General features: G+C 44.0%; 1 protein-coding gene, 1 long non-coding RNA gene and 1 pseudogene across 4 annotated transcripts; 1 reads left to right on the forward strand and 2 right to left on the reverse strand.

The window, feature by feature from the left end:
* Window positions 1-4,907: 4,907 nt before the first annotated feature.
* On the reverse strand, window positions 4,908-30,205 carry ZNF438 (zinc finger protein 438). 3 transcript variants are annotated; one of them, XM_073629851.1, is made up of 4 exons: window positions 29,622-29,845; window positions 24,126-24,186; window positions 9,804-11,523; window positions 4,908-5,643 (listed from the first exon to the last, which is right to left on the reverse strand). In XM_073629851.1, exons 3-4 carry the CDS (start codon window positions 11,486-11,488, stop codon window positions 5,070-5,072), a joined length of 2,259 nt encoding a protein of 752 aa, XP_073485952.1. In that variant the 5' UTR covers window positions 11,489-11,523; window positions 24,126-24,186; window positions 29,622-29,845; the 3' UTR covers window positions 4,908-5,069. The 3 variants fall into 3 exon arrangements, with proteins under 3 accessions (XP_073485952.1, XP_073485951.1, XP_073485953.1); XM_073629850.1 differs by lacking the exons at window positions 24,126-24,186; window positions 29,622-29,845 and adding an exon at window positions 30,084-30,205; XM_073629852.1 differs by lacking the exon at window positions 24,126-24,186.
* Window positions 30,206-44,244: 14,039 nt separating this feature from the next.
* Window positions 44,245-44,363, forward strand: LOC141146325 (5S ribosomal RNA; annotated as a pseudogene).
* A 2,938-nt stretch (window positions 44,364-47,301) lies between these two features.
* LOC141144308 (uncharacterized) lies at window positions 47,302-53,407 on the reverse strand. The gene is made up of 3 exons (XR_012244391.1): window positions 53,044-53,407; window positions 47,653-47,724; window positions 47,302-47,619 (listed from the first exon to the last, which is right to left on the reverse strand). It is a non-coding gene; the product is annotated as an uncharacterized lncRNA (long non-coding RNA).
* Window positions 53,408-72,089: the final 18,682 nt, after the last annotated feature.

The following is a 72,089-nucleotide window of genomic DNA, read 5'->3' on the forward strand; positions in this document are numbered from 1 at the left end:
TGACAAATTGAACCAGAGGGGGTTGGTTACTGTTGAGGTTTAGGGCTGCAACTAACGATTATTTTCATAATCGATTAGTTGGCCGATTATTGTTTTGATTAATCGATTATTCGGTGTATAATTTAGTTTAATATGTAAAGTTTAAAATAAAAGGAAATTTATTCCTAAATATCTCAATGCAGTGGTAAATATAAATTACCAACTTTATGGTTAGGGAGCAAAAGCTCTAATCCACTCTGAGAATAAGACAGAGGAGATATACTGTATATACAATTAGAAGAGATATACTGTATATACTATTAGAGGAGATATACTGTATATACTATTAGAAGAGATATACTATATAGACTATTAGAGGATATATACTATTAAAGGGTGAATCTGGTAAATATCAGACTCAGAGATCATTTTTTTTAATTTAAAAAACAAACAATGTCTTCCGGCAAAAAAAAAAAAATGTCATTTTAAGAACGTTTGTTCGATTTTCTAATCGTTAGTGGGGTCAAATCGACGTTCATTTTCAACCACGGTGACGGGAAAATTTAGAAATAATAGAAAACTTCTTGGTGAAAGGAATTTTCAGACAGTGTATGTGGTTTTCGTTCAGAAATTACATTAGTTTTAAAGACAGAATGTTAAAAAAAAGTTAAAATTTTAAACATTCTTTCATTCAGCGAATGTATAAAGATTTTTCGTCTGAATATTCTCGTCTGAAAATTGACCGTGTGGCCAGAATAAGGCTCGCTAAACACCTATGTAGTTTGCTTTTGATCCATTTCTGCAGTGCTTTTTGCTGTGTGTTTTGATTTATGTACACTTGATTTTGCTGCGATTTGCGTTTATGCATTTTTTTTGGACAATTTGTTGTTGGGCAAATTAAAAAACACAAATGTTTTTAACAGCTTCTCCACTGAAGTATATTGAACCAAAAAAGCACTGTTTTGCATTAAAAAAAAAAGTCCCTGACCCTTTCCAAATACGCAGTGGCTGAAAAAAGCATAGATGTGAACGTGTCCCATAGGAAACCATGTAAAAAGGAACTGTAGTGCGTTTCTGCAAAAAGCACCAAAAAACACATAGGTGTGAACAAGGTCTAAGACGTTTAGTAACATATTGGGGTTAAAAAAAATAAAATTAGCCCTTTAGATAATCACTACTGTAATGGGTTCATTTTTTTACTGTAGAACTGTGAAAGTAATATTTACAGTAACGATTATTTGTTCTTTTTGTGCTATAAAGGGCTCATTTTAGTTTTTTTTAACCCCATTATGTTACTGGCCGATTAACCGATTATGAAAATAGTAATCGATTAATTACATAATCGATTGGTTGTCGATTAATCAATTAGTTGTTTCAGCCCTATTGAGGTTATATAACAACAAGCAAATGTAGACCTGCTTAATAACTGCTTCCAGTCCACCATACGTGTGTGTGTGTGTGTGTGTGTGTGTACAGTATATACATACACATTATATATATATATACACACACACACACACACACACACGTATTTGGACGGGAGCAGTGATATCAATCAATTGCTGCAGCAACAATTGAGATATTTTTAAGGGCCAGCACTTTCCTACAGAGCTCAATCACTTTTACAGGTGGTGGAAGAAGGTCCCCCCTTTCCCCAAGATATTTCCCCGAAGAGGTCCTGTCATGACCCATGCTATCATAAGAGATGTTGTTCATCCCTTGCGATAGCAATAAAGTTCAATAAAAAAATAAAGGTACAACGCAATTTTTTTCTTTTTTTAATACATAATAAAATGTCTTTTTTTTTTTTTTTTTACAGCACATCCGTCCACCTGTACTCATGCACAGATGCAAACGTGCCCGTAGGTCCCGCACCCATATGTAAACGGTGTTCGCTCCACACTTGAGGTAACGCCGTGAACCTCAGAGCGAGAGCAATAATTCCAGCTCCAGACCTCCCCTGTAACTCTAAATTGGTAGCCTATAAAGGCTTTTAAAGTGGCCCCAATGGAGATTTTTAGGCAACATCCATTGGCGTTATTCCATGAGCAAACGTAATTTTAAAGCGTGACATGTTAGGTATCTGTTTACTTGGTGTTTGTGTGCACTAGAATTCATTAAAGTGTATTTTTTGCCAAAAAGTTGCATTTAAAAAACCATTGCACAAATACTGTGTGACATAAAAAAATGGCATTTTGAGAATAGGTGCAAGAACTCAACCATGCCTCCCCACCAAAGCGTATTGAATGGTAGGTGTGGACAAATTTCACTAACAGTGGGAGGATCTTAAAGAGGCAGTAAATACCAGGAGTTCGGTATGTATGTTCATGTGGAACAGAGTGCAGGGTTGAAGAGGTAGCTACATACAGAGTACAGATTTTAGGAGTGTGCAGGGTTCAGCTCTCTTTCACAGGCTGTCCACCTGTCACATCCACCCCTCCACAACTCTGATTCCTGTACCACTCTTTCACATCCCCCACCTCTGCACACATCTCCATAGCCCTGTGGGGAACACAGTGCAGTTTACCACATGATGCACCATCCCACACTTTACCTGCACCTCCCAGAGATCTGTGAGCGGAAAGCTGTTCGAGTAAACACAGAAAGCTTCTGTGTTTGCATTTGATAGTGGTGAGTGGGGAGGGAAGGGTGAGAGCCGGAGGTGGTGGAACACCCCGCTGAAAAAAAAGCCCTGGGTGCGTTGACTGCATGAAATGGCCTGGCGGGCTAGATTTGGCCCACGGGCCTTTTTTTTGACACACGTGCTGTATGGCTTTTGCTGTTCTAAGGGGGTTCTAGGTAATTTTCTAGCAAAACAATGTAGATTTTTACATCACAAGGCTTTTGCAGTTCTGGTGAGAGCATGGTCAAGCAGGGAGTAAGCGCAATGGAGGAGGTGCATTTTAGTATTGACGCTTGTGGCACGGGTATTAAACTCACTTGACTTTTCACAATGGAGTTCTCTAGCACTACAATTATCACAGAACACTGACTTATTGTGACTTGTGGCACATTGGATATGGGGAACACAGTTTATGGAGCATACAAAATATGAAATCACTTTATGAACATTTTATTTAATGGTTTATGTTTAGAGTACTGGAAATACGTGTATAGTTGTGTTTATGAAGCACTGCTATATATCTTTATTTAGGCCCCATCCACACCTGCACAATACGCATTATTGAGTTTATTTTTCGTGCAACAGTTCATGGTAGCCCATTTACTTGACTGTGGTGCCCTACACATGACAAATGTGCCAAAGTAGCCCATGTATCTTTCATGAGAAGATTTTTTTGTTTGTTTACCATGCATAGTGAAAATTTAGTCATGTGATTCTTAGCTGCGTTTGGGGGGTCATTATGAAATAATGGTACCAGAAGTGAGATCAGTGTTTCCTGGAATGCGCATAGAAACGCACAGTTCTAGGCATGTTCCCAGAATGTAAATGTGTGAATGGGGCCTAAGTTGACATATTACTCATTCACTGTTTTGAGAGCTCTGCACAGTCAAAATAAATGTACAAAACTGAGGGAGTGTTATGGGTTATTTAGGGGGATTACCCTGCAGCCTTCTTTTCTTGCCAGTTTCCAACCTGAAGGTGGCTGCATATATCCCATGGTAAAGACTAATGTTCCAGCGTCTTATACAAAGAAACAGATTCTACTGGCAAGTCAAAAATCCTATTATTCACACTATTTATTTTACTGGATGAATATATGAAAGAGGGAACCTTAGCTTAAAACTTTGTGCTGTAATATATAAGTTCTATACCAAAAAGAATAGTAGAAAATATGGAAACTGACTACTGCTTACTATACCAAAGTCAACTATGGATAGACCCGTCTATAGAGACACGCAGCTTAGGAGTTCCTCATCAAAAAATGTCTCTACTGGGACCAGAAGAAACTGAAAATCATCAAACAGACGCACATATACTAAACTGTTTCTCACAGTTTTTGGAGGCCTGAATAACAAATATGACCAGTACTTTTTACTGCTTACCCACATCCTCTCACTGCCATCATTTAGCAGTGGATACAGAAGTAATTGGTCTGAGGAAATCTGACAGAAAAAAAAGTGTCTGTATCTTCCTATCCATTAAACAACCGTAAACACAATGTGGCCTTCTGGCAGGTCCTTTAGTCCTGAAGAATGATAATCATTTTGTGGACACATTGCAAAGCCTGTGTTCTTGATGGTGGTGTTCCCCAGGTGCAGTATCTAAGGAGCACCTGGTAGTCACCAGAGCACCTCTGCAAGGTATGATGGGCTTTGCTGCAGGACAGCACCCAGGTTACAGCTGACCATTTACAGGAATATTCTGGAGTCATAGAAAATAAAGGATTCTTTTGAGGTACTAAAGACAGAGGAATAAACAAGCGAATAGCAGTCTGCAGAAGCACACAGATGCAGAAGTCTCTTGCAGCACTGGGAACCCAGGACTGAGTCCCTTAACGCATTGCGTACACAGACATGAACAGTCTTCCAAAACTGGGGTACTGGGAATACTTAAACAGGATGATGGCGGTACCAGAAAGCAGGGGAAGGGGCTGGGACCACTGAAAGCACTAGGAGCACCAAGATGCTAGAAACTCTGGCACATGAAACTTTCTCTGAACAAGGTACTAAGAATAAGACCTATTGCACACCTCTGTGAGACTGAGCATCAGAGGCACATAGCCAGGCTGGGGGGGGGGGAACTGACTGTGTAGTGGATTATATCAGCAAGTGAGAGGCAACACCCATAATTATCAGACTTGTACAGCCACCAGATGGAAACAGACCACCAGCCTGTGGAACTGCAGATAACAGGTCAGCCTTGCATGTCTCTGGAACTAAACGGTCACAAATCAGTTTTCAGCTGATCTATTGTGGTGTCAGACTTGCTATGAAACCAATTTCCAGAATGTATATAAAAAGCCATAAAAAGTACATTTTGCCTTTACTAACGCAAACTGTTCAAATGAACAAATTAAAGCTGAAACATTAGATTTTAAAAAAAATCTCACAGTTCAAAACCAAGTTGGAATTCAGCATCTATAGTGCATGTGTGGCTTTCCACAAACAAAAGTAAAATTACTTAAAGACTATTTGGAATCATTTTTGGCACAAGAACTAAAAATTGTCCAAAGTAGAAATGGATCATCACAGTTGTGCTTTGTCTCCCAATGTTCAAAGAGCTTATTTTGCATTTCAAATACTTGTTTACACAACAGGCAGTTAAAAACATTTCCACAGTGAAATTTAATTTCAGTGCAAGATCCAGATAGAAGGTCTTCAGTCTGTCCTTCCACTGATGGAGTGATCTCAGTTTCCTTACATTCACCGAGAGTAGAGTCTGAAACACATACATGTCTCCTCAGTCTGCTGGAACCAAAAATCTCCTCATCACATTTAGAGCACTTGACCACATTCCGCCTCTCACTCAGCAACTTCCAGTGGTGAGTTGCATGTTTGACCACCTCCTCCTGAGCACCTTGTCTATTCTCTAAAATGCCATCCGTTAATATTTCTTTAAATTCATCTCCGTGTGCACAAAACATATGGAGTTTCATGTCTGAAAATGTAGGCGTGATGAAATGACAACGTCCACATTTTATCTGCAGTTGAATCTCATCTGTTTGTCCATGAAGAACATCATCTTCATTCGGATTCCTGTCCCTGCAGATATAAAAGACACAAATGAATGCAGCTCTGTATTGATTAAAACATCATTACATTTATTTTCTTGATACAAGCAGTGCATGAATCTTGGTTTGTCACAAGCTATTTGCAATTACTGTATAGCAGAGCTCTGGTTTAGAGGGGGAAAAAAAATAAGATGTTCATCAGTGCCCATGTGCTTACAAGGAGCGTGCTGATAGCAGGAGATAGAGGGACATAAAAATTAGCTGATCTGCATTCTGCTTCTCCTTCACTGTCTAGTCACAGGCTGTGGGAGGTACAATAGTAGTTGACCTACCTGTACAATTATTTTCTGGGCAGTATATTACAGAACACAGGTCCCTCTGCTCTGTTCATATGATCCACTCTGACTATTGCTTGCTAATAAACCAAGGCATGCTGGTAGAGGGAGGGGTTATACTGGGTTGTCCTAACAGATTTTGCTTTGCCAGTGTCCATTCTCCTGAAAGAGCATAACTTATGTGTCAGAATACTTTTCTGTGTCCTGTAATGTGCTCCAAGAAAACGATTTTCAAAAAGGTAGAAAAAAAAATCATAATTTTCTTTGTTGTAGCTTAGGGGGTACAGAATTGTATTCTGAAACATAGGGCTCTCCAAAAGCAGTACAATTGAGGGGTGAGCAACAGAAAGGCTAATGGACCCACAGAAAGGTAAAACCAAACAATTATCAAGGGTGGCTCAAGGAATCCTACAGCGTCGCATGAAGAACATTACGATCAAAGCCAGCATCATCAGCCAAGGCATGGACATCCACTTGGTGTAAAAAATAAATGAAAGAGGAAAGGTGTGGACAAAAGACCAGATGATGTCTGCCATGAAAATCTGAGAAACAAAATGCCAGCTGCTGAAAAAGCCATGAAGCGCTAACTGATCTAGTGCTACTGGAGTGTGCATTGTCAGCAAAAAAGGGCTATAGTTCTTGCCACCGACACCAAAAATGGGGCACTATTCCTCCCATCAATACCAATGATGGGATATTATTCCTCCCACTGAAACCACTCATCCTCCCAGTGACACAAATGATGGGGTTCTAGATCTCTGGGACATTTTTTTCTCCCACTGGCCACAGTCTGGCCCTCTCCAAAGTTTGAAGGACAGTAAACTGGCCCTTTGCCAGATTTGGAGACCCCTGGTTTAGGGAATGGTGAACAGATTTGAGTAGAAACACTGAAATCACTCCTTTTCCAGGACAATAGTTTTGTCCCCTTGAGAGAAGAGCTGCATTACAGCAGTATGAAGATCTGCCAATTTTTGTGGGGATGTTGGCAACATTTATAACACGAAGCAAGGTAGAGAGAGAGAGATACTGAAAATGCCAGTTTGTAGCCCCTGTAATCACAACTTTGTAATGAATACAAAATATAAACCATTATACTCACAAAAGTAGAAATAACAGACATAACGTAAAACAAACTGGTTATCTCTTAGGAAGAGGGTTTGTCCCATGAAAAGCGTCAGTGGTGGTGATGCTGATGGTGATGCCTCTATTGGTAGTTTTATGTTACACCTGTGATCGCAAGTCTATCTGCATCTGTGCCAGTTTATATATAACCAAGAAAATGGCCGCCTCATTACACTTCGGGAAAATGGCCACTATGGCGTTTTCCCATTAAACTACGAGAAAATGGCCGCCGTATACTAATTAAGCTATGACTATTTAAAGACAGTAATTAGTGCCTCCCAGTATCCCCTGATGAAATCACGAGGTGTGTGACGTCACGCGTAGGGACGGGACAGGCACTTCTCACTGGTAGATGCACACGAGCCCGCCGCTCGCTGGAGTTCTGTCATTTTTGCTCTGTTTAAACGTGAGTATCTCTTGCTATAATAAACCCAGATCTTGGTTACAAAATACTACACTATGTGGCACCCCCGTCTTTTCATTTACGGCCCTCGTACCCACTGAGGGACTTAGATATATGGAGAACAAGACTTGGGTCCAGGATTTATATGAGAAGGAGCCGGTATCAGCAGTGCTGTTTAATGCTGTGGCCTCAGTATTATGAGGTAAGGGGCCATTACTTATCAGTGTAAGATTTGTGCACGAAGAGGAGCCACCTCTCCTTCCTGGGCTACACACTTCTCCTGAGCCTACCCTCTCCTCTGGGTCTCCCTACCACAACCAGTCTGACTTTCTCCTACTGTGTCCACTTTTAGGCGATCTCTGAAAACCCTTCTCTTTAGAGAAGCTTATGTTGCCTCCATCTAACAACTGTACATGTGTATTCTCTATCAACTTATCCTCCACAGTTCTTACCTTTTGTATCAATTAACCCTCCCTTTAAGACTGTAATCTCTAACTAGCAGAGTTCTCCAATTCCTCCTGTATTGAATTGTACTGTAACTGTACTGTCTGCCCTCATGTTTGTAAAGCACTGTGCATACTAATAATAATTACAATCATCATCAATAACACAACACTATAGAAAAAATTAAAGTATGTATAAACAAAACTTTCTTAAATTTTTGTTATATGTGTTAGTTTTAGTTTGAGTGTGGAGGAAAACTCTCAGGTGTTTCTGTTCCTGTGGGGAGATTCACTCCATTTGATTTAGTGACCACTGTCACAGAAACAGAAAGCGATGGGAATTTTAGTTGTCACAGTACAGGAGGTGAGGGGAAATTATGTAATGGGGACATTTGTTCAGAGGCAATTTTTTAAGTGGGGAATTTCTCTTGCTTTGTAGAAATTTCCTCTCATCCTGTTCAGTCTTCACAACAGGAATTAAAATCTCAGTAACGTGACAGAGACATCAATAAACAAACTGACAGGTTTGAACCCTTCCCTAATTTATCCAAAGAAATCAGAACTTACATCTAAAATGAACAGCTGCAAGAAGGCAGGCTCTTGACTGCAGAAGAGACATGCAATATCTCTTCTGCTATAAAATAAACCTACCTGCCTGGTTGTAGTCATTAGAAAGTATACTAAGCGGCTCATGCGCAGCAGTTTATATTCTGGCACAGTGTCTGTGTACCAGGATGACTGAACTCCTGAGCATGCGCGGAAGTGGCTTTATCTTGCATCGACCAATGAAGATGGCTGAAGACCATCACCTGGAAGAAGATGTCGATGCCAGCAAGAGACTTCACAAGCACTGAACCGGTAAAGCAGAGGTATGTTATCCTCATTTTAGTTCCCTTTTAAAGGGATACTAAACACACACTGTTTAATTTACATTGTCTCTTCTCTTTCTGCATATGGATGATGGCACTGTAAACATTTTAATTAAAAAAAAAAAATATCCAAGTACCTTTTTCCTAATCAATATTCAGCTGTCACATGACCCAGATCTCTCCCAGCCTGTCTACAGGGAAAAATAAGCAGTAGGAGATTCTAGTCCTCTGCTGCTGGTCACATGTTAAAAACAAAAAAACAAAAAACATCCTTTGGAATACAGAGTAAAAATAAATAATTTAAATTGTCAAATGAATAATTGAAATCAAATGTATATATTTTTAAACAACATGGTGTGGGTGGATTTCTGACAGTCACAGCCTGTCATGGCCCTCCAGCCTGTCTCTTAGAATAACCGGGAGGAGAAGCCTCCATCAATAAAGATGTAATATCCCACCCCCAGTGTGTTTAGCTGGTTAGTGGGCAAGGAGGAGGAGGGAGTGGGCTGTCATTTAGCATTGTGTATATACCCACGTGTGACTCTATAGTTACATGGGCTGCTCAGATGTGACTGGGAGGAAATGATCAGCATAGAAACTCACTGAAAACTGAGTATGTGCAGAAGCTGCCAATAGTGCTCTGCAAAATCCCCAACTGGATTGGGAACTTGGGCAGAAGGGGGAGACAGAACAGCACGCAGTAGGATCAACCAGGATTTTTGCAGAACACAGAAAACAAATCTCATAGTGACTGAGTATGAACAGCATGTAATACCATTTATTGATACATTTTCTATTATGTAGGTTTAGTGATACTTTAAAAAGTTTTGGGTATACATATATTTTAACCACTAGTAAAAACCTGACTATTTGCAAAGTTATTTGGCGATTTTATGACTCCTTGAAAAACCATTACTGAACACATATCAGACACTGGAAGTTTGCTTGAGCCTTTTATTGAGTTTCCAAGTTAGGGGTTTGAAGATTCCAAATTGAATGCATCTATAAATAACACTTACCCATCTAATAGATTTGCTTCTTTTTTGAGGGTTTGACTTTTCCTCTCCACCTGTTTAGCAGATGACTCTGTGCTTATGATAACGCGGTGAACTTCTTTGAGATGACCAAAATATACACGGATGTGTCCGAACACCTTGGCACAAAACTCACAACACATCAGCTTTTTCAGACGGCTGTCACTGTGGTGGAGCTTCATATGTGTGCTCAGGCTGCCTGAATGCACATAGGCCTTGCGACATAATCGGCAATGGTAGGGTCTCTTGTTGCTGTGACTGTTTAGGTGGTCTTGCAGATGGTGTTTAAATTGAAAGCTATGATCACAGATGTGACATTTATAGAGCGGTTTTGCAGACAAGGAAGGAATTTTACAGTTATTTTCAGCTACTGCCAGTGTGTCACTCTGCCTCCACCTATGTGTTCTAACACCTATCATCCGATTTCTAAGGGCAGATTCACCAGTCTGAGATTGCAGAACAGAGGAAGAGCCGCTAAGTGATGTCAAGCCCTGAATGTCAACAAAAGGCTTTGGCATAATGCTCCTGTATTTCTTCACTATTGCATTCTTTTTATCATTGGCTTCAGTAGCCTGAGATCGGACCCTTTCCTTGCACATAATTAGCCTGTTTCCAACCAGTCTCATTTTAGTCTGATACCACAAAAGCTCACTTGAAGCTTTTCGTTTTTTCCCTCTTTTCTTACTTGGCACACAAATCTGTTGGCTTAAATTGCCATCGGGTTTAGAGACTGGTTTGTATGGACTACCCATTATGGGGACTTGTGATATACTGACTGATGGAGAAGCCCTGACATCACTTGCCGATAACTGCATTCCACTCTGCACTACATTTGGCTGTGATGACTTGGAAGGGCCTGCTGGCTGTTTACAATTAGAAATAATTGATGTCTTGATTTTTGAGTAAGGCAAGATGGGCAGTTTTCCCCTTGGTACAGATGAAAGGAGATGAACTGGACTGCCAAAAACCACAGGAGGGAGAACTGCTGCAGGATTTGTTGAATCAGTCACTTTGGCATTTTTGCATTTCAGTGGAGTCCCGCTGTCTTTCGGGACCACTTTACTTTCAAGGACAGCACTGAGCTTTGCAGGACTAGTTTGCAGGACTAGAGCTGCTTTATCAATGCATGGCAAGTCTGAGTTTGTTACGTTAGAAACTTGTGTTCCACCACCTGGAAAAATGCCGCTTTCAGAGACAGCCCCTTCAGAAGTGGTCACAGAAGCAGGTATTGGTGCTGACGCCTCATCTTTAGTATCTGGTTTTATAATGCTCTCCTTATTGTCTTCAATTTTACCTACAGCAGATTTTTCTAATTTTGTTTTGTTTAGTACCCTTGACTTTTTGTACAATAACCTTCGGTTAGGCTGGTACCTTGGAATGGGCAATTTTAAATTTTCCTGCAAGGGTATGCCAGTAGTTTGAATGACTTGTCCTCCCATTGATGGAGAGACTTGTGGCAAAGCTACTAAGGAAAAAGTGCCATCTTGGCCAGTGACTTTCATTAAAGCATAGTTTTGAGTTTGCATAATCAAAGGTTTTACATTAGAGGCAGTGATGTCTGCTACAGAGGGCAAGAAAGAGGTAGGGCAGGGGGAAACAACCTTTGGTGCAACTTTTGGGGCAATGGTCCTGAAATGGGTTTTGCTTTGTAGAGTTTTCTTGGATTGCATTGTCCCACTAAAGCCCAGGGAAAACGTAGATTCATCTAAAGAAAAACAAAAAGTATAGGTTATAACAAAGATTATTTTTAAAGAAAAGCTGTGAGCTCACCTTCTATTGTAAGGTGGCCCCAGGTACCTGCATGTCAGCTCAGTTTATCTTCAGAGAACAAGAAGATCTCAAAACCCCCAACACGAAGACTACCAACTACAGAGCTTTCTGGTCAACAGGGTATGGAGGGAAAAAGAAAGGAGCAGGACAGTTAGGCTACTTTCACACTGGGGCTGTGGCGCTTTACCGTCTTTTTAGAGACGCTTTTCGAACGCTAGCAGGGTACTTTTAACCCCTCACTGACTGCCGAAGGGTTAAAAAGGCACGTGTTACGGCGCTTCGAAGCACTGCCCATGCATTCCAATGGGCGGGGGCAGTTTAGGAGCACTGTATACAGCGCTCCAAAACCGCCCCAAAGATGCTACTTGCAGGACTTTTTGTAACGTCCTGCAAGCGCACTGCCCCAGTGTGAAAGCACTCAGGCTTTTACACTGGGGTGGTATGGGAGGCGGTTTTTAGGCACTTTACAAGCGCTATTTTTAGCGCTAAGACGTCTGAAAAACGCCTTCAGTGTGAAAGCAGCCTTATCATTTGATTTGTTCAGAATTGCCTAATAAAGTTCTAGAGTTCTGGAGATCAGCAGAAGCTCTGAAGATAAACAGCAAGCAAGCATCTGGGGGTACATTTTTAAGATAAATGCACATGATTTTGCAGGTGAAAAAAAAAATTGACAGTTACTTACCGATAACTGTTTTTCTAGGATATCTTCCAGGACGGCACACCTGAGATGAGAGGCTCCTCCCTACAGGAAACACAATCAATCGACAGCTGTTTTAAGTCCCCACCCTTCCCCTTGATCCTCAGTTTGTAGAGAAGTAACTCCTGAACCTGGTTCACAAGGGAAATCATTCCTCATAGGTACTCACCTTCTAGTGTTCTACCATTTTTCCCTCCTCCAACGGGCGGGAAGTAGGCCTGCCGTCCTGGAAGATATCCTAGAAAAACAGTTATCGGTAAGTAACTGTCAATTTTCTCTAGTCATCTTCCAGGACGGCACACCTGAGAGGATAATCAAGTACCTCAGGCCTACCTTAGGGTGGGACCACTGCAAGACCCTCTTGGCGAACCTTGGTTCTGCAGTGAGTTTTACCTCCACTCCATATGCTTGATGAAGGTATTATAGCTGGATCATGCAGCTGGTCTGCATGTCTACTCCACCGATGTCCCTGCCTTCTCTGCTTCGGATGCAGGACCTAGGTGGAGTGGGCTCTTAAAGATGGAATCAGAAAACATGTTAAACTTGTAGGTTATCAATGTTGCCTGTCTCACACATCTAACAACCCTGGCCTATTGTGCCTGTAGGTGCTACTTAGAACCCTTAAAGGTTAATCAGAGACCTGTGTTGTAAGACAAGGACACTAATTGATCACTAAGAGGGCCTGTCTAACACTACCCTGTTCAGGGAATTAAAACTGCAAAAAAAGGTGGGCCCCTAACAGACAACCTTTTTTGTTCATTTTTATCTTTACATCAGCCAAGACTAAAGGGAAGCCTACTTAAGGGTAATAGATTAACCGAGGCTTGATCCCTGGGTTTAAGGCATGCCCACTCTGTGGCTTTACTTACGCCAAAGTGCCTACTTCAGGAGAATAAAGTTCATAGCAGGAGTATAACACTTATACTGCTACATCTAGTTCTGCTAGAAGGGTGAGATGAAGGCCATGCACCGAGCCGTAACCTATTCGGTCGGGTGGACATCTTTATACTTCATCTTCAGGTCATAATACTCCTCTGAACAGAACTTCCCAAGTTCTTACTAAGCAGGGTGATTCTTTATCGCCTTCCTCCAGTGTCCTATAACCCTACTGGGCTTCAACCCTAGGAAATGGTTCCAGCATTCCTGAATGTATGGGGCTGAGGCTTTCTGACATGTGACGTCTGCCGCCAGAACTCCAGGCCCCTCCACGGAAAAGAGGGCTGAAATACAAAAGGTGATACATGCATTATTAATATCACAAATTAAAAAAGATCATAGATTGTGGACCCAGCACAATAGATTTAGACAAAAAGGACACAAGCATAGACAATAATGTGTATCTGAGTGTGGCTAGCTAAACCAACATATCAAATATGGGAGAGACCCAAATCTGAACTTCAATGTAGACAAACAGTCCTCACAGTCTGGTTTTCTGATGTGCAGCCAATCTGTAAAAACATTAAGACACACGCAAACCCTCAGTCTTGGTTCACACTGGGACGACTTGTCAGGCGACCTAGTCACCTGACAAGTAGCGTCCTGTTCTGTGCAATGGAGCCGTTCTAAATCGGCGCGATGCAAGTCGCTCCGGCTTAGAAAAAAAGGTTCCTGTACGACTTTGGGGGCAACTTGCATTGACTTCCATACAGAAGTAGTTTCGCAAGTCGCCGCTGAGTCGTGTCCTGGGTCGCCTGAGGCAGTCGCGCTGTAAGTCGTGCTGCCTTAGTGTGAACCGACCCTAAATGCTGCGTGTTTCTGAAGTGCAGCTAGCTAGGTCATAACTGATAGAGATATATATATATATATATATATATATATATATATATATATATATATATATATATATATATATATATATATATATATATATATATATATATATATATATATACACATATATACACACACATATACATATATATATACATACATACATCCACATAAAGGACGGGAGTCCTGTTTACGGTGGAGTTTTACTGATGTACAGCAAAACAGGGCAATAAATATAAGACAGAAAGACCCAAACTTCTATGTTGCGTATTTCTGATGAACCACCAAATACAGTTATAAGATCAATATGGTACTGGCTAGCTAAACCAACATAACAAGACAATATCTTTTCTGTTATGCAGTTCTGTAGTGCAGTCACATAGAACCAACATGGAAAGAACCCAAGCAACCTGCAGCATTGTGTTTTTCCGAAGTGCAGTAAGGTAAGGGAATCTGAAACAGAAAGCACCAACAAGCTTCAATGTTGAGTATTTCTGCTGTGCAGCCACATAAAAACAGACAGCCTTCCTAGCTGCGATCTTTCTGGTGTATTGCAAAGTAAGGCAATAAACTCCATGATGTCTATTCTTGTGTGTAGCAAAACCTCAACCAGAAGGGAAACTTAGGGCTCCCACACCTGTGCGACCCAACCTGCAACCGCAAAAACGCAAGAGAAAAGTCATACACTATGGCTTCCAATGGGAACCAATTGTGTCTGTGCAACTCCAGGTCGCGGCGCCACCAAGCAGACCCTGTTTTCTGGATCCACAGACCTCAAGATTACACAGGTCGCAGGTAACTTGCAATTTTCAGGTTGAACAAGCGAGGGGTCCCCAATGCTGTATCTCCCTGGAGGCGTGCAGCCAACAACCCCCTGCTGTGTATCCTTAAGAAGCAGCAAGGTAGAACAATGAGAAACAGAAAAGACACCCCTCACTGCTGTGCCTTTCTGATATGCAGCCGATAAGGCAGTAAATATAGAACATACAGGACACAAACAATCTTCAATCTTTGTGTATGTCTGATGTGTAGTAATATACCAATACTGAGCAGATACGCCACCATCCTCAATGTGTCTCCCTGCTGAGGCAGTAAAAACAAATCAGAAAAGGACAAGCAACCCCACTGCTGTGTCCCTTCTGATATGCAGCCAATAAGGCAGTAAATGTAAGACATAAAGGGACAGACAACCTTCAATCTTGTATATATCTGATGTGCAACAATATAACAATCTGAATAGAGATAGCACATCCATATTGAAGGGATTTGGCATGCGACTCAACATGTAAAATCGCATGCCTAAAATCGGCAACCTTTGCCGTTAATAGCACTGTCAGCCTGATGCCACTTTGCGGGGCTGCACCTATTACCAAAAGGCAGTACCAGTACTACCCCCGGCACAGGTTCAATTTGTATTTCCCCACAATTCAGGACCATCAATCTTCACTACTGCCTTTCTAATAAGCAACCAATAAGGCAGTAATACAGGACACAAAAGACCCCAGACAGAACTCAATTTTGAGTATGTCTGATGTGCAGCAATATAACAAATATGAGCAGAGATGTCATAAAACTCAATGATGTGCATTTCCGCCATGCGTCACAAGACCAGAAAGTACAGACCACCTTCCCTGTTGTATTTTTCTGATCTGTAGCCAAATAAGGCAGTACCTTTAGGATATAACAGACAACAACAAAGCTTCAGTGCAGTGCATTTCTGATGTACCCCTTATGAGCAGAGATGTCACAAATCTCAATGTGTATTTCTGCTGTGCCACAAAATATCCCAGCAAGGACAAACCTTCACTACTGAGGTCTACTGGTGAATCCCTTTATGCAATAACCAAACAGAGCAATTTGATCCCTAGGCATAGCCTGGGCTGTAGATACTAACACTTCATCCCCCAGTGAAGGAACAAATTCTAAAAATGGTTAGACACCTTACAATAGTAGCTGTTGTCCTACCTTACCTCCGTAGACTGAGCAAATGCTGGTCAGCTCACACACAGGTGGGGCTGATCAGAAACTAAAGTCTCAATGAGCCCCGCCCTAGAGACCAATTTAGGACAGCCTCTAGAAAAGGTGATCACCAATTTAGCCTGGAGGAAAATAGCCACCTGCAGGCCTTAAACAAGCAATCATGTATCTATCTAGCTCTTGCATATGTTTGCACAGAAAATCCTTAATTAAAGGATATAGGAAGCGATTTATGGTAAATCGCCTTTAGATCTGTCACTGAGTTGACTGCAGCCCAAACCAACAAAAAGGTTTTTCTTACCTCCTGCACTTCAATATAACCACAATGTAAAGGTGGAGTGGGAGGTTGGGGCTTATGGCTTCAGATTCCTAGCAGCTGGGCTAATAGGGCCATATAACCTAGTGCACCTGCTGACCAGGAGAACTTACTCCTGAATCCTTCAACCATTGCACAATCCATAAATTGTTCAGTGGTATACCTGGCCTGTAAGGAACTCTTTGTATCTACCAGGTCCTCCCCCCCTTCGCTCTATTCATCCCTACTAATGTCCCACAACCGGACATGTAGGGAGAGTGTTGGAAACCTACTGTTGTGATAACCACAGTGTCTCTGCTGTAAGAGGGAGCTGTGGCTGGTGGTATTAGCAGTAGCTTCTGGGCTATTTTGTTATGCAGACCCCAGGTCCTGCACTGCACCACTTAGTAAATACAGGGGGAAGGGGAAGAAATGCCTTACCTACCTCTTTCCCATCTGAGGTGGTTTAGGCACACTCGCTCCTCTGCACCACTTGTCCACCATACAGCATCTCTGATGTAAGAGGGAGCTGTAGCTGGTGTTTTTAGCAGAAGCTTCTGGGCTATTTGAATCTAGACCCCAGGGGAGATTATCTCAAATGCCCAGAAACCATCAGGCTGGGATTGGGGATTTTGCAGCTAAATTCCCAAGGTAAAGGAAAGTACTCACCGTTGTAGTCTTCCCCTTTTTCCACAGCCACCGGGCTTGCTTTTCCATCCTTATGGTCCACACGCAAGGAGGATAGCCGCCAAAGTGCCCCCCCCCCCCCCAACTACTGTCCCCATAGGGAGCTGCAAGGTTAGGCTGTGTCCTGCCAGTCAGTATATACACCTGGGGGGGGGGGGCAATGCCGTACGTTCCTCATTCCATTCTGGAGGTGGTTTAGGCAGACATCCACCGTAGTGAACTGGTGCCTCCTCGAAAGGAGGATGTGGGCGCCTGCTCCTGCTGACTCTCAGCCTTCCCTCCTGGGTAAGAACGCGGGTCGTTCAAGCGGCGCCCTCCCCAGCAGCCCACGCGGGCTACCAGGGGCCCAGGAGTCGGGGGCCCTGGAAAGAACTGACAGCCAGCACCCCTGTCTGAACGGACGCCCGGACAGGTAAGGGGGGGAGACAGGAAAAAGGCCCCTGAAGTTCTGGGGACACCACTGTACCCAGGGGCCTTCAGCTCTCAGGGGGGCTCTTCCAGTTTCTGCTGCCCCCCCTGAGGAAAGGATAGGGGAACCCCCCAGGAAGGATAAATATATCCGGCCAGACCCAGAGGCCCATCAGGTACTAACCAGGCCCGACCCTGCTTTGCCTCCGAGATCCTACGAGATCGGGCAGGCGGCGCCCTCTTTCACTTTCAGGGTGATGTGGCCGTAGGCCTTCCCCAGGCATTTGGTCCGGCTCCCAGGGGGGGACCACCAGCGCCAGGCTTCGGGTCATTTGAAAAAAACAAACGGTTTCGCTGTGTAGGGAGAAACACAATCAAAAACTGAGGATCAAGGGGAAGGGTGGGGACTTAAAACAGCTGTCGATTGATTGTGTTTCCTGTAGGGAGGAGCCTCTCATCTCAGGTGTGCCGTCCTGGAAGATGACTAGAGAAAAATGTGCATTTTTTTTTTTTTTTTGCAGGAGCCTGAACATCATTGCACCCGCAATTAGTAGATGTCTTCCTCTAGCATATTTTTCAAGTTTGAAGCACTTTCTTGTGCAATTCCCAGCAGTTATATAAAATGAAATACAGTGGCATGATCTTTATACATAAAATGAGGTGATAATGGCAATTAAACATTGTATGTTACGTATTCTCTTACGAACATTCAAATTGGGGTCATTTACTATAGCGCCACACGGTAATTACAGCAAATTAGCGCTAAAACGGTATTCACTGTAGCGCTGGTGAAAAAAATACTCCCAAAAATCGAATTTACTATAGCTCCCAGAAAACAAATAGCGCTCAAACCCGTACTCTGCTAGAACCTGGAGTAGTGCACATGGAAATAATGTTTAGAGCATGATATTGCCTAAATGGTACTGAAATATTTGGTATATTGTTTAAAGATAATCTGCTTTTAAAATGTGAAAAAGTGATTTCTACACTGAAATATCTTTAAAAGTCTGGGAAGAGATAAATTCCCCGTCTCTGTACAACTAGATGCCAGCACAACTGAGCATGCTCAGAAGGCAAACTACTCTCATTTTAACTCCCATGGCTTTTTTACAGGGCGCTATAGTAAATACCAAAATTAGCGCTGGGCTAAAATGCGTGCTATATAGTCCAATGCAAGTTTCAGCCATTGATTATAATGGTACAATTGTAACTTCCCCAAATACTTTTAATGTTGAGATGAAATGTATCTTTCTCTCAAATTAATTTTCCTTGCAACAATTTTGCTTCTTCTTTATCTATTTTGTTTTTAAGAATGCTATAATGTGGAATGTTTTCATGTTTTGGTAAAATATATTTTTCTCTGTCACTTTCACTTGTTAGGCCCCTTTCACACTGGTGGACCGTTCAGGTCCGCCTGTCAGCTTTTTAGGCGGACCTGAACGGACGCTCCATACAGGTCTACAGGACATCTGATCCACTAAAGTGTGACGGAGGAAAACCCTACTTTTCCATCCATCTGAGGATCGGATGAAAACGGACTCTAAGGGCCGTCTTTTGCCGATCCCTCATAGAGGAGAGCGGCGCTCTGACAGGTCGGTCCCTGCAGTGTGCAGAGACAGACCTGTCATCTGCCTGCTCAGCGGGGATCGACGGAGTGATCCCCCGGTAAGCAAAGCGGAGCCCGTACACGGACACATCCGTGTGAAAGGGCCCTTACTCTCCATCTCACAAATATCTTTACTGAAACTCACAGAGGTGCCTTTACAAACAATACCATTGCTGATACAAATTTAAAATGAGTCACAATTTTGTGTTGTTTAGTATTACCAAATAATCAGAATTTGAGCCCAAAAAATGTGAAATGTGTACCAACATCAGAAATACAAATGTAATTCCCAAAATTCAGAGGGCAATATCACTATTCTACACTCGCCCACCAAGAACCACCAAATATCACAGAATAAATCAAGAAGCATAACTCCTGACTGATGTGATTCCACCACCTATCGGTATATGTCCAAAGAAATTCAGTATTTAAGTGTAGGAGGGTTCCACCACCATTGCAAATAGTGTCATATGTTTTCCATGGGCAAGGACAATAATCAGCCTTAACATTTCCCCACCACCACTAATTGCAGCCTCTTACCAAGCAAAAACTAACCAATTTCGAGATGGTTCAGCATGCTGATAGTAATCACCCATACCCAGCCTTCAAAACATGGAAACCCAAGAAATGACATTCTAAACCAATTCATTATTAATTTGCACCAAACTAGAGCTGTGTATTTTTGGCCAGATATGGGTGTGGTGTGATGCTGCACACATATCTTAACCACTTCACATCCAGGCCATTTCTGACACTTCGCTCCTACATGTCAAAAATCATCATTTCTTTGCTATAAAATTAGATAGAACCCCCAAACATTATATATGTTTTTTTAGCAGAGACCCTAGAGAATACAATGGCAGTCATTGCAACTTTTTATCTTGCACGGTATTTGCGCAGCAATTTTTCAAACGCGTTTTTTTAAAAAAAAAAAACAGTTTCATGCTTTAAAAAAAAACAAAACAGCAAAGTTAGCCAAATTTTTTTGCATTGTGTGAAAGATGAAGTTACGCCGAGTAAATAGATACCTAACATGTCACGCTTCAAAATTGCACACGCTCGTGGAATGGCGCCAAACTTTGGTACTTAAAAATCCCCATAGGCGACGCTTTAACATTTTTTACTGGTTACATGTTTTGAGTTACAGAGGAGGTCTAGGGCCAAAATTATTGCTCTCGCTCTAACGTTCGCGGCGATACCTCACATGTGTGGTTTGAACACCGTTTTCATATGTGGGCAGGACTTACGTATGCGTTCGCTTCTGCGTGCGAGCTCCCGGGGACAGGGGCGCTTTAAAATTTTTTTTTTTTTTTTTATTGTTAATTTTACTTAAAAATTTTTATTTTTACACTTTAAAATTTTTTTTTTTTTTTGATCACTTTTATTCCTATTACAAGGAATGTAAACATCCCTTGTAATAGGAATATGACACGATCGGTCTTCTTTACAGTGAGCTATGGGGTCAATAAGACCCCACATCTCACCTCTAGGCTGGGAAGCCTAAAATAAAAAAAAAAAAATAAAACGATCGCCGCTTCACAGCTGAAGCGGCGCCGTTTTTTTGAATGCAGAGGCCGGGCGTGACGTCATAACATCGCGCCCGGCCTCCGAACGATCATAGAGACTCCGGCGACCATCTGGTCCGCCGGAAATCTCTATGGTGAACATCCGGCGCCGGCGGATCCGCTATCCGACTCACCGATCGCTGAGGTGAGTCGGTAGTAGCACCGGAGGGCGGCGGGAGGGGGGGGCGTCCCCTCCCGCCGCCCGTAAGAACGATCAAGCGGCGGAACAGCCGCTATGATCGTTCTTATGGTGTACGGAATCGCCGGCTGAAAATGCCGGTATCTGAATGATGTCTGTAGCCTCAGACATCATTCAGATATAAGCCCCGAAAGTCGAGGACGTCATATTAATGTTGTATGCTGATGATGAATGACGTATGCGCTTTGTCAACAATGTGTGTGAAGCATCCCTCACAAAGTAGTCATTTCCTGTTTTGTAACCTCCACATGACCAACAACAAACAAGTTTAATGTTTAGATTTTTGGTATCACTGATCCTGGCCAGAGCCTTGGACATTTGTTATTTTTAGGTTTAGCCTGCACAGATATATATATGCTGAGGCATTCTTTCATTTGTAAAGAGTGTGTGTTCCTGATGAACAGGTGTGAGCACTTGCACTTGAGGCATGCATGAAGAGTTTTTTTTTTTACTGGATGGGTCTGTTAGCAATTCTGTCTAGGTTATATAAAGGCCTGCAGTTGTGGCGGTTGTTTGGCCTGAATCTTTGTTTGCAGTGCGTATATTGGTTTACAAATACATCTATATTTTATTTTTATTTTTTTTGGGGGGGGGGGGGGGGTAAGAGTGCACTAAGGCTGTGGTTTGGTGATTGCTTTATGTGTTAGTCTGTATAGTTTTGCATTAAGGCCCTCAAAAGTGTGTTTTTTGTGGGCATGGTTTCTAAAATTGTGTCTTTGTCCATTCTGACCACGTGTTTGTTTGTGTGCCTCAGCAGACTTTTATCTTGTTCTAGTTAGTACTAATTCACACATGTTAGACCCCTTTCACACTGGGGCGGTTTGCAGGCGTTATTGCGCTAAAAACTGCCCCTAAACAGCCTCCGCTGTTTGTTCAGTGTGAAAGCCCGAGGGCTTTCACACTGAAGCGGTGCGCTGGCAGGAGAAGAAAAAATCTCCTGTCAGCCGCTTCTTTGGAGCGGTGAAGGAGCGGTGTATTCACCGCTCCTGCCCATTGAAATCAATGGGACAGCGCGGCTATACCGCGGCTACAGCCGCGCTATACGAGGGGTTTTAACCATTTTTCGGCCGCCAGCGGGGGGTTAAAACCGCACCGCTAGCGGCCGAATACCGCGGTAAAAGAGCGCTAAATATAGCGCTGTTTTACCGCCGATGCCCCCTACCGCCCCAGTGTGAAAGGGGCCTTAGATTTACAACTGTTAATGTTAATCTGGTTTATGTAATGGCTTAGATGAAAATGAAGCTTCATGCTAATTCCAAACATGAGTGTGTGTTGATTTTGTTTGTGCGCTGCCTTTTTTGAGTTTGTAATAATTTTATCTGTTTTTGCTTATAATCCTGCACTTTCTTTTTTGGGGTTTGGGGTGAGCAGTTCTGATCCTCAAATTGGTATCCCTGCTTTTATAATGTGATTTTTAATGTGTTTACTTTTTAGTGTCCTACCCTTGTAGATTGTAAGCTCTTTTGAGCAGGGCCCTTCTAACTATATTGTCAAATGCTGGAACATCATTTCCATGCCTTTTATTTTTTGGCCAAAGTATATTAATGTACCAAATGTTTATACTAATGTTGAAATAAAAAAAATTGATTCTTTTTTGCTTTGTATTACTTTTGCAGACTATAAATACATATTATCTAAGTGCAAACTATTCATACCCCTTCAAATCTTTAGTAAATCTAGTTGCATAAAAAAAGTATTTGGTTATGCAAGTCCTTGAGTAGAAAGTGTAATGGGGAGAGGGGGGAATAAGCCCCCCCCCCCAAAAAAAGGTCCAAAGCTGAATTTCAGGGCTCTATCAATTCTTTTGTGGACTAGGCAAACCATGAAATCTGGCAAATAAATGTAAATTCTCTCTAACCAAAAAGAAAAACCCTAAACCCCCCCTCCAAAAAAAAAAAAAAAAAAAAAGTTGCATCGCGGAAACGCCAATTCGCGGCCTCCCTCGATGGGAGGGCTCCCGCCAACTGCTGTCTCTTTGCTTTGATGAGTGTTATATTTACAAGGGTGGTGCCACCCAGTGATGTAACCGGATGATCCCGCCTCCTTCTGACATCATGTGACGTCAGAGGGGGTGGGGCCATTGGGTGCCGTATCCGGGTGGCCCCGCCCTTGCCTATAAAAGAGCTGTCAAAGCGCATACGGTGGGAGCCCTCCCATCCAGGCTGATCATTTAGATTTTTTTTCAAATTTTCGGGTTCCGTCGGGTGCCGTGATTGATGGATGTACATTGCAGGACACTTTTTATTATTTTTAGTTTTTGAATAAAGGATTTGTCAAAAAACAGTTTCTTTTGGTTTGTATTTTTGGGTAGGGGTACGATGCACCCGATACCCATTCACATGGGGGGCGAGATCTGGGGGCCACCTTATTAAAGGGGGCTTCCAGATTCTGATAATTCCCCCGCCTGCAGATATTGATGGGGACAAGAGCCTCTTCCCGACAACCCTGGCCATTGGTTGTCGGGAAGAGGCTCTTGTCCCCATCAATATGGGGACAAGGTACTTTGGGGGGCACCCCAAAGCACCCTCCCCATGTTGAGGGCATGTGGCCTGGTATGGTTCCCCAATCCTGACCTCAAGTCTGCATACTCTGAAAAAGGGTCTGGCATGGATTTGGGGGGGGGGGGGAGGGGGGCACACCAACTTTTTTGTTAATTTTGCCATGGGGTTCCCCTTACAATCTATGCCAAACCCAAAGGGCCTGGTATGGATTTCAGGGGGACCCTATGCCAATTTTTAAAATAATTTTGGGGTTGAGTTCCCCTTAAAATCCATACCAGACCCAAAGGGCCTGGTATGGACTGGGGGGGGGACCCCACACCATTTTTAAAAAAATAGCCAATGCCACATCAGCATGGTTGTTTCCATTATATTAATGGCTCATTTGCTAAATATTATTGTATAGAATTAAAACAAAACACTAGTAAAGGTATTTTGTATGTATAATTATGCTCAGCCCAATAGGCTAGTGGTCAGCGGTTATACCTTGAAAAACTCATGGGTTCAAATCCCACAGAGGAATACTAAAAGATTGCATTGGTAAAAAAAAAACGCGAATGACTATTAGCCAATTAGCCAAGGCAGCATATGCTGAAAATAGGTGAATGCCAATAAGCCAATGCACTTTAGTTTAGCTGATTCTATTATATTAACTCTTCAAATGCATGCAATGGTATGTAAATAGTCAATATTATTATGGTGTGGAATTCCAAACATCACACACTAGTTTACCGGCAGTTTACATTTTTTTGTTTGTTTATTTTAATTTGCTTGTGCACTGAAAAAATAAAACACAGCTGGTGGATGGTAGGTTGGCTGGGATTTGAACTCATACCTTGACTGCTGTGGAGACATCTGAGCAGACCACCAAGCCATTGTGCTAAGTACGCTGAGACCTGCATAATAGTGTAGTATGATTAAAGAATGAACATAAATAATTACCGCTTTATAGTCACCTAAATAAAAAAAAAAAAAAAAAAAAAAAAAAAACCACACAACAAATAGGTAACCTAAATGTTCAATACATGTAACTTTACAGAACAGCAGACATTACTCTGTAATAATCATTCATAACTGCATTCATTAGCAAAAGAAGGAAAAAAACTAGGAAAACGAATTGCAATATAAATCAATAGATGCACACGAGGTAGAGCACATCTTACATAAAAATGTTTTTCACATACATGGATCATGGCTGCAGTGCAGTGCTATATCATAACTTAGTAGAAATTGGCACTTGCATATCCACAGAATCGCTAATTAGCGCAGATTCAGAATTTACTAACGCATGTTCGCCACTGATAGCTTTTTCATTCGCACATTTGCCTGTTGAAATCTTAATTGCTAAAAATGGGCGCTATTACATGTAATAGCGCCCAGTACTTCCCAGCTCTATAGTAAATGACCCCCAATGTGTCTAGTGTTATAATTGTATATGCTACATTTTTTTTTTTTACTTGTTACATTATTTTTCCATGAAAGTGGAGTTAACCTTTAACCACTTCCAGTCGGCGCCAACTTTGGTATTCCTCTCCTACATGTAAAAAACATTTTCTTTGCTAGAAATTTACTTAGACCCCCCCCAAACATTTTGTGTTTTTTTGCAGAGGCCCTACAGAATAAAATGGTGGGCATTGCATAATTTTATGTCATACAATATTTACACAGCGTTTTTTTCAAATGCAAATTTAAAAAAAAAAAAAAAAAAAAAATACACTTTAACCACTTGCTTACTGGACACTTAAACCCCCCTCCTGCCCAGACCAATTTTCAGCTTTCAGCTCTGACGCACTTTGAATGACAATTGCGCGGTCATACAACACTGTATCCAAATTAATTTTTTATCATCATTTTTTTCCCACAAATAGAGCTTTCTTTTGGTGGTATTTAATCACAGCTGGGATTTTTATTTTTTGCTAAACAAAAAAGTTGGAAAATTTTGAAAAAAAAAAAAAAAAAATCATGTTTCATAGTTTGTTATTAAATTTTGCAAACAGGTAATTTTTCTCCTTCATTGATATGCGCTGATGAGGCTGCACTGGTGGGCAATGATAGGCACAGATAAGGCGGTACTGATGGGCACAGATAAGGCGGCACTGATGGGCACAGATAAGATGGCTCTGGGTGGCAATGATGTGCAGCACTGTTGTTGAGGCACTGATTGTGGGCACCTATGGGTGGCACTGTGGGCACTTATGGGTGGCGCTGGTGGGTACTGGTAGGCGTCACTGTTGCTTACTGCTAGGTGGCACTGGCAGGGGGCACAGGTGGGCTCTGAGGATCTGGAGGCAGCTCGCCGTGATCGGAATTGATGTCCCTCTCACAGCCGTCGGTGATCGGCTTTCAGCACGAGGAGAAAAAATAGCCGATTACTGGCTTTGTTGACATCACATGAACGGCTGTCATTGGCTGACAGCTGATCATGTGGTAGGGGGTCGGGATGAACCCCTTACTCCGAACTGTGATTCAGCGAGTCTCATAGACTCGCTGATCACAGAGCGGGGGCGTGCAGGCCGCTCAGGCACGGGAGGACGTCAATAGATAGACGTACTCCAGGCAAAGCAGGTCCGCGCTGTAGCCGTCATTCGGCTATAGCGCGGATCTGAAGTAGTTAATAGATTTTAATGCACACACACACAAAAAAAAAAAATGTTTGGTAGAGTATAAAAGATGTTACGTAAATAGATATCAAAACATATCACTCTTTATAATTGCATCCGCCCGTGGAACAGCGTCAAATTATGGTACCTAAAAATATTCACAGGCAACGTTTTAAAAGCTTTTACAAGTTACTAGTTTAAAGTTAACTTGCCAACCAGCTCACGTACATTTACTGCTGCAGGCTGGCTGCGCAGTGCAAATCGCCGTAGCTGTATGTCGGTCCGTGCATGTAAAATTGCGGGCGCGCGCCCACTGTGCGCCGTGGGTCCATCGGACTCGATATCCACCTGCGATCGATGTATACAGGGGATGAACGGGGATCTGTCAATGTAAACTATTAAGGCGGATCCCCGTTCTGACAGGGGACATCTCAGAGATCTGCTGTTCCCCTACAGTTAAAACACGCTGAGAGAACACATTTCACCCCTTGATCGCCCCCTAGTGTTAACCCCTTCCCTGCCAGTGTCATTTATACATTGATCAGTGCATTTTTATAGCACTAATCAATGTAATAATGTCCCCAAAAAGTGTCATTTGGGGTCAGATTTGTCCGCCGCAATTAAGTTTTAATTTTTTTAACTTTAAATTGTTTTTTTAACACTAACTTCGGTTGCTGGTAACAGCCAGGTAAGGCCCTTTTCACACTTGTGAGACTTGTCCTGTGACTTGGGACTGCAAGGTCGCATGACAAGTCATACCCCATGATTTCCAATGAGTACCAATCATATCTGTGCAACTTCAAAGTAGTCCCTACACTACTTTGGTGTGATTTTGATGCGACTTGAGGTACACAGACCTCAAGATTACACAGGCATTGCTTCAAGGTGCGTCAGTCGTGGCAAGAATCGCATGACTAGGCTTGGTCCTTAAAGCAGAAGTTCCATTTTTGGGTGGAACTCTGTTTTAAGTGCAGGTGACCCCCTGACATGCCACATTTGGCATATAATTTTTTTGGGGGGTGGGGGCAGATACCCTTTTTAGCGGCGTCCTGCTCCCACTTCCTCCCGGGGCTCCGCAGCACCGGAAGGAAGATCACCTCTACCCCCTCCCTCCAATCTTCTGGGACATGTCACAGGTCCCGGAAGATTGCCCGGCCAGTCACAACGAGCAGCAAGGCTCGCACATGCGCAGTGCGTGCCCGGCGGTGAAGCCATAGCCGGGTGCCCACAGTAAGAATGCCGGCGCTTTGGAGAGGAGCGGGGCTTCGTACGCCCGCATCGCTGGACAGGTGAGTGTTTATTAAAAGTGAGCAGCTACACTTTTTGTAGCTGCTGAATTTTTTTTTTTTTTTTAGGCAGAACTTCGCTTTAAGTGGTTACGGTGGTAATTAAACTCACTTGGTGCCTTATCTGCATTAAATTAGGCTCAGTACCTGTGTCATTAATATGTGTTCGGGTTTAAAGGGATGAGGTGGCAACCCTAGTGCCACATTAGCCGCTGTGTGAGAGTGTCATTAAGCATTATCAGAACCCTGTGTGTCTGCTGAAGAGCAGTGCATGTTGTCTGCAGGTTGGGAACAGGTGAGCATTCCTGACTCACAGGAGTGACCCTAGGCTTCCTTCTTCCACCGCACACAGGAGTGACCCTAGGCTTCCTTCTTCCACCACACACAGGAGTGACCCTAGGCTTCCTTCTTCCACCACACACAGGAGTGACCCTAGGCTTCCTTCTTCCACCACACACAGGAGTGACCCTAGGCTTCCTTCTTCCACCACACACAGGAGTGACCCTAGGCTTCCTTCTTCCACCACACACAGGAGTGACCCTAGGCTTCCTTCTTCCACCACACACAGGAGTGACCCTAGGCTTCCTTCTTCCACCACACACAGGAGTGACCCTAGGCTTCCTTCTTCCACCACACACAGGAGTGACCCTAGGCTTCCTTCTTCCACCACACACAGGTGTGACCCTAGGCTTCCTTCTTCCACCACACACAGGTGTGACCCTAGGCTTCCTTCTTCCAATACACACAGGAGTGACCCTAGGCTTCCTTCTTCCACTACACACAGGAGTGACCCTAGGCTTCCTTCTTCCACTACACACAGGAGTGACCCTAGGCTTCCTTCTTCCACTACACACAGGAGTGACCCTAGGCTTCCTTCTTCCACCACACACAGGAGTGACCCTAGGCTTCCTTCTTCCACCACACACAGGAGTGACCCTAGGCTTCCTTCTTCCACCACACACAGGAGTGACCCTAGGCTTCCTTCTTCCACCACACACAGGTGTGACCCTAGGCTTCCTTCTTCCACCACACACAGGAGTGACCCTAGGCTTCCTTCTTCCAATACACACAGGAGTGACCCTAGGCTTCCTTCTTCCACTACACACAGGAGTGACCCTAGGCTTCCTTCTTCCACTACACACAGGAGTGACCCTAGGCTTCCTTCTTCCACTACACACAGGAGTGACCCTAGGCTTCCTTCTTCCACTACACACAGGAGTGACCCTAGGCTTCCTTCTTCCACTACACACAGGAGTGACCCTAGGCTTCCTTCTTCCACCACACACAGGAGTGACCCTAGGCTTCCTTCTTCCAATACACACAGGAGTGACCCTAGGCTTCCTTCTTCCAATACACACAGGTGTGACCCTAGGCTTCCTTCTTCCACTACACACAGGTGTGACCCTAGGCTTCCTTCTTCCACTACACACAGGAGTGACCCTAGCCACTTCCCGCCTGCCATCATATGACGTCCTTGACTTTGCGGGGGTATACCTGAATGATGCTTGCAGCTACAGGCATCATTCAGATATCGGCTTTTTCAGCCGGCGATTCCCTACACCATAGGAATGATCATAGTGGTTGTTCCACCATTTGATCGTTCTTAAGGGCGGCACGAGGGGACGTCCCCCCCCTCCCCCCGCTGCTTCTACCGACTCACCGCTTCCATCAGCGAGTCGGAGACAGGATCCGCCGGCCCCAGATGTTTACCATAGAGATTTCCGGCAGAGCAGATGGTCGCCGGAGTCTCTATGATCATTCAGAGGCCGGGCACGATGTTATGACGTCACGCCCGGCCTCTGCATTCAAACAAACAGTGCGCCTCGGCTGGGAAGCCGAGATCGTTTTTTTTTTAACAATAAAGAAATAAAAAATAAAATTTAAAGCGCCCCTGTCCCGTGTGCTCGCACGCAGAAGCGAACGCATACGCAAGTCCCGCCCACACATGAAAAACTGGTAACTAGTAAAAAGATTTAAGTGTCGCCTATGGGGAGTTTTAAGTACCGAAGTTTGGCACCATTCCATGTGTGCAATTTTGAAGCGCGACATGTTAGGTATCTATTTACTTGGCGTAACTTCATCTTTCACATTATGTGAAAAAATTGGGCTAACTTTACTGTTTTGTTTTTTTTTAAAGCACAAACTGTTTATTTTTCCAAAAAATAAAATAAAATATGCGTTCGAAAAATCACTGCGCCAATACCGTGCGAGATAAAAAGTTGCAACGACCGCGATTGTATTCTCTAGGGTCTTTGCAAAAAAAAAAAAAACATATATAATGTTTGGGGGTGGGGGAGGGGGGGTTGTTTCTACATAATTTTCTAGCAAAAAAAAAAAAAAAAATGATTTTTACATGGAGAGAAGGGTCAGTATTGGCCTGGGTGGCAAGTGGCTTCCTTCTTCTAATACACACAGGAGTGACATATACACAGACACAGCAAGTACCTGGAGATAAGGCTTCCCTCACACACAGGACAGGCTGCCTTCTCTGTGCAGGGGCACCGTGCCTGGCACACAGGTCATGGCTCTGCCAGCCTGTCTGTGCCCCACACAGGTGAGGAGGAGCCCGGGCTCAGCTCTGTCACCGTCCTCTCTCTGTCTCTCCTCCTTCCGCCTCGCACCACTTCCCAGGGCAACCTTCCACGCCGGCCCCGCCCACTCCCGGCCGTCTGTGCCTGAGGGAGGGGGCGCCAGAAGATGACGTCACCAGCACCAGGAAAGCTTCCACTCTGCATCAGTCAGTAGGAAGTTCTGTCTGTTTTGTTATTATTGTACTTAAAGCACATTCCACCTTTGCTGGGGTTTGTGTTTTAAAAAGAAAGACATGGCAGCTACGTGCACATGAAGCAGGCAGAGTGTTCATGGAGCAGACATAAGCAGCTGCTGTACAGACACACAGAAACTTACTTTTTATTAGCTGTCCTCCCCATCTCCTCATGGCTCCTTGTGCAATGGCTGCCCCTGTGCTGTTGCAGGCAGTCTGTGTATAGTGCTCAGTATAGAACTACAGTGGGGTGAATGAGGGGAGGGGACTACATTTCCCACAATGCTGTGCTTTCCTCCTGAACACACTTCCCTGTGCTGACTCTCAGCTCCCCTGGGCAGAACTCAGCAAGCTGGAGGTTTCTTTTAAAGTGACACTAAAGGTTCGTTATTTATTTTTTTAAAATAACAAACATGTCACACTTTCCTCCACTGTGCAGCTCGGTTTGCACAGAGTGGCCCCAGACCTGGTCTTCTGGGGTCCCTCCCCATATCTGATAACCCCATAGGAGAAGCGATCTCCCGGGGGATTAACTCAGCGTCCATAGAGGCCGAATGCAGGACTCGGCCCCGCCCCCGATGCCCGCGTCATTGCATTTGATTGACAGCAGTGGGAGCCAATGGCTGCACTGCTATCAATCTATCGAATCAAGAGCCGAGAACCCCGGGCATTGAGAAAGCGTTTCCCCATCGGTCAAGTTCTAGGGCTCAGGTAAGTAAAACGGGGGGACTGGGGGGGGGGGGGCGGTCACTGACAGGTATTTTTGCATTCAGGTGAAAAAACACATAGGTTTACAACCCCTTTAACCCATGAATACTACTGAAAAGCTGGAGGACTCACAGAGTCACAACAGTTTGTGCAGCACTTCACAAAATAACCCAGATAGCAAGCAACTGTGCTGCAAGTTTGGAATGACTTGCTAAGCTATTGCTAGACTTGCCAGGCTTCACAAGTTTGTTGCACAATTGCAGCAAGTCCACATTGCATGACTCCAGATCAAACATTCTGCAAGTCTGCTGCAAGTTCTGGTTCAGTTATGTTGTGCAATAGTCATCCCACCACAGGGGGCACTGTGGCTGAATTTTTATGCTGTAGACTTGCAGAGCTCTTGCTGTAGACTCACCACTGCAATTTTGCTCTTACTAGAGACTTGGCATGCAAATTTCCTACAATTTGGAAAAGTGTCAACTAGAACTTGTGCTTCAAGTGCTCTGCAAGTGTACAACTTGCCAGTGAAAATGTGCAGCAAGTTAACAAGACTTACAATTCAATACTACCACAAATTTGTGGCAAGTTAACCTTGCTATCTGGGAAAGGGAGACACTATAGTTACAATATAATTTAAAAAGGATCTTTAGTCTTAAAAGAGAAGTATAAGAATTATTTTTATTCTAGAATCATACTTACCTAGATGGATGCTGCATCTGTCCCCCGCCAGCTCTAAGACTGAGAACCGAGCGATCAAACACCACCGATCAGTCACCGCTGTCTGCTCTGCCCCTCCAGCGCTCACTGGAGCACTGGGCTGTGGAGGGGGCAGGAGCGGCTGTTCCAGGCTCTCAGCGGCTTGCTGAGATTCTGAGCCAGGTGCTGGCCCAGGCATGTGGGTGAGTCCCAACCATATGGTCACAATCTTTCCCAAGCCTGGGCCGGCTTTGTGACGTCAGCCGACAGCGGGCTTCAGCCGGCTGTCTGCTGAAAACGGGTCACGGGACCTTTGGCTGTACTACTCCTTTAGGCTGGGTTCACACTCGTAGCAGGGGTCTGGTGTGTCCCTGTTCTCCATTTCAGGGGTAAATGAGGTCCGAATTTTTGCCTGAATTTGGACCTGAAATGGAGCCAAAGACGCACAGGACCCTTTTCCTGTGCGGACCGTGGCCGCCCCAGAGCTGTGTGGACCAGCTCCATAGAGAGCCGGACACACCCTCCTGTTATGCGAATTGAATGGGTGGAAATCTGCATCCAATTCGCATAAGTGTGAACCCGGCATTAACAAAAAAAATTAACAAAAAAATGTAAAAGTCAGCAGCTACAAATCCTGTAGCTGCTGACTTTTAATAAAAGGACACTTACCTGTCCATGGATCCAGTGCTGTCCTCACCTGAGCTGTTTTTTTACCAGTCTTCATGTTCCCAGCAGCGGCATGTTTACTAAGATAAGCCGGCTGTGACTCTTTGCTGCTTCCCACTGAGTATGCACAAGTTGTGTTATACTTTGTGAATGGTCCCGCAGTCTCCTGGGACCTGTGACGTGTCCCAGAAGTTTGCAGGCAGGGAGGGGAGGGGGGAGAACTTCCACTCTGATCACCTGCTAAAACTAGGTACCCACTTTCCCCTCCAAAAATGGGAGGGGGGGGGGGGGGGAAGTGTTAAAGCAGAACTTCCCTTTTCGAATGAAGTTTCACTTTAAGACATGATACATCAATCAGTCCAAACATTTTGACCACCCATCTAAGTTCCCCTTTTTTGGCACCAAAACAGCCCTGACTTGTCGAGGCATAGACGCCACTACTAGACCTCTGAAGGTACGCTGTGGTACATGGTAGCAGGTCCTTTAAAGGCTGTGCGTTCCTGTGCATGCAATCTGGGTGCAGTGCAATTTCAGCCCATTCATTTGAACCGCACTATTTTAAGAGATGCACAACAAGCTTCACGTGCTTTTGAAAGGCACAATTTGCAGCAATTGATGCACAATCCTGTCACGCGACAATTGCAGCAGAGTCACATTATGTTTGGGGTGCTAGTAAGGGATAATGGCACCCAAACACGCCTTGTGCAGTGATCACAGGCAGAATCAAGTTGATTATGCCCACAATTTCAATTTGCAAAGTGTGAATGGAGCCTAAGTCCTGTTCGTTGTGAGGTTGGGCCTGCAAGGATCAGTCTTGCTTGATTAAATTGAGAGCTGAATAATTTGTAGACCAAGTCAACACCTCAAACTCGTTGTGTTACCCACACCATTCTTGAGCCAGTTTTATACTGCTGAAAGAGGCCACTGCCATCAGGGAATACTGTTTTCATGAAGGGGTGTACTTGGTCAGCACAAATGTTAAGGTAGGTTGTACGTGTCTGGTAACATCCACATTAATGACGGGACCCAAGGTTTCTGAGCAGAACATTGCCCAAAGCATCAAACTGCCTTCCCCGGCTTGTCTTTTCCTCATACTGCATCCTGGTGCCATCACTTTCCCAGGTAAATCACGCACGCACGCACACGCACACACACACACACACACACACACACACCCTTGGCCATCTACATGATGTAAAAGAAATTGTGATTCATCAGACCAGGCTACCTTCTTCCATTGCTCTGTGGTCCAGTTATACCCATTGTAGTTACTTCTGCCTGTGGACATGGGTCAGCGTGAGCACTCTGACCGGTCTGCGGCTACACAGCCCCATACACAGCGAACTGCAACGCCAATTTTTCTGCTTTCAGCATATCAACTTCATTGACAATCTTTATGATCTTTTGATGATTGTGTAAGATTTTATGATATTGTTAAATAAAGATTATCATGTTTTTTTAACATTTTGAATTGATGTGTATGTGCCTATAAAGTCCATAAGCTCTAGTTTCTAAAATTAGTATGCTTCATGGACAACATGTTTACTTGCTGCCTGATATATCCCAATGAATTTCAGATGTCATTGTAAATCAATGTTAACCTGTCAGTGGCTCATTTACACCAGCAGCTGCATTGAATGCATGGCTGCTGGTCATGTAAAAAGTGTGACATGTAAATCTTGGTGCAACACACCGTTACAATTTTTCCTTTTTTTTTTCTGTGCATATTTTTTTTAAATGCTGCAAAGTGGCATTTCATTGTAATGGTTGTAAACCTCAGATATGAAATATGAACAAAGCACATCCCTCTATAATGTGTACTTGTCTCAATAAGAGCACTAAGTGCTTCCTCCCTCTGCTATCAGTATGAGTCACTTCTGAAAAGTTTTACTGACACTAATGCCCTGTACACACGGGCGGAATTCCGTTGGAAAAATTATTCAAGTTTTTTCCAACGGAATTCCGCTCAAGCTTGCCTTGCATACACATGGTCACACAAAAGTTCTCTGAACTTTCGACCATCAAGAACGTGGTGACGTACAACACTACGACGAGCCGAGAAAATGAAGTTCAATGCTTCCGAGCATGCGTCGAATTGTTTTCTGAGCATGCATAGGAATTTTGCGCGTTGGAATTTATACAGACGATCGGAATTTCTGATCGGAACTTTTTCCGACCGAAAAATAGAGAACCTGCTCTCAATCTTTTACTGGCGGGAATTCCGCCAGCAAAAGTCCGATGGAGCATACACACTGTCAGAATTTCCGACCAAAAGCTCACATCGGACTTTTGCTGGCGGAATTTCCGATTGTGTGTACGGGGCATAAGAGAAAAAAATGGTGACAGGGGAGGGACCTCCAGCTGATTGACAGCCTCAGCTCTGTTCTTCTGTGCAGTGGGAAGGGGGGGGTGTCTCTTCCCTCCACCCAGGTTTCAGAAATCTTCTCACTGAGCTCTGCAGAGTGTAATGTCTGGTCTCCACCCACTTTTTTCCTGAACTTTCAGACAAGCTTTATAATTTAGAACTTTAGAACACGGATGTGGAGAAGCGCAGTCTAAAAGCATCTGGTGTGAGCGAGCTTTTAAAGTGGAGCTAAATATAACTTTCCCTCAATGGTCCCCGTCCCTCACTGGCGCAGGTGTCATTTATCCTGGTACACAGGGGTCATGCTCGTGATGTAAGCTGAGCTGCGCATGCACAGTTCAGTTTACATGCTGGAAAACACAGTGAGCAGGCAGGTAGGTGTATTTTATTACAGAAGAGAAATTGCATGTCTCTTGTGCAATAAAGAGCCTGCCTCCTTGCAGATTTTGATAGAGGTTCCACTTTAAATAGCTTTGGAGCAGTCACGTGACAACACAGTTTCGACTGCTCTGTGTCAATGAGGGGTTTGAAAAACGGGGCTGAATTACACATACCATTGACGGAGAGAGAGCTCACTCCCACCAGCTGCTTATCGACACGGAGCAGCCGGAGCTAATTAAGAAAAGGTATTTACGTTGTGATTTCTTAGGAAAAAGTATACAGCATGCTTCTATGTGAGTTTATTTAGTCTTTCCTTCTAATTCCAGTTCAGAGTTTACACCCATCTCTAGGATTATATTAACCCCAACCTCCCTTTCACTTAAATACCCATTTCACTTACCTTAAGCCATGGTCACGTGATCCTCGAGCACCAAGTTCTTCTGTTTAAAGGGGCTTAACAAAGTACTGTTGTTGCCTGTGTTAATTAGTATATTTATTAGTATATATTCTGTGCTGTGTTAGTTACACTATTTAGTTATTGTTGCCCAGCAGAAGTGGTGCTGCCTGAGAGGTAAGGGTTAACACTGCTGCCCAGGTTTTCCCTGGCTTTTCTTAGGCCTCAAGCACACTGGTTTCTTGTAAATGCTGTTTATCCTAACAGGAGAAAATCAGCATTATAAGTTCACCGAAGCTGCATTATTTCAAACCATTTTAGACGAGTGTTGCAGTGCTTGGAGTTTGGGAGTTTATTTATTTGGCCAGAATTTAAATTTATTCTGGCCATTGAAATAAACGCTGGAGTGCTAAATGCGCCTAACATTTATATATTGAAAGTGGAACTGTATCCAGATCAAGGGCTTTTTGGTTGTGCTTTGCATGGGAAGAGAAGGAGAATGCTGCTGAGAATGTAATTGGCACTTTGCTAATTTGCCACCCCTTGTGGGAGCCCAGTAGGGGTTCCAAGGGATATGGACTTGTGCTACTGAACAGACTTAGGCTGGGTTCACATACATGCGAATTGGATACGTTTTAAACCGCATCCAATTCCCATGACATGTGAATGTGACCGACTCTCACCGTGGGCGGCCACAGTGTGGTTTGAAAAAGGGTCTTGTGCATTTTTGAGTCTGGTTCAGGTGCGAGTTTAGGCAAAGAGTTGCACCTGAATCGCACCTGAAGCGGTGAACAGGAATGCACTGGCCCTCGGGTTGCAAACCGCAGCCTCACATACAATATGTGAACCCAGCCTCATGGAATAAAAGACTTTCCAACCTATTTAAGGTAGAACTACCTCATGGGGCAAAAGGGAGGACCAGGGACACACTAAAAGGGCACTTAGAGGTCATTGTAAAGAAATGTGTTTGGAAGATGTCTCTGAGAACTGTTTGTCTGTTCTGCTTAACTTTTTCAGTAAAAGAACTTTGTTGTTATCTAATCTGCCTGGTCTAAAGTCACTAAAGGGGTGCATGAATGGCATATCCAAAGAACAGGGCTTAACACGGGAGGGAGATGAGTTAGTGAAGATACAGTACAAAAGGTCTAAGGAGCAGAGAAGCTATCCAAAGGAGGCTCTGCTGTTGCTAATGACTACAATACTAGTGTCACGTGCATAAACAGCGAGCTAGTCGGAAAGCGGGTGACATGGCAGGGGTTGTGGAAGCCCTGATAATGAAGGAGCTTGGCGCTTAGGCTCCTTCCCTAGTGACCAGTTCCCCATATATTGGGCCCAATCTCCCAACACAGGGCCTCTTAGGGACCTAGCCTGGCAGTCACGGAGGAGGGGGTAGTGAGGCCTCAGTAGAAGAAAAAGCACAGGAAATGTACAGGTGAGCTTTCTAATATTTGAAAATCGGTATTCAAGTGTCGCGCAACAAGGCACTGGAATAACTCCCCCACTGCGCGTATGTGCAAAATCAAAACAATTATTCTTTAAAGCTGACAACTAGTGTAAATAGTAAATAAGATAAATGCTCCTCAATGGAAATAGTGGCGCTAAATAACAGATTAACTTAATAATGTGTAAAGGTGAACCAGTATGAAAATAAATTAAATGTGATAAACCACCCACTGATGCTAGTGAGTCCGTGTAGCAATCATCCAGTATTCTCTCCCACTGATGGTGGGGACCCGTTTAACTTCATATAAAGTGTACAAATTAATAGTGACAACAATCCGTACAAAATAGATAAAAGATTAAATAAATAAAAATAAATGAAACAAAGTCCATGCAAGATATTCAGTGTCAAAAAAGTGAATGAAGCAATTTTTCCATGCAATAAGACGTCTTCCACCACACCATCCGTGACTGTGATCCACTCTTATGGAGCCACACTCACCGGAAATATTTGCCTTGCATTCTCATGCTCGGCCAATAGGCAGAAATTTAGCCTCCCAGGGGCTAGCCAAAGTAAGGCTGGGTTCACACTGGTGTGACACGACAGCCGTCCTACTTTGGATCTGACTTTGCATGCGTCCGACTTTCAATGAACGGGGATCCAACTTGGATCCCCGCCAATGCCCGGCACTGTGTTTGGTATGAATCTTGAGGGGGAACTCCGAACCAAATTTTAAATAAAAAACCGGCATGGGCCCCCCCCCTCCAAGAGCATACCAGGCCCTTGGGTCTGGTATAGACCTCAAGGGGAACCCCCCCTACGCCGAAAAAGCAGCGTGGGGGTCCACCCAAATCCATACCTTATCCGAGCACGCAGCCCGGCCGGTCATGGGGTGGGGACGAGCGAACGCCCCCCCCCCCCTCCTGAACCATACCAGGCCACATGCCGTCAACATGGGGGGGTGGGTGCTTTGGGGCAGGGGGGCGCCCTGCGGGCCCCCCACCCCAAAGCATCTTGTCCCCATGTTGATGAGGACAAGGGCCTCTTCCCGACAACCCTGGCCATTGGTTGTCGGGGTCTGCAGGCAGGGGGCTTATCGGAATCCGGGAGCCCCCTTTAATAAGAGGGCCCCAAGATCCCGGCCCCCCACCCTATGTGAATGAGTATGGGGTACATGGTACCCCTACCCATTCATCTAGGGAAAAGTGTCAATAAAAAAACACACTACACAGGTTTTTAAAGTAATTTATTAGACAGCTCCAGACTTCGGGGGTCTTCTTCCGACTTTGGGGGTCTCTCCGGTTCTTCTCCGCGTCTTCTGCCGGGCTCCTCCGCTATCTTCTGCTCTTTTGCTATAGCGGTGGCCCGGACTTCTGCCTTCTTGTCTTCTTGTCTTCTTCCCTCTTCTGATGTTGACACGACGCTCTCTCCAGCTGGAATGCTCTCTGAGCGCTCCGCAATGGACTTATATAGGCGGTGACCCCGCCCCCTTATGAGGTCACTGTCCCGGGGCATGCTGGGACTGTGACGTTTTAGGGGGCGTGGTCACCGGGTGATGTTGACCACACCCCTTAGGATGGCACAGTCCCAGCATGCCAGAAGGCAGACAAGAAGGCAGAAGTCCAGGCCACCGCTATAGCAAAAGAGCGGCAAAAGAGCAGAAGATAGCGGAGGAGCCCGGCAGAAGACGTGGAGAAGAACCGGAGAGACCCCCAAAGTCGGAAGAAGACCCCCGGAGCTGTCTAATAAATTACTTTAAAAACCTGTGTAGTGTGTTTTTTTATTGACACTTTTTCCCTAGATGAATGGGTAGGGGTACCATATACCCCATATTCATTCACATAGGGTGGGGGCCGGGATCTGGGGGCCCTCTTATTAAAGGGGGCTCCCGGATTCCGATAAGCCCCCCGCCCGCAGACCCCGACAACCAACGGCCAGGGTTGTCAGGAAGAGGGCTTTGTCCTCATCAACATGGGGACAAGGTGCTTTGGGGTGGGGGGGCCCGCAGGGTGCCCCCCTGCCCTCCTGCCCTAAAGCACCCACCTCCCCATGTTGAGGGCATACGGCCTGGTATGGTTCGGGGGGGGGTCGCGCTCGCTTGTCCCCACCCCCATTCCTGACCGGCCGGGCTGCGTGCTCGGATAAGGGTCTGGTATGGATTTGGGGGGGACCCCCACGCGTTTTTTTCGGCGTAGGTGGTTCCCCTTAAGGTCCATACCAGACCCAAGGGCCTGGTATGCTCTTGGAGGGGAACCCATGCCAGTTTTTTATTTAAAATTTGTGCGGAGTTCCCCCTCAAGATCATCTGAGCACAAGTCGCATGCCAAAGTCGGATCATGCGAGACGACGATCCGACTTTGATCCGACTTCAATGATAGTCAATGGGCTGAAGTAGGATCAAAGTCGGACCAAAGTAGTACAGGGAGCATTTCTAAAGTCGGAACGACTTGTGTCGGACCAGTTAGGACGGCTCCCATAGGGAAACATTGGATTTCACACGTCATGCGACATGAGCTCCCAATGTCGGAGCGTTTGTCGGACCAGTGTGAACCCACCCTAAATGAAACCGTGTTTGCAGCAGGTGAAATTCTTCAATAATCAGCAATACTCATCAAGTGTATCCACATGAAAGAAATGATAATGCTTCCAATAGTGTGATACCGTATAAAACATTTATTTAAATGCACACTCAGGATCTTCAATCATTGTACTCACACATTTCTGATAATAAAAGGCATAAACGAAAGCATCATGCGACACGGCTGTAGTGATGTATTATGGTCACGGCGGACCCGGGATGCAGTATTTAACCTCACCCATTTCCCCTCGTGGGATCCTCAGCAGCGCGAGGTGATCTCCGCTGACCAGTGCACAGCGTATACAGTACAGCACGTCACACCTTAATCGCAAATGATAGGTCGCCGTACAGCCACGCCTCCGACGCCTTCTAGTATCCAAGTGAAACATACAGATCGATATCACTGGGAATGAGGTGACAGGTTACTGGATTGGTGGAGACTGGTACAGGCTTTGTGGTAGCGGCTCGGAAATGCTGCAAAACCTAAGTGAAAGAAGTGCTCTAAGTATAATGAGGAACTGCGTTCATAGAACAATGTGAAGTGCTATAGAGTTGGCCACAGATTACAAAGAGTTAACAGTGTTCTAGCAGAGGAGCCTCACTTTTAAGATGGAATGCTGCCTTAATGATGATTTCACATGACATATTCAAGCTATATACCCACAGCTGCTGTGTACAGCCCATCGACAGCAATTAGAAGATATGGCTGTATGCGTTTATGCAAACATGTGCACTGATGTATGTCTTGAGCACAGTTAGTGGTTGATTTACTAAAGGCAAAGAGACTGTGAACTTTGCAAAGTGCAGTTGCACTCTGCAAGTGCAGTTTCCCCAGAGCTTGGTAAATGAGCAAAAGCTCAGCTGACATCGATCATCCAATCATGTGAAGGCAAAAATGCTGTTTTTTAAATTTTCCTTGCATGTGATTGGGTATTCTTTGCAAAGTGAAGCTTTACCTCATGTCCATGCACATGCTGTACACAAACCCCAGCGCATAACTGTGTACAGCTACAATTTTCTGATCGCTGTCTATGGATGGCTGTGTGCAGTAGCTGCGGATCCTGGGAACGTTTTTACGGAGGCCCTGGATGCTGTGTGGCCCTCTTATGGCCGTGTGCATTAAACCTTTAGGCCGTGTTCACGCCATGGTGCAAGGACGTCAGTGTTTCTGCACACTTTCGGCAAGGGCACAAAAAACAATTGTTCTCTATGTACCCTGGTTACACCACAACACTGGTATGAGATGCTGATTTTTTCTGCACAGGAATCTGCAACGTGTATGCAGTTTTCTGCACGGAAAAAAAAACTGATGTGATATCAACACTGTGAGGTTGATTTACTAAAGGCAAAATGACTATGCACTTTGGAAAGTGCAGTTGCACTCTGCAAGAGCAGTTGCTCCAGAGATTAGTAAATGAGCAGAAGCTCTGCTGACTTTCATTAACCAATCATGTGCAAGACAAAATGCTGTTTTTTTTATTTTCCTTGCATGTGATTGGGTATTCTTTGCAAAGTGAAGCTTTACCTCATTTACTAAGCTCTGGAGCAACTGCACGTGCAAAGTGCAATTGCACTTTTTAAGGTGCACAGTCTATTGGACTTTAGTAAATCAACCCCTGTGGTGTAAACAGGGCACATAACAGACGTGCATAAAAACTCAATGAAACGCGTATGAAAACTGATGTAAGCTCATGTCTCTGAAATCTGCACAGTTTTCCCATCAGTTTTCATACATGCATGGTGTGGACCTAGCCTTGGGGCTCATTTAAACTTGCGGTTGGAGGTGTTAAAAACGGTTGAGGCATGTTTTTTTACATCCCTCCAACTGCCACCCTTTAAAGCGGAACTAAACCCTCCTGTCCTTTACAATAAAGGAAATTGCCTTCTTACCCAGTTTGATCTGCCGTTGCAGCCACCAGCCATTTGATGGCTTGACAAATTGGTTGGGAGTAGAAGCAGCTCTGACAGTTACCATTCACAGCATGCCTTGAATATAACTGCTTTGGGAAACAGTTTAATTGATTGGTTTATTTCCACTATATGCTGCAAAGGTAGCCAATGGAGGTGTTCACATGCCACAGGTATGGTATATGCATAGTTACATTGGTCCAAGCTGGACCATTGTTACAATGTACAAAATATACCATTCGCCTTTAAGGTCTGGTTTACATCAAGATTGTGCAATTCCTGTGTGGTGCATTTTGACAGACCATTCATTTAAATGGGCTGCAAAACGCACTGGACTGCAGAAAAAGTAGTGCTTGCACTACTTTTAAAAACACACTGCGCTGAACCACATAGTGTTGCGGTACCATGTGATTTGGTGACCACAAATGCACCGCATTTGCGATCTGTTTTTGGGGTACCATTAAAAATACATTGGAACCTGGATGCAGATTTAAAGGGCAGAATGCGCACATAACAAGCATTTCCTGCACTGCATTCTGGTGTGACCCAGACCTTAACAGAGGTCAACTGTACCTATGCAATGACTTTGTGAAATTAGGGAAATTATTGTAGCTTTGATTTAAATCGCTTGACTATTTTTCTTAATAAAACATAAAAAAACTTCAAGTGTTAAAGTGCACATTTTGTTCTATTTATTTTGTTCTGTTTATATTAATGCTTGGATTATGTTTTTGGTACAAAGCATAGGCAAAGTTATTTACAAATTGAATGAAGACACTTTGTAAATTTTGCAAACTTTTATAAAAATGAATGAACAAATCCAATAACACAAAGAACTTGAATTAAAAAATAGATGGAGCTTGGCTTTAAAGGAGAACTCAAGGAATTATCTTTAGAAAGATCATATAATTTTAGTATTCATTACACCTAACTCCATGCTGCCCCTTCCAGAGGTACAGCTGCAAAAACTTCAATTAGAGCAAAGTAGTATGAACGTACTCCTTCTGGTCTCTGCATAGTCTGCATCTGGTTCCCTTCATTATTTCAATGGAATTAGATGCTACAATACAAGTCTATGGGGTCACCAAAGCTATGACTAATGCTACTGTAATGAAAACTAGGAGTGAAAGCAGAGTGTGCAGAGCCTGGAAGATATTAACATATGGTACCACTATGTTCCTATCAGAATTTTCACACAACTGTATCTCAGGAAGGACAACAAGAAACACATATAAAATGAAAGGCAGCATAGGACAACTACAGTATATCAGTCAAAAAATTCAGGATTCATTCACAACTATGTGGTGAATTTAGAAACCTTAACACAGCTCTCTGGAGTCATACTTTAGACCAGTGTTCATCTTTGTTAACCTCCATCAAGAAAAAGATCAGACTATACCAGGGAGTGAACTTCATAAGTCCACCCAAAATAAGTATTTCAGTTATAGGTGGATTCTGGTGGGCTGGATCACAAACTTTTTATAATTCCTGGAGATTCCAACACTGAGACTCCTGCCTTCCTGACTCTATTTCTGCCTGTCTTGGGGTGTGATACAAAAACAATGATACACAAAATTCAGGTATTTGTTAGTAGGCTGTAGTTACAAAAAACACATTTTCTTGTTCATACATCATGGGACACAGAGCTCAATCAATGACTTAGTGGGTTAGATAGTCACCATCAGGTGATTGGACACTGGCAAACCCTAATTACAAGGCAAGTTCCTCCCCTATATAACTCCTCCCATATGGAGAGTACCTCAGTTTTTTCGCCAGTGTCTAAAGTGGTTGGTCACGTTAAAGATGTACTAAGAAGAAATCTCTGTTTGATTGTCTCTATGGGGGCCTAGGAGCTATACAACTGGATCCATGCCTCAGGCCAATACGCCTAAGATGGACGTTACCCGCCTTGATGGGTGAAGGTTGGATCTGTCTGTTATCAGCAGTTTCCTGCGGTGGGGATAAGGTAAGGGAAGACAATCCTAAGTATACACCTTATGGATTATCTTCTATGAGTAGTTTGCATGTCTTATCTGTTTTCCGCCACTAGAGGGAGTAAGAGACATACCTGGTGTTTACTTACATGCCTTTCAGGATACACGCTCAGTGAAGCCGGTCTATGAAGCTGCTCACCTCCTCCGCTGCAGGCTCTGCCACATGGTCGGTCTGAAAAGGGGGATCCCATGAAGTCTAGAGGGTCCCACGTAGTCCTCCGGTTGTCACCTTTCTCGCCCCCGGCCGCCACGATGTTGGTACTACTCGCGCACAGGGGGCGGGGGGGGTGGTTGCTAGCACCGTGCACGTGCGGCATGCACGGCGCATCAGTGCAGAGGCGCAAGGCGGCTGTTTTTTAAAAGCCCAGGACGCCAGAGCCTTGTAAGCGGTGGGACACAGAGCTGTGGGCAGTAAGCATCTCGGTGGGTTCGGATCCAGGCATATCTAAGACACCTACTCGGCATTAGGTTGTGCAGACTAAGCTAATATTAATATTGTAAGACTAGGCACAAAAGTGATTGCATTTATACTAGTACCTCTGTTTTTGTCAGCTTAGGACTATGTCTCCCCGTAAGAGGGCTTCAGGGGCAAGTAAAAGAGCCAATAAGAAATCTAGATCTAAGGGTTATATCCCCCCTGAAAGACTGGAGGCAGCCGCACAGGATGAGCCATTGCCCCTGTCAGGCTTGCGGCCTCTCCCAACATTGCAGCCCTGCATAGGTCTTTTAAAGATGATTGTTTGCATTTGCAGTGTGTGATGTACAGGAGAAGTTAGCTGCTTAATCGCAGCATCCTCACAAGAGGGCAGAAATTGGGGTAGTTCCCCTTCCCCTGCCCTAAAATCCTCAATCAAGAGGATCAACAATCTGATGATGAAAGATCACCATCAGAGGACAGGAAACAGGTGCAATCTGACAGGGCGGAGGTATCAGAGGCCTCACAGTCTCTGGAGTTGTAGCTGCAATCTTTTACAGAGATTCATGCTGCGTATAATTTACCCTCAGCCTAGACGGCCGAAGCCTCTGTCTCCTACTTGGGTTTTTTTCTTAAATTCCCATAGGCTTCTTGTACCTTTCCAAGTAGGTCCATTACTACATAGAGGTGTAGAACCTCCACAAGGTCCTCATGCAGGTGCTTGCTTACAAACTAGCCAAACGCACAACTGCTGAGATGCCTACAGCCACATCACCCTGAAAGCGCCCGATCTCGTCTGATCTCAGAGGCTAAGCAGGGTCGGGCCTGGTTAGTACCTGACTGGGAGACCACCTGGGAATACCAGGTGCTGTACACGGTTCTGAGCACATTGTTGCTAACACAAACAGCTAAACGCATGAGTGTGGGAATGCACGTCAGCGGAGGAGGGTACTTGTCCGCACAGTAGTGCTTATAATGCATAGAATGTTTGGTCACATAAAAGATGCTGAATCGCATAAGAATGCATGATCACCTAAGGTTGCATGATCACGTAGATTTGCATGCTTGCATAACGAGGCATGTTAATTTAGCCTCCTTAATTATACAGGATTCCTTATGTTCACATAAGAATACATGTCTGCCTGGATACATGATGTGTGCCTTGCATTACATATTCAGAGACGCATACTTGCTTGCAAGGTGCCCATTCCATAGCACACGTGTACAGCACACACTTTTTATGTTTTAAACATATTGTAGAAAATTCATGTTTCCATGAACGCACGCTTCTTTTGAGGCATATGGCATTAACTCTTGCCACTTACACATATGGAGAACTGTTTGCATATGTGTTTTCAGAACTTGTCTGCATTTCACAGGGAAACAGCACCTCTTCTGATTGGTAGGCTTTGTGGTTTGCCACCATGCTCAAGTCTTTTATAAACTGCTAGGGCCCGCCTCTAGCGGGTCTAAAGGGCTCAGAGTATAGCTGTAATGGCATTCCAAGGCAGTCTGCTGCGACAGATCAGTTGATAGCATGGCTGGACCTAAGTGTGTCCAGCATGGTCTTTATAGCCCTTATGGAGGCTAGAGTATTTGGGGACATAGCCCAAAGCAGGGTATCTTTTATCCGAGTCAAAGGCCAAGACCATAAAGATTTGGCCCAAGTGGGGAAAGCAAGGGATAGACCTTCCATTTGCCTTTGTATGAGGTTGTTGGGGAAGATGGTAGCCTCATTTAAGGCTGTCTCTTTCACCCAGTTTTCACTCAACGCCATTACTGAACAGCATACTGTCTGCTTGGAGCAAGAGAATCCAAGCCTTAGTTTTTCACAGGCACCTGGCGTTAGAAGTACGTAAGAGCCTCAGTTGGTGGTTGCTAGCCAAAAGTCTACAGGAAAATCCTTTATTCCAGTCACCAGGAAAGTGGTAACTACGGATACCAACCTTATAGGCTGGGGTGCAGTCCTAGAGGATCTTTCGCTCCAAGGAAAGTTTCCTGCTCGTCAATATATTGGAGATTCAGTACGGTTGGCCCTCAGGGCCTGGACCCACAGGTCACAAGGCTGTCCTGTCTGGATACAATCCGACAATGCTACAGCAGTGACCTATATCAATCAAGCAGGCACCAGGAGTCCGAATGCCCAGAGAGAGGTGAACCATTTTTTGTTTGGACAGAGTGGCATGTTCCTTGCCTATCTGCAGCCTTCATTCCAAGGATGGAAATTTGGCAGGCAAATTATCTAATCCGCCAGCAGCTGTGTCCAGGAGAATGGTCTCTACACCCCCCCATATTTCAGGCTATATGCCAGAAATGGGGTACCCCTGATGTAGTTCTTCTAGCCTCCAGGTTCAATATGAAGCCGGACGATTTTTTTTGTCAAGAACAAAGGGTCCACTAGCATGCAGAACAGATGCATTGATAATTCCTTTTGATCAGTTCTCTCTGACCTAGGTGTTTTCTCCGGTTCCGCTCCTTCCATGTCTTCTTCGGGCGGGGAAGTAACCAGTTATTCTGGTGGCTCCAGCCTGGCCCAGAAGGCCTTGGTATACAGGGATCGTAAAGATGGCGGTAGGAAGACTGTGGATTCTTCCACTATGCCCAAACCTGCTCTCGCAGGCACTAGTATTCCATCCCTCCTTACGGAATATAAATTGGATGATTTGACTGTTGATACCTACATTCTGAAAAGTCGTGGGCTTTCGGGTCCAGATCTCTCTACTCTGGTTAATGCTAGGTGGCCGGCCTCCAGGCTCGTCTATCACAGAGCCTGGAAGACGTATGTTTCCTGGCGTGAATCCAGGGGTTGGCATCCTCAAAGGTATGCCAGTGGCAGAAGTCTCGCCTTTCTACAGTTAGGGGTAGAAATTAAACTGGCCCTGAGGGTCAAGGGTCAGTTCTCGGCCTTATCAATATTTCTTTTTTCAGAGGCCACCACTCGCCTCTCATTCCTTAGTCCGGGCTTTTTATCCAAGGGGTGTCGAATTTAATTCCGCCAGTTAAGTCTCCCTTGTGCCTGTGGGATTTGAATAGTCTGTTTTTACATAAACAGCCTTCTGAACCAATACACCATATTCCTTTGGTTCTTTTGACCAGAAGATTGAGTTTCTGGTTGTCATATCCTCTGCTAGAGGGGTATCAGAATTAACAGTTTTTTGCTGCCTAAGGTGGTATCAGGATTTAATCTGAACCAAGATGTTGTCCTACCGTCCTTGTATGGGTCCGCATTCTGCCTTCAGGCGCAGTGTGCTGCAGGCAGCAGTATAGGTCCTCACGTCTGTGTCTCCCTCCCTTCAATTTGGGCATTGCTCTGGGACATCCCACTAAGTAATTGATAGAGCTCTGTGTCCCGTGATGTATTTGGCTCCGTCTATGCCCAGCTTAAAGTGGTTGTAAAGAGTGAAGGCTTTTCTATACATGAAGGTAAAACCCTTCAGTGTGCAGCTCCCCCTCAGCCCCCCCTAATACTTACCTAAGCGCAATCTTGATCCAGCGATGTGCATGAGACCTGAAACTCTTCTGGGTCTCTCTCTCCTGCGTCTCTCTCTCTCCCCCAAGAAAATAGGATTTTTTAATACAGCTTACTGTTGGTAAAATTCCATTCTCTCACTGATCAGTCAACTCCGGTCATGTTGATTAGAAGACAAATTTATTACAAATGTATATACATAGGGATGAACTCTCACAGCAAGGAGTCCCGTGCAGAGTCATACAGGAACCCTTTACACATGTCCTTTTATAACAGTATTTGGCAAGCTACCATTGGCTAAGGCACACTGGTGACTCATGGTGCATCGTCAGCTTTATTGTCAAAAACAGTGCCCTTTCACAATATGGCCTAATATGGTAAACTTTTGCTAGTTCTTTAAATATTGTTGTAGGTGTTGGTCGGAACTAAGCAGATTGCATAAACAATAAGCCAGCGCCATTTTAGCTAGGAAAAAAGCATATAAGGAACAAGGCAAATAACGATATCACTTGTAATTCTTTGCATATTTCTTATCATTCCCTCCTCTGATATCTATATTTGCTTCCTCAATTTATTACTTCAGTGCAGGTCCGTTCCACAACTGGGTTTTCAGACCTTAGCAAGTCCTTGACCTTGGCAAGTCCAGTCCATTTCCCAAACCAACCTTCAAGCCAATTTGTGAATGGATCATCAGTACCTGAGTTTTCCGCTAATTCATTCGATAAGGCTGTCAATCCTTCGAGGGCTCTAGTTACGGTTCCTCCAGGAGCTGTAATGTTAGAAATAAAGGTGCAACACATACCACCAAACATTTTACAGACCCTCCTCTTTCTGCTAGGATCATATCTAATGCCATCCTATTCTGCCATGCCGTCAGAGAGGTAGGGGCTAATTGCTCTGTCAATCTCATAACTGCATCCCTGGTGTAGTTTACAAACCTTTGTTGGTTATAATATATATATATATATATATATATATATATATATATATATATATATATATATTTATATATATATATATATATAGTTTATTCAGTCAACATTTTTTTTTTTTTTTTTTTTTTTACTGTCACCCACCAGAGAACAGACTCAAATCCAGCTGCCACTTGATTCCTAGCTTTGAACTTGCTCGGCACTCCACGCGGAACCCCAATCTCATCTATATAGATCTGGGGGTCAAAAGACCCCGCAGGAGAGGTGTACCTTTTACTCCTCCGGTGACCCGTCTTCCAAGGGGACTTTGACAGTAAGCGCAGAGGCATTGCCAGCTGTACCAGGGCACAATCCCCTCGGGAATTGGCTGGGATGCTCGCTCTGAGCCTCTTGTCTTCGCATAACCACCAGACGTCCGCCCTCTGGGTGTCGTGCTCAACCCAGTTGTCACCCTCTCCCTTTACTATTTTGTTAATCCTCTCCATGCAGTAGTCATCCGGTAAAGACCCCAAATCTTTGCCACTCTCATTCCCCGGAAGTGCAAAGCAAGCAAAGTTGCCAGGGTATGCCGTGACAGCAGGGGGTATCTGAGGTCTCTGAACCTGGGGAAACAATAAACTTAATGTGTGACAGGGAGTGTTGGTGTCAGGTTTGTATGTTTTTTGATATAGCTTTAGCATACACCCTAAACCATCTGGATCTGTATTGTTATTTAAGGGAAAAATCACTGTTAGCAGTATAGATTAACCATTCAAGCCATTTATTCTTATCCTGGTATCCTGTTTCTAATGTTATAGCTTCTTCCGCTGTGAGATTGGTGAATCTCACTGTGGATCCTAATACCTCTACTTTAAGTCGGTCCTCATTATCTAATTCTTTCTTCTTGTTTGTCTCATTCTTTGGTTTGACTTCAAGAAAGAATTTTCCCAAAGGGTCAGTTCCTGATATCCAAGCTCCTATACGATATAACCTCTGATCTTCTAGTTTTGGGTCCTTCAGGGAAATCAATAATATATTGCAATTCTTTGATTCTGTACAGGGAGAGTGGACTGCTTTAGTTATGGTTAATCTATTCTTTAAATCTCCTGCTGCTGGGATCTCATATCCCCAATCCTGCTGCAGTTGTCCACATGACTGAATCCCAAATAGTACACCTGGTAGTTCCAGCTAGGTAGCACACGTATTTGTCTGCCCAGGTCAACTTACTTGCTTCTACCTTATCTCCACAATCTGTCATCTGGCAGAAATCCACCTGTATAGTACTGGTGGTTCCTTCAACAAAGGTGAGGTTCAATGCTCTTCCTGTCTCTTCCCAATTGATTGGTTCCACTATCCTCCCGTGTCTCCTACCTCCCCGTATAGAGGCCTCTCCTAGAGTCACCAATACTCCCACGAGGAACAAAATCCCTACCATCCTATCTGAAGTGAGGGGGGCCTAGATAGGGCCTTTTCTTCACCAAGGTTGAGACAAGCAGACCTTTTATCTGCCTCCCTTTGTATTTGGACTTTCCCCCTCCTTCAGTCTTTCTGTCCCTACTCTGCCTATATTTACCTTTTTACAGTGGGATTGGTGAATCCACATACTCCTTTCAGCAATGCTTACTGCAGTGGGAGTAGTAAGGAGTACTTGATATGGCCCGTCCCACTTAGGGGAGTGCCAATGCTTCTTTTTGATCACCTTAATGAGCACCCGATTTGTACTTTGTCTTCTCCTATGGGCTCTCCTTCTGGAATGGAACACTCTTGGTTAATTTGTTTCTGTTTTAATAACCTTGACATGTATTCTGCTAAGGTTCTCTCCCCTTCCTCTGTGTGGGTTTCATTTGGTAATAAAGGTATTTTATAAGGTCTACCATACATAATTTCAAATGGACTCAGCCCCTCTTTAGTGAGGGTGTTGTGCATGCTTAAAATAGCTAGTGGGAGACAGTACATCCAATTTTTCCCTGTCTCTTCCATAGCCTTTTTTAGCTTGCTCTTTAATATCCCATTATGTCTTTCTACGAGCCCTGCTGACTGAGGGTGATATGCACAGTCATTCTTTTACTTCTATACCCATCACTTCTGTTTTTATAGTCTGATTTACAAAATGTGGACCATTATCACTATAAATCTTCTCTGGTATCCCAATCATGAAATTATATCTTTTAGTAAGGCTTTGGATACTGTTAAGGCGTCAGCACTATATCTCTACCCATGTGGTCAATGCATCAATGATTTCCAAACAATATTTCTTCCTTTTCACATTTGTCTAATTCAATAAAATCCAGGCAAATGTGTTGGAATGGATATTGCGGTGTGGGGAACTTCCCTTTCCGTGGTCTTATGCCTCCCTGAGCATTGTCTCTTGCACATATAATGCATTGAGAACAAAAAGGTTTTTTTAGTAGTTTGTGAAACCATAGGCTGTACATACCTTATTTAACATCTCAGTCATCCCCCTGTTTGACACTTGAGTTACTCCATGTGTCAATACTGCTGCATACCTAAATAAGGATTTTGGCAATACCAGCTTTCCTTCAGGTGATGTGTAGATGTTATCTATTATTGTGCAACCTTTTGTTTTCCAATATTGAAACCATAGGCTGTATATCAGTAAGGACTGTATGATCTATCTCTATGATTTCCTGTTCTGTCATGTGTCACTTCTGCATATTCAGTTACACTTGTGCCATCTGGATTTTTCGTACTGGAGCCATCAACAAAAAGTGTCATGTCAGGGTTAGATAACGGTACTTTCCGATATTGTTAAGTGAGGTTGTCTCAAAAGTATTGTCATACAGGAAAGGTGTCGTGCTGGGCTCAAATTTATGGACCAACGGGGCGCGGTCAGTATTGAATACCCAGAAATCCAAGCTCTACAAAAATTTGTCATGCCCAAAAAAAACATCATTTGTTTCTTTGTTTCTGGCTTCGGCACCTGGTGGAGGGCTCAAATTCTCTCCTCATCCAGGTGTCGACCTTCTTTTGAGATATTAGACCCTAAGTATTTGACCTGCTGTTGCCACAACTGGAGTTTAGTTTTACTTACCTTATGCCCTTGGTATAACTGCCTGGTTAACAGCTTGTAAATCCTGTACCATTCTATTGCAGGGGCTATACCCTCCTCTGCTTCCTTCTTAAGGGTGTATCTCCTTCATCACCTTGCACAAAAACCTTTACTTTCACATTGTTTTTTCCATCACTTTCAAATACTTCTCAGAATGATTAACATATTGCAAAACATCTAAAACTGATGCAGTTCAGTAAGTAACCATGTTTTTAACAATGTAATCCTTATGATCCTGTTTTAATCCATTAACAAAAGCTATCTTTGGCTATTGTTGATATGCACTATTCACATCTTCAGCTTTGGGGAGCCCAGAGAACACTTTAAAAACTTCTGGTAGTTTATTTAGATAATCACTGACACTTTCCTTGTCTTCCTTTACAGTCATATTAATCTTTTGCCAGTCAGTTCGTTATACCCATCGGAGATTGCATCTCTGATAGAAGGCAGTCAATCTGTCTGTCAAATCTTTGCTATCAAGGGCCAGTGGTTCCCCTCTTTGTTGAGGGGGCACTGTGGCTACACAGGGGTCCCAATTTCCCTTTACTGATGCCCAATCTGATCCTAGAACCCTCCTTAAGGCCCTTTCCACTTCGACCCCATTTAGCCTATAACTGTTCCTCAGACCTTCCATATTTTCAATGATTTCTGGGGCCCCAAACTTAGGATGTTTAATATGCTCGGTAGCCTTCTGCACGTCACTCTCAGTCCATGGTCTAAAAACAGTCATAGTTAGGGGCTGACCGTTTTGTCTGTCTCTTTGTCCACTAGGGGCAGTTGGGCTTGGCATTTCTCTTTTTTTCTCCTTATTCCGCCATTTCTAATCTTTTACTTCTTCTTTTTTTTTTTTTTTCTTTGGGTCCTAACAATTTAAGCTTATCCACCAACTCCTGACACCCTTTCACAGTTAGTTTACCATTGAATCCCAACTTCCTTTCCCACTTAGCACAATATTTAACAGATTTTGGTTATTTGCTATGCATAGATTTCTTATCTCCTTCTAATGGGGAAACTATTCCCCATGTCTCTGTTTTTTTTCCTTGAGTTTAGAATACAAGACTGGTAATTCTACTCTCGAACTTTGCCAAAATCTATATAAAACAGCAAACAAAGTCCAAACTCTCCAAACAGGAAATAAACACACATTATATATATATATATATATATATATATATATATATATATATATATATATATATATATATATATATATATATATATATATATATATATATATATATACATACACGTACACATACACACACACATATGAAACAACTTATACCTTTACCTTATTTACTACAAAGTACAGTTGGTCAAAACAAACAGTATTCTTAACGTTCTGATCAGAATTTTTTATTTTTTATTTTTTTATTTTTTTTACACACACTCACACAAAAAGAGGAAGTGCACTTAGGTGTCCGTGAGGAGGGGGGGGGGGAAGGAGTGAGTGAGTCCAGTTTTTTTTTTTTTTTTTAACCACAAGTTTGCAGCCAGACAGATCATAAAGCAGGCCTTTTATCAACCTGTAAACCACCAGACTAGCAACCCTTGGATCACAGTAGAGCAAAAAAATATAAGACTCCCCACACAAAGTTAGCAATAATGTTAAACATGAGGAGGAAAGAGCGAGAGTTGGTCTCATGATTTAACAAATGCAGCAAAAGGAACAGTGCAGGAAATATTGCTCTCGAGAGAAAAAGAGAAAAAAAATTTATCTATGGGGGAAGTGTTTCTGATCAAGTTAGATTGATTCCTGCTCGTACATTCACTTCCTTTTTGTCCCAACCACCACTCAGTTAGAAAAAAACCTGAAATGGCCACTGTGACTCTCTGTAATCTATCCAGATTACGTGTAGCCACTATTCACAACAATTATCAATCATCTATCATCTTTCGGTACCTTACATTTTTTGTAATCTGTCTCAGACAGCGGGCTACGTCTATTTACCATAGGCAACGTCCCCAAGTGCCTCTGTCTTCGGCCCCTGTGTCACTTAGGTCTTTTATAATCAACTTACAGTACCGGAATACTTAATAAAAACCCAAATCACCTCAAGTAGAAGAGAAAAGAAAAGAAGAGAAAAGAAAAAAAAATCTGTCTTACCTTTCACAGACTCGGAGGACTGGATCAGAAGTCCAGGAGTAGAAGTCAGGTGTGGATCCCGGAACCGACCAGCCTCTTTTTACCACTTAACTTGAGTGGGAGGACCTAGGTCTCGGCGAGAGGGAGTCTGATACTCACCGATATTTTGGACGGAACCATTCGATCCACCACCTAATCCTTACTTCCGGCTCGAAAGGACCATGATGTTGGTAAAATTCCATTCTCTCACTGATCAGTCAACTCCGGTCATGTTGATTAGAAGACAGATTTATTACAAATGTATATACATAGGGATGAACTCTCACAGCAAGGAGTCCCGTGCAGAGTCATACAGGAACCCTTTACACATGTCATTTTATAACAGTATTTGGCAAGCTGCCATTGGCTAAGGCACACTGGTGACTCATGGTGCATCGTCAGCTTTATTGTCAAAAACAGTGCCCTTTCACAATATGGCCTAATATGGTAAACTTTTGCTAGTTCTTTAAATATTGTTGTAGGTGTTGGTCGGAACTAAGCAGATTGCATAAACAATAAGCCAGCGCCATTTTAGCTAGGAAAAAAGCATATAAGGAACAAGGCAAATATCGATATCACTTGTAATTCTTTGCATATTTCTTATCACTTACCTGTAAAATCCATTTCTTGGGAGTACATCAAGGGACACAGAGCTCCTGCCCCTCTTCGGGATTTATGTATATATACCTTGGGATAATTATTGCTTTGCTACAAAACTGAGGTATTCTCCATATGGGAGGGGTTATATAGGGGAGGAACTTGCCTTGTAATTAGGGTTTGCCAGTGTCCAATCACCTGATGGTGACTATCTAACCCACTAAGTCATTGATAGAGCTCTGTGTCCCCATGATGTACTCCCAAGAAAAGGATTTTACAGGTAAACTGCAATTTATTTGCCATACATTTGACAAGATGGCTCTAGCTCTGTCAGGTTGGAGGGGGGTGGTTGGTAAACAGCAATCTTACCACAGAATTTCAACTGGATTGAGGTCTGGACTGTGTCAGGATCATTCTAATGCCCCGTACACATGGTCGGATTTTCCGATGGAAAATGTGTGATAGGACCTTGTTGTCAGAAATTCCGACCGTGTGTAGGCTCCATCACACATTTTCCATCGGATTTTCCGACACACAAAGTTTGAGAGCAGGATATAAAATTTTCCGACAACAAAATCTGTTGTCGGAAATGCCAATCATGTGTACACAAATCCACGCATGCTCAGAATAAATAAAGAGATGAAAGCTATTGGCCACTGCCCCGTTTATAGTCCCGACATACGTGTTTTACGTCACCGCGTTTAGAACAATCAGATTTTCCGACAACTTTGTGTGACCATGTGTATGCAAGACAAGCTTGAGCCAACATCCGTCGGAAAAAATCCTAGGACTTTGTTGTCGGAATGTCCGAACAAAGTCCGACCGTGTGTACGGGGCATAAGACATTTAGGTTGTTGGTTTTCATTCCAGTGCAGCTTTGGTTGTAAGTTCAGGATCCTTGTACTGCTGAATGTTGATTATCACCACCCTTGCAGACAAAAAACTGTTTTCATTTTGGAATTGTCCTGTATTTGGCTGCATACATTTTATCCTCAGCACAAGGATAAAACTGTGGATGTGCTCTGTGAATGATACAGTAGAGAAAAGGGGCGGACGAACACTGGAATTGATGTTAACCATAGACCCTTTTCCCACGCAGCAGAGAGCGAGAAGTGCAGCTTCTTGCTGTACATATCAGAAATTTTTTTATTTAAAACTAACAAACATGTTATATGCACAGAGCAGCCCCAATCCTCCTCTTCTCAGGTCCTCCGTCGACACTCCTGGCCACTCCCTTCTGCCAAGTTCCCCCCACAGCAAGCAGCTTGCAATTGGGGCACCAGAGCCGAGCCGCTGCTCTGTGTGTGCTTGGCCCCGCCCCTCTGTCCTCATTGGCTCATTGACTTTGACTGACAGTAGCAGGAGCCAGTGGCTTGGCTGCTGTATCTCAGCCAATCAGGAGAGAGAAACCTAGGAGAGCTTCAGGTCTCATGCACATCGCTGGATCAAGATTGGGCTTAGGTAAGTATTTAGAGGGGGCTGAGGGGGAGCTGCACACTGAAGGGTTTTACCTTCATGCATAGAAAAGCCTTCAGCCTTTACAACCACTTTAAGCTGGGCATAGACAGAGACAAATTTGGCCGGTTCAGCAGGAACTGTATGTGGCCCACCCTGTTTGACAGAAGTTGATTGATAGTTTGACTTCTGTTGAACGGACACCATGGAAAACGTTTGTTGACCAGTGTGTTCTGACAGCAACAGGAGCCAAGTAGCTCCATGTAGCTTTTTGAATCTGTCAGAAATCATTAATCAAACCGAAACAGAAGTGCAGTTAAAAATCACACTTGTTTAATAGTAATAATAGTAAAAGGAGCAATGTAGTCAAATCATAGCCAAAGTTCGGTAACCAGAACAGATAGACAAGCCAGGACGTCAGGGAGCCAGAGATCAGCGTACTTCAGGACAGGCCAGGAAATCAGGAAACTGGAGAATCAGCGTAGTGGAACAGCAAGCAGGATCAGGAACCAGAAGGGACGTCAGCCAAGCAAGTCTTCAACAGGTACACAGGAGAAAATCTCTGAATGTGTTGACCAAGGCGAAGGCAGAGAGGGACTGAACTGAACAGCTTAAGTATCCAGCAGGACTGACGAACAGGATATTGTCATCAGATGAGTCACTGTGGAAAAGATTGCAGCTGGCAATTAACCGACGGCTGAGCGGCCTGCTCTGAGAAGGAAGGGCTGAGCCCAGCCCTGACAGTACCCCATTCTCAACAACCCCTCCCCCTTGGAGGACCACCAGGTTTGAGGGGTAAAGCACGAAGAAGGACAAGAGCATGAACCCTTTCCAATGCACCAGGTGCTGCATGTGCCCACCGAACCTATGGGAGTCAACAATGGACTGTACTTCATACTTCTCATGGTTCTCAACCTGTACTGGGTGAGGATGTGGCACTGAGGTGGTAAAGCAGTTGCAGACCAAAGGTTTTAATAAGGAGACCTGGAATACATTTGAGGTAAGGATATTAGAAGGTCTAAAGCGTAAGCCACTGGGTTAATCCAGTGGAGAATACGGAAAGGCCCAATAAACCGAGGTGCCAACTTCAGTGAGGGAACACGGAGTCGGAGATTGCGAGATGACAGCCAGACCCTGTCCCCAAACTGGTAGGAAGGCGCAGGCAGGGGTCTGCGGTCAGCATGGAGTCTGTACCTATCATTGGCATGTCGCAAAGCCTCCTGGACTTGTACCCAAGTGGAACGAAGACCACGGAGATGCTCCTCTGCGGAACAAATGAGTCAGGCAACATGGAAGGTTGGAAACCATAGTTTGCCATAAATAGGGACAATCGGGAAGCAGAATTCAAGGCACTATTTGAGCAAACTCCGCCCACAGTAAGAGGTCTGACCAGTTGTTATGATGGTCAGAAATATAGCAACATAGAAACTGCTCCAAGGACTGGTTGGCTCATTCTGCGGCCCCATTAGACTGCCGGTGATACACAGAGGAGGAAGCAAGCTGAATTCCCAACTGTGCACAAAAGGCTCGCCAGAACCGGGACACAAACTGACTACCCCTGTCCGAGACGATCACCTTGGGTAGCCCATATAAGTGAAAGATCTCCCAAGCAAAAATGGAAGCCAGTTCCTTATATATGGGCAACTTCTTAAGTGGAAAACAATGAGGCATCTTTGAGAACCAATCAACCACCATAAGGATAACTGTGTTGCCCTGAGAGTTGGGTAACTTCACAATGAAATCAATGGACAGGTGGGTCCAAGGCCTCTCTCCATTGGGTATGGGTTGTAGGAGGCCCACTGGAAGGTGTTGTGGTGTCTTACTCTGAGTACACACGGAGCAAGCAGCTACGAAGGTGGCTACATCAGCACGTAGACTAGGCCACCAGAATTGTTGGGAAATGGCCCAAAAGAGTTGATTCTTCCTAGGGTGGCCAGCAGCCTTGGGAGAATGGTAGGTCTGGAGCACGGCAGTATGGAGACTCTCAGGGACAAAGCAGCAGTCACAAGGTTTCTCAGGAGGAGCATGGACCTGAGTGGCAAGAATTTTGTCACCCAAAGGAGAAGTGAGACTGGTGCGAACCGTAGCCAGAATACGATCAGGAGGAATCACAGGAACAGTGTTTTGCTTGCGTCTATCTAGGAAGGTTACTCTGAGGTATAAGCAAGGAAGCTGAGATTTCTGCAGTGTGTAAATGTGCTTTTACTATACAAAGATGCTGTACATACAAAACTATTACAATATTAGGAATACAATACAAGACTGACAGATATCTATAACAAGCAAAATCCTACATGTTCACCATGTAAATTCACAGTTCAAACTTCTATAACAAGCAAAATGCCTAGCAAGCTGGACAGCCTATGGTCTATAATAGTACAAATACACTTAAAGGTTACTTATCTTCTGTTACTGTATGTTCGCGATCTCCATTGTCAATGATTCTTCTGGAGCATCAGGCATTGTTCTTCTATCATGGGTGGCTTCTGATGTTACAGCATTATGGTGTGTGTGTGTTTGTGAGTATGTCCTTATGTCTGAATCCCCCTTTTATGTGCCAGGCTGTTTGGCATAGTTACCAAACAACAGAAAACATACGTGTTTACTGTAGCTGTGTAGACAGTGGACTGTTGAAAACTGTATCTACGTACCCATTGTCTAATCGAGCCAACACCTGACAGTAATCTAACAGTCATTCTTTCAGTTTGAGAGCTGAAAAAAACCTCAAACAAGTAAATCTCTTACTTGTGTACTGTAGCTATAGAGACAATAGCCTGTTCAAACTGTAATACAACAATGGTATCTAAGCCCATTGTATGAAACCACATTTGTTTGAGAAATCTACTCAAGCCAAAAAACTGACAATAACTCTATGACCAACCACTATTGTAATGTTATGTCCCATGTATGTTATGTCTGATTAATAAAAAAAAAATCATATTATAACAAACGCAACACATTTCGCCCTAGATTTTTTTTTCCTTTCAGACTCCATACAGAAAATCACTTCATTACTATAAAAACTCATTTTAAACATACATTTTCCTTGAATGCAACACCTCCCATATTTCTGTCATTGAGAAGGTGTTTCAGTCTTTAAAAGTTCATTAGAAAGTCCATTCCAAAGTTCTTTAGAAACAAGTCCAGGCTTGTAATACATCAAAGGCCTTGCTCTCCACAGCTCTTGCAATCTTCCGTCATTCTTTCCATCATGTACTATGGATCAAATCGGATTCAGCCTGTGGAGTGGAAAACAAAGCGGATTATCTGTTCCTTCTAATAATAAATAAACAGTAGATGCAGGCCCTTCAGCTAAAATCTCTCCTCTAAGTGGCTTCTTGCCTGGATATCTGACTAACACTTTGCCCCCTGCCTGTACCCACTTCTGACCCTCCCAAAGAACATCAATAGGGAGGAGAGGAAATATACTGATATTTCCCAGAAGATCACTGCTGTTTATTTTGGAAGGTTTGCTGTTATGTAGCCTCACTTTCCACTCTTGCTGAGAAGTATCCACTAACCAGTCAGAGTCCCAGCCACTGTCTTGAAGCTCATCTGTCAATGCAAATGTAACTTCAAACCTTACTGCAAGATTCCCTCTCATTCCTAGATAGGCTTCAGCTTCAGATACATCACTCTTGGTTTCTATGTCATGGGAAGCAGTAACATGGTATCTGTTCAGCCGTGTTCTTTCAGGAACCTTACATAAATACTGCACTCCAGCTGTGGAATCTGTGCCCCAGCCCCTACCATCCTCTCATATGGTGTGCTTTTGGCTATTGGCCTAGAATTTAACAACATGGCTGCCTGTGTGAGGACCTGATCCCACCCCCTTAGTGTATGTGTGGGTGTAAGTTTGCGTATCTGGTCCTTCAATAGCCCATTGTATCTTTTAATCAAACCAGCTGCCTGTGGATGGTATGGGATGTGGCACAACCAGTACACTCCAGAATCTTTGGCCCACTGCTGTACTGTTGATCCGGTGAAGTGTGAGCCGTTATCACTTTGGACTTGTTTGGGACAGCCATAAGCCACGACAAGTTTCTGGAGCAGTTGAAGCGTTGCGGCTGGATCTGCACGTTTGCAAGGATGAACAAGCATAAGTCCTGAATAGGTGTCCACTGCAGTGCAACAATATCTCAGTCCATTGTTTCCCTGGGGCAGGGGACCGATGAAGTCGATCTGCCAGATCTCCGCAGGCCTCTCACTCCTCTTAATCGACCCAGTGGAGGACTTTTGCAATGGCCATTGTCGCACTTCTCCACACACTGTACAGTTCCCGATTACAGTCTTTATCATGTCCATGGATATAGGCAATCCTCTCTGCTGTTGCTTTCTGCCCCAAATGTTCAGATTGCTTGTGGGCCCAGTTGGCCAAGTTCATCAAGACAGGATCAATTGGCACAACTGCCTTCACTTTGGTGATTTCATCTGCAACTCTGTTATAGTTCTCAAAGTCTGGGACTAGGGGCACATGTGCATCAACATGCCCCACTTCTATGGTGCGGGAGTGAGCTTCCTTCCAGATGTAGTCCCAGACTTCCTTGCCTCCCCACACCACCTTTCCATGAATCATCCATTCATTGGACTTCCACGTGGGCATCCAAGTTGTCAGTCCTTTAAAAACCGCCCAGCTGTCAGTGTAGATAGTGGCAATGGAAGAAGGATCCTCCTGAAGAGTCATCACCACAGCTTTCAACTCTGCATACTGACTGGACCCTCCAATTCCAGTCTCCTGCAGGACTGTGTCTGTACTTGGGTTGTAGGCTGCTGCTGTCCATTTACGCCCAGACAAGGCGACTATGGCTGAACCATCAGTGAACCACGCTGACTCCTTCATGTCTTCTGATAAAGACTCAAAGGGTGGAGCCTCTTGAATGGGGGATGACTGCAGCACAGGAATTTCTTCTTCTGGTCGGGTGCTGGTAAAAGTAGCAAGCCCTGCAACTGTTTTGAAATGTCTCTAACATCCCCAGCTGCAATACCCCCTCTTTCTTGAAGGTACCACTTCCATTTCATCAGTGTCTGGTTCTGGGCTACAGCTGCCCTAGTGGTCAGTCCATTATCTCTCACCCATCCTGCTATTGGTAATGCAATATGGATGGTGACTGTGTCCTTTCCTGTAATGGTCTCTACATGTTGAAGTGCTGTGAAGGCCCCAAACAGGTACTTCTCTAGGGTCGTGTATCTCTTCTGTGCCCCTGTCAGTTGTTTGGACCAAAATCCAATGGGTATTGCTATCAGTCCTTTCTTTTCATTTGGCTGCCACAGACTCCAAGATATGGTACCATTCTGCTCCACTACATCCAGCTGAAATGGTACTCCTTGTCTTATGGGTCCTAATCCCTGATGCTGCAAAATAGCTGCTTTAGCAGCCAGGAATGCAGTCCGCGGCTCTGAACCTCATGAGAACTCAATCTTTTTTCTGGTGACATTATATATAGGCCACAGAATCAGTCCAAGATGTGGGATGAACGATCTCCAAAACCCCACAACTCCAATGAACTTCTGTTCCTCCTTTTAGGTAGTAGGGGGCGATAGCGCCTGGATAGTTTGCACAACTGTCTCTGGAATTTTCCTCTGCGGCCCAGTCCACATCATTCCCAGGAATTTCACTTCCGTGGCAGGTCCTTGGACTTTGTCTTTGTCGATAGCCCACCCTCTGTTCTCCATGTGATATTTCAGCAGGTGCAGTGCTTTCAGTTACATCTTATTTTGTTCCAGAGATCATGATGTCATCAATGTAGTGGAACACAGCGACTTTCAATCTCAGGGTACTTAAATCTCAGGCAATCAGTCCATGACAAATCGTTGGAGAATGAACATAGTCTTCAGGAAGCACGATGAAAGGTTACTGGCGGCCGTCCCACACCATAGCAAACTGGTCTTGACACTCTGGGTCTATTAAAATCGAAAAGAAAGCATTAGCCAGGTCTATCACAGCATGATATTCTCCTGCATCTTTAGCAATTTTCTCAACAATTGAGATCATATCTGGGACAGCTGACTTCAATGGAGGTGCCACTTTGTTTAGATCTCTGTAATCCACAGTCATTCTATATGTCCCATGGGGTTTCCTTACTGGGAACACCAAGGACGAGAAAGGACTTACAGCAGGTCTAAGGAGCCCTACTCTCAACAGTTCTTGAATGGTCTCACCAATTTCTTTGTGGCCTCCAGGAAGTCTGTACTGCTTGAGACAGGCTTCTCTGGTGGAGGAATGTAGACAGGGTCCATTTTGCATGACCTCTGACCACAGCCTTCACCGCCCTTACCAGATACGCTTTATCAGGATACCCGAATGTGAATGTACCTCTTTCAGTCTGAATTGACTGACCTTGAAGTACATCCATCCCAAGAATATTTTCGGATAACTCTGATACCAAAACATTTGTCATAAATCCTGATCCCTTGCCAATAGCCAATTTCACCCTTATCCTAACTGCTGGTGTGGTTTGCCCTCCCAAACCTTCTACATAAATTTAATTCTCCTTTGTGATGGGAAGGATTACCTTGCAAAAGTGTAACTTCAGCTCCGCTATCAACTAAAGCCATTACATGTGTAAGAGAAGATGACTTCCCCCACCATACAGTGACAGGTGCATATGGGCATCGGTCTCCTGCTGTCACTGCACTCACGGCTATTAAAGGAGACTCACCTTCCCTTCATAAAGGATAAGGAAACTCCCAATCCCCTTTTCTGAGTCTCTCTAACTCCTCCCCAGGATAAAGGGATTTGGGTTTGGGTTCATGTTCAGTTTTGGGAATTGGTTTGGGGCTAACAGGAGGGGTCTGTTCTGTTTTCTCTAAGTCCAGGCTGATGTTATCTTCACTAGGCGTAGTGTTTCTAACCCTGACAGTTTTCCCTACTAAATGTTTCCACCTCTTCAGCATTTCTGCAGTAGAAATCCTATCTATCTCATCTTTTGGTACTCCTGCCTTTAATAGGTCCACCCACATTTCTTTCCTAGAAATAACTAGCCTGGTTTTCTCTTCGCCTCCTGTCTTCTCTACCCCATTCCCTTTCTTCTCTGTTCTTTTCTGCTTGTATTCTTCCTGTCTGGCCTTGACCTTATCTACTTGGAAGTGGAGGAAACTTGTCGCGACAAAGAATCAGCCCTTACATTCTTAGTGCCGGGTAAGAATGAGACAATATAATTGAAACTTGACAAGAAATGAGCCCATTGTGCCCTTTTGGGAGAGAGGCGTTTAGCCTCAGACAAGAATGTGAGATTCTTATGGTCAGTAAGAATGAGAACCGGCACAGTGGTACCTTCGAGGAGATGCCTCTGTTCTTTAAGGGCTAAAATGATCGCAAACAACTCTCTGTCCTCAATCTCGTAATTGCATTCCACAGGTGACAATTTCTTGGAAAAAGTAGCCACAAGGATGCATAGCCCTCTTAGAGGTAGGACGTTGAGACAGAAGGGCACCAACTCCAGTCTCAGAAGCATCAACCTGCCCATGGTAACGTAGGATCAGGATGTGCCAACACCGGAGCAGAAACAAAGGCAGCCTTGAAAGTTTTAAAGGCCTTTATTGACTCCGGAGACCAACTCTGTGGGTTACCGCCCTTTCTGGTCATATCAGTCAGTGGCTTGACCAGAGACGAAAAGTTACGTATAAACCTTAGATAATTACTGGCAAAGCCAAGAAAACGGGGACGTATACCTGGCAAAGCCAAGAAAACGAGGACGTATACCCACAGGTCGGGGCCACTGTAGGACTGCTGAAAGTTTCTTTGGGTCCATCAAAAAACCGGCAGTGGAAATGACATAACCCAGGAATTTAATCTGTTCACGATGGAACTCGCACTTCTCAAATTTACATGACAGACATCTGTGTGGTGGCTCTCTAGGAATTTGGAAAAGATGAGGATATCGTAGAGATAAACCACCACACATAGCTGCAACAAATCTCGGAGGACATCCTTAATAAATTCCTGGAAAACTGCCAGAGCGTGGCAAAAGACATATGGCATTACGAGGTACTCATAATGGCCTGTTCTGGTATTAAATGCAGTTTTCCATTCGTCGCCCTTCTTGATCCTTATGAGATTGTATGCTCCTCTTAAACCCAGCTTTGTGAAAACTGTTGCTCCCTTGAGGCAGTCAAATAACTCCATAATCAATGGAATTGGATAAGCATTCTTAATCGTGAAACGATTGAGACCCCTATAATCAATACAAGGTCTCAGTTCACCACTCTTCTTCTTCACAAAGAAGAAACCAGCACCAGCAGGAGACGATGACTTGCGGATGAATCCTCGAGAAAGTGCGTCTGCAACATACTCCTCCATGGCATTATCCTTCAAGACCGACAAAGGTAAACCTGGCCACGAGGGGGTATGGCACCAGGTTGAAGGTCAATTGTGCAATAATATGATGGGTGTGGAAGCAAGCTACCGGCTTGACCATTGTCAAAGACATTGCTAAATTCGCGGTACTCCTCCGGCAGGGAGGAGAGTGAAGAGGTGCAAAGGACCTTAGCCACATTCTGGAAACTGCATGTCTTGCTGCATTGTGGCGATCAGGAGAGAACCGCAGCACAAAGCCAATCAAAAAAGGGGTTGTGCCTCTGTAACCAAGAATAACCAATAACCAGCGGAAACTTAGGTGAGGAAATAACTTGGAATTGGATTATCTCATGGTGAAGAGCCCCTACGGCCATGGACAACGGAACAGTCTCATGATATGCAAAGGCAGCATCAATGAACAGGCCTGAAGCCCCAGAGTCGATTAGAGCCTGTATCTCAACGGACGACTCAGACCAAGAAAGGGTAACCGGAACCAGGGGCTTATCCTTCTGGATACTTGGAGACGGCACAACGCCATCTAAGGTCTGTCCCCTATAGAACCTCAAGGTTCAGGCGTTCCCTGGACAGGTAGGACAAGACTTCAAAAAGTGACCTGCCTGGCCACAATAAAAGCACAATCTCTCCCTCCTCCTAAAGGTTCTCTCATCCGCAGAGAGAGACGTGTGAAGCCCAAGTGCATGGGTTCATCTAAACTGACTGAGTCGGTACCAGGAGGAATGGGAGGTGAGGGAGGCAAGGGTGGGATTGCAAAGCTCGGAGACAAGTGTACAGGTGGCTTCCGCAATCGCTCCTTAAAAGAGAGTCTTTCTCTGAGTCTGGAGTCAATGAGGATGGCAAACGTGATCAACTTCTCCAGCTCAGTGGGTATATCTCAGGCTGCTATCTCATCTTTGATGGTATCTGAGAGACCATGAGAAAAAGCAGCCATGAGGGCCTCATTGTTCCACGCAACTTTTGCTGCCAGAGTATGGAATTCAATGGCGTAATCGGCAACAGTTCTCATACTCTGATGGACATGAAGCACTTGGCAGCAGAAGTGGAGCGTGCGTGAATGTCAAATACCCTTTTAAAGGAAGCCACAAACTCTGGGGTTTTGCGTCTCTCATAGAGCGTTTGCCCATGCCAAGGCTCTCTCAGATTGCAGAGATATCATGAAACCTACATTGCTTCTATCCGTGGGAAACGCCTGGGGCAGCATCTTGAAGTATATCTCATCCTGATTGAGAATCCCTCTGCATTGCAATTGGATTGCCCCCAAATCCCTGGAGAAGCGGAGCGGAACCAGACATTCCCTTTATAGAGGTAATACTCAAGGCGGGTGCATGCACAGAGACAGCAGCAGGGATGGCCTGCAACACAGGTTGTACCGGAGCAGTCACAGTGGGAGATTCCAGGTGAGCCGTGCAATTCAGGAGTGTCTGTAACACTAAGACAAACTGATCCATACGGTGATCCTGCTCATCCAACCTGGAAAAAATATTACCAACAAGTGGATTGACTGCATCTTCCGAATTCATGGCCTTCACCTACTGTCAGAAACCATGAATCAGACCGAGACAGTAGTGCAGTTAAAAATCACACTTGTTTAATAATAATAATAGTAAAAGGTAAACAAAGCAATGTAGTCAAATCATAGCCAGAGTTCAGTAACCGGAACGGATAGTCAGACAAGCCAGGACATCAGGGAGCCAGAGATCAGAGTACTTTAGGACAGGCCGGGAAATCAAGAAACTGGAGAATCAGAGTAGTGGAACAGCAAGCAGGATCAGGAACCAGAAGGGACATCAGCCAAGCAAGTCTTCAACAGGTACACAGGAGAGAGTCTCTCGATGTGTTGACCAAGGCAGAGAGGGACTGAACTGGACAGCTTAGGTAACCAGCAGGACTGACGAACAGGATATCATCATCAGGTGAGTCACTGTGGAAAAGATTGGAGCTGGCAATTAATCGACAGCTGAGCGGCCTGCTCTGAGAAGGAAGGGCTGAGCCCAGCCCTGAAAGAACCCTGAACTGAAGAAGCTACTTGAATAAACTGCAAAACATCCTCAACATTAAAGCACAAGTCCAGCTGTATGTGAATAATTACCACTAGCTATACCATGACCTGGATAAATGAGATCTTTCACACACATGTTTTCATGATTATTTTAGGATCATGTCACACTTGAATTGCATTCAGATGAAATCCATTCAACTAGGTGACTTCATAAGGCAAAGAATAGAAGTGGAGCTGCTCAACTTCAAAGTCTAAAATAGATTTATTAAAGTAACCTGATGCAAGAAAAATCCACCTGCCCGATCTTACATGTTTCACTCCATCTGGAGCCTAGTCATACTCTAAGACTCTATGAATCCACTCCCAATGGAGTGAAACATTTAAGTTAAGAGCAGGTGGATTTATTATGTATTAGGTAACTTTAATAAACCTATTCAGGATTCTGGCGTTTAATGGCTCTACTTCTATTCTTTGCATCAGAGGGGTGGATTTACTAAAGGCAAATAAAATAATTTAAAAAAAAACAGCATTTTTGCTTGCACCTGATTGTGCGAGGAAAATCAGCAGAACTCTCCCTAACTTACTAAGCTCTGGAGCAACTGCACTTTCAGAGGTGCAACGGCACTTGCAAAGTGCACAGTCTATTTGCCTTTAGTAAATCCACTTCATAGTTTTCATTGGTCACAGACTGTTTGGAGCTCGCACCCGTGTAGTGGGGGGGTGAGAAACCTCGGGCTAAGCATTAGGGGATTATTTGCAGTAAGAAACATCATGTAAATAATGAGGGAAATATGTATTCCCACTTAAGGTAAACTACATTAAAAACTATTTGAATTGCAGGTTGTAACAATACAGAATATGGAAAAGTTCAAGGGATGCGTGTCACTGTTTCCTACTACATTAACATTTCAGGGCTCATATGCACCAACACAAAGTGCACATCAATGCCTTTGCCTGTACTGAGATCCCACCTACTGCAGTGGGCCTGTCCAAGCAGCAGTACCTAGATTCTGCCTGGAGCTCACGTTAAAGATAAATCTGAGGCATGTGGGCAACCACTGCTGACCTAGCTTTAAACATAGCAGTTGCCTGCCTCTAATGTTGAGCCACTGGCTTTAACATTTTTTTTAGTTCAATTAACCAGACTTAGTGTGCCAACATGGGCGTCCGCAGAACTTTTTTCGGGGGGGGGGGGGGGGGCATCATTTTAGGGTAACCCATGCAACGCCCCTTTTTGACAATGTCATTATCACATTATCATGGTCAGAGACTGCAGATGTAGTACAGTCCCTAGGATAAGTAATGGATAATGGCCAACAGGCCCTTTTACCAGACCCAGAAAAACTACAGCAGTGATCCCTCTGGCTAGACGATTGCTCACTCTGGGTTCCCCGGGGACGACTCTGGTCAGTAGTGTAGCATGTCTGTACCCTGGTAGTGGCTCAGTCTTTCTCTCTCTGGTGGTGCTGGGCAGCATGGCTCTCTCTGGTGGAGCTGGGCAGTGTGGCTTGATGGTGTGACCCCACTGATTCCGGGGGGGCACTTGACCCCCCTTGCCCCTACCTGCGGACGCCCATGTGTGCCAGTAAAGAAGCATAATTGTTACTCCTTACACTTTCTTGCTTTAAAGGACAACTGCACCTTTATTTAAAAAAAAATGCTTTAAACCATCTGACCCTGTTGTTTTTGGTCTGGTTCCATTTGCACATTATAGCATCAAATTTTACCAAAATAATCAGAAGACACAAGAGGTAAGGCTTGCAGAAAGGGGTTATATAATTTAGGTGTAGTATGGTGGCAGTATTAAAAAATATAGTCCTACATGGAGGGTTCCCCAGTAAACAGAACCTCTTCTTCCTCTAAAAATCTTTGCCTGTGGGTGTTTATGTATTCTTCTATAATAAATAATAATTAATGGTTGATGTCCGCAACAAGAATATATAAGAGTATATAACACAAACACGTATATACGCATATATACTGTATATCATTTTTAATCTCTTGCCATTTATCTGGACATGGATATATAAGCAGCTGTTGTACAGCAGTGGGTCTCAGAAGCAGATGTTTCCACATAGTTATCCATGTCACTGGCTTCCAGTGTATTGTTTGAACAGATGTACACAGTCTAGAAACATCATGTACCAAAGGAGAGAATGTATGTCCTATAAGAATATAAATGTATATAAAAAAGGAGACTGTATCTGGTATGAAAACATGCTGTTGTGATATAGCTGATATGATATGGTCTTGTTACTTTATAATTAATACCCACAAAATCCTCAGTATTGTTCAGTCCTCTGTTTTGGTTTTCAAGAACTCTTCATGGATGCTCATGCAATGGGGGATCCATCACTGAAAAAGATTTACCAGATTAAAAATTAGATCAGTCAATACAGAGACCTATTGTAGAGCTTAAGTCTTGTGACCTAAAACTAAGGCGCCATGAAATCAGTTAATTGCAACTAACAAGTAATTACATGGAGACTATCATACCCCATTTCTACCTTTCTTAATGCCAATGTTATCAAATATGTTGAATTTGAAGTTAGAATTATGTCTAGGGTTGCACTGATACCACTTTTTTAAGACCGAGTACAAGTACCAATACTTTTTTTCAAGTACTCGCTGATACTGATTAACAATGAATTTTGTTATGTGACAGTTATCAAAGCACAATTTTGTAAATAAGTAATTTTTCTCCTTCACTGATGTGCGTCGATGAGGCTGCACTGATGGGCACTGATAGGCTGCACTGAAGGGCACTGATAGAGTGGCACTGATGAGAAGGCACTGATGAGCACTGATAGGCGGAACATATGGGCAATGATATGTGGGCGGCACTGATGGGCAGGCACTGATGGGCACTGAAAGGCAGCACTGATTTGGCTGTGTGTAACATAACTTGGCTGTGTATAACGACTAACAAGCCTTACTGTGGGCGAGTGTTGGGTGTACGGGGTATACCAAGATGGCCTTCGCGGTGTTCTGATGCCTCCAACACACCACTAACTCCCTCTGTCTTCTCCGGCCACTGACTTCCAGGAATGAACGCGTGATGCCTCCAATACGCCTCCAACTCCGACACCTCCGATGTTTCTTCGTGCGGCGCTGCTGGAGGTATCGGATTAAGCATTGGAGCATTTGCACGAGTATTACTCGTGCAAATGCTCGTAATCAGCACTGATATTAGTATCGGTATCGGTGCAACCCTAATTATGTCGCTTACTGTAACAGGATAATGGTCAAACTTTCCCATAGACACACTCCTAAACCTTGTGGACAGCCTTCCCAGAAGAGTTGAAGCTGTTATAGCTGCGAAGGGTGGGCCAACTCGATACTGAATCCTATGGACTAAGACTGGGATGCCATTAAAGTTCATGTGCATGTAAAGGCAGGCGACACAATACTTTTGACAATATAGTGTATATCCAAAGGAATGCATGTATGTGCATGGGTAAAGTGAGCACCACTAAGTCTTATAGCCAATGTTGTGAATTCATGCAAGAGGTTAGTACTCCAAAGGGGGTGAAAGAACCCCCTTCCTAAAGGACCTTTTCTCTAAGGGGGTGGGGGGGGGGGGGCTGTAGTTGGGGTTTTAACTCTTACAAATTCTGTCAGAACCAGTGAGCAGGCTTTTGAAAATCAGTTAAACTCAGTTGGTGAATTGCTTTTATTCCAGGAATGCATGATAAATATGAGTAGGGAGAGGCATGTCCCTAAATGACCATCTTCCATGAGTTGCCAAGGTCCAGCTACTTGCCAACAATCAACATCAGAGGTCAGGACTACTGGGGACTCATTTAGTAAGCGACAACATTAAAACTGATTTTATGTTTTACCTTTCAGATTTGCAGGAGAGGAATTGATAAATCTGTACAGTATGTAAAATGGGAAATCCCATTTGAAGTAAATCTAAACTCTTGATATGAAATTTGGCTTGCTAAAGCAATGTGTACCATTAAAAAATTGACGTTTTGATTGTTTTTTCCATAAAATATAGTTTTTCCTCCTCCAGGGGCACATATGACAAAAGAACAACTGGGAGACAGTTCTGACTCCATAACAGAAGGTGTCTGAACGTCAAATTGTTAGAAAGAACTTTCATGAACGGGTTACCAGGTATTATTTTAATGAAAGCTGCAGATTTTAAATTGTTAGAAAGCATTTAAAAGCTTATATGGGAATTTAGTGTTTACATTTGGATCTAGTTCAAAGCTGATTGTTTGCTATGGGGAAACACAGACAGTTCTTGTTTTGAACCCTTTGATGTTGTAAATGCGGCCAAGTGTTATGAAGTACCCGCAGTGGATTCGCAGTGTTCCCGCATCCCTGCAGTGTGAAGCGAGCCACAGATCATTCAATTCCTTCCCGATAAATGAAATGATGTTCTCTATCTATCATCTGCCTAGCGCACAATGGGCGTGGAAATTAGTCTGTCGGAGAAGAACCAGCAATGGTACTTTTTATTCACTCTTTTACAAGCATTTCCAACATGAAGCTGAATCAGAACTGACAACATGCAAAATCCTTACATAATAATCCATATTTCCCAACTGTGGAACTTGAGTAAGAGGGGCACCCTGGGATGGAGAAGACATGCGGCACAAAATTTTGGACATGGCATAAAGGGGAATGTTTAAAAAGAATCTGAGCCTACATACTATATATGCTGTACAAATGAGAGTCTTGTTAACATAAGGCTCCATTCACACTTGTGCAACTTGTCATGCAACTTTGGACATCAAGCATGACAAGTTGTTCACCATGTTTTCCAATGATAACCATTCATATATGTGTAGCGCTGGTAGATTTTTAATCTACTGCAGATAGGTAAATTTAGTGGGTTATCTGTTCATACATAGTCAGATTTGCCTCTGTTCCAGCTCGGCTGAGTTGCATGTGGTTTCGCACTGTGCCTGTGGGTGTCGTTGCTACTATGGGCCAGTGTTGGAAAGGCAACACGTTGAAGTGTATAAGTGCTCCTCTGTCCCAGAGATAACTTGGTGGAGGTGGTCCTCCGAGTTGCATTCTGGGAGAGGGTATTTATGGGACAGACGCCATGTTTCAGGGGTTTTTTCCGTCCACCTGCTGGCCCTCCTGGCCAACAGGTATGCGCTAAGAGTACTACCTCGTGGTCCTCCGATCGGGAGGCCCACGGCGCTGCAGCATGTGGGTGGGCCCAGAGGCTTGTCTGAGGCCTACTACAGCTGCAGAGGAATGGTCCTGAGCTGTCTATCCTGTGTGAAGAAGCTGGACAACTGAGAAGATCCCAGTGGAGGACCCGTCATGGAAGGATCATGCAGAGTCCTGGTCTGGAGAGGGGCCTGGTGACTCAGTTGGAGGACGTATCCTAAAGTAATTCTACCGCATAGCACTGCCGGGTTGGCTTAAAGGTCCTGGTGCTGTGTTTGTTGTTCATCAAGAACCAATACATCCTGTGGCAGAGGATCGTACGGGTTTTGTTTCAATCAAGTCTGTGGCAGAGACTTTTGTTCGTGCTGCGTAGAAACCTATCCAGGCGGGCAAAGATTCAACTCTACAGAGAGAGTATATTCAGCTACAAGTTTCAATCCCTAATGCTACACAAAGAACATTAAGAAAAGGTATTTGAGCTTCCCTGCAACTTTCCTTCTACCTCTTTCCTGCTACTTCCTTCAAATTTACGTTTATTAAAGCATTGGAAAAGATACTCAAGTGTCCGGTGCCTACAGTGTATATGGTAAACTCAACGGGATCCTAGACCCGGTTCCGGTGAAATAGAGGTAAAGAAGGCTACGGTAACAGCCCGCTTAAACCAGCAGCTCCACCGAGAGTTATTGCTACATATGCGTGACTTATTAAAGTTGCAGCAACTTCAAAGTAGTTCATGCACTACTTTGGTCTGACTTTCATGCAACTTTTATAAACTTCAATGTTAACCCTCAGAAGTTGCATGATAGTCATACCCGAATGTTATACAATGCAACTTGTGTGCAACAGTTGTCCATTATCACTGGTCATTGCCAAAGTCCTATCCAAGTTGCACCTATTCAAAGTTGCGTTAAAGTTGCAACTTTTGGTGCAACTTTGGAGTCATACAAGTGTGAGGCTCCATTCATATCTTGGCATATGGGGGCGACAATCATGGTAAAATCTCGCAAATAGAATCACAGCCTAAGCCAAAATGATGCCATATATTCCAGAAGTCATCTTTTTTGTTCTTTTATCAGCAGGAGGGGAGGAGGGGTTTTCTAAGCTAAGCACACCCTCCTGCCTGCAGGCCTGAGCTAAGGGCAGATGGATCCAGGAAGAAAATGTTACATTAATTATCTGCCCTTTGTCAAAATGACCACAGCTAGAAAGGCTAGGGGGATGTTTTTCAAAGTGATTTCCCAACACAATAAAGCTTGGGTGGCAGCTAGAACGGTTCTGCCCAGACATTGGAAGTTGACAAGCATGCCTTCCCTGGGGGATTGGGCAATTGAAGTGGACCAAATCAATAGCTTGGAACGGATGTTGTCGCAGGAAACGGGTAAGGAGGAGCAATTCTCCAAGACCTGGACCTCGTGGTCTATGTTTCGTTGCTCTGTGGAATTTACTCCATGGGCTACAGAGGACTCCACCAACGCAACTGTGTAACCAGAGTGGAATGTCTTTCTCTTAATATCTATATTCCTTACT

The sequence above is a fragment of the Aquarana catesbeiana genome, linkage group LG05 (assembly GCF_042186555.1).
Source record: "Aquarana catesbeiana isolate 2022-GZ linkage group LG05, ASM4218655v1, whole genome shotgun sequence".
Classification (NCBI taxonomy): Eukaryota; Metazoa; Chordata; class Amphibia; order Anura; family Ranidae; genus Aquarana; species Aquarana catesbeiana.

Excerpts from the sequence above, each read along its gene's own strand:
- ZNF438 (XM_073629850.1), bottom strand. The coding sequence starts at position 30,114 with ATGAGGAGATGGGGAGGACAGCTAATAAAAA. Across the intron at positions 11,524-30,083 it reads GGGAGGACAGCTAATAAAAA|ATGAATCTACGTTTTCCCTG; the intron begins GTAAGTTTCTGT and ends GTTTTTCTTTAG. Across the intron at positions 5,644-9,803 it reads GAAGCAAATCTATTAGATGG|GGACAGGAATCCGAATGAAG; the intron begins GTAAGTGTTATT and ends TTATATCTGCAG.